General features: G+C 40.6%; 2 protein-coding genes, 1 long non-coding RNA gene and 1 other non-coding gene across 7 annotated transcripts; 3 read left to right on the top strand and 1 right to left on the bottom strand.

Moving 5' to 3' along the window:
- Window positions 1–32,467: 32,467 nt before the first annotated feature.
- On the top strand, window positions 32,468–32,574 carry LOC148875675 (small nucleolar RNA R71). The gene has a single exon (XR_016106181.1). It is a non-coding gene; the product is annotated as a small nucleolar RNA R71 (small nucleolar RNA).
- Window positions 32,575–43,808: 11,234 nt separating this feature from the next.
- Window positions 43,809–45,343, bottom strand: LOC148875674 (uncharacterized). The gene is made up of 2 exons (XR_016107250.1): window positions 44,534–45,343; window positions 43,809–44,148 (listed from the first exon to the last, which is right to left on the bottom strand). It is a non-coding gene; the product is annotated as an uncharacterized LOC148875674 (long non-coding RNA).
- A 4,172-nt stretch (window positions 45,344–49,515) lies between these two features.
- On the top strand, window positions 49,516–51,041 carry LOC148875673 (protein MOTHER of FT and TFL1-like). The gene is made up of 4 exons (XM_088965042.1): window positions 49,516–50,019; window positions 50,145–50,206; window positions 50,307–50,347; window positions 50,527–51,041. The coding sequence occupies exons 1-4, from the start codon at window positions 49,642–49,644 to the stop codon at window positions 50,748–50,750; spliced, it is 705 nt and encodes a 234-aa protein (XP_088821168.1). The 5' UTR covers window positions 49,516–49,641; the 3' UTR covers window positions 50,751–51,041.
- Window positions 51,042–63,956: 12,915 nt separating this feature from the next.
- LOC148875672 (uncharacterized) lies at window positions 63,957–67,327 on the top strand. 4 transcript variants are annotated; one of them, XR_016112682.1, is made up of 4 exons: window positions 63,975–64,286; window positions 65,162–66,500; window positions 66,768–66,876; window positions 67,105–67,327. XR_016112682.1 is itself a non-coding variant. In XM_088982063.1 (3 exons), the coding sequence occupies exons 1-3, from the start codon at window positions 64,279–64,281 to the stop codon at window positions 67,246–67,248; spliced, it is 1,491 nt and encodes a 496-aa protein (XP_088838189.1). In that variant the 5' UTR covers window positions 63,957–64,278; the 3' UTR covers window positions 67,249–67,327. The 4 variants fall into 4 exon arrangements, 1 of the variants encoding a protein (XP_088838189.1); XR_016112445.1 differs by having other exon boundaries at window positions 66,768–66,941; XR_016112587.1 differs by having other exon boundaries at window positions 66,768–66,941; window positions 67,049–67,261.
- The last annotated feature ends 4,762 nt before the right edge of the window (window positions 67,328–72,089 follow it).

Genomic DNA, 72,089 nt, shown 5'->3' with positions numbered 1-72,089 from the left:
TACCGGGTTTGTCCAAGTCATTGGCATCCCTAATTGCAGAGTTTGGATCTGCAGAAGTAAATACATTAGTTGTAAACTAGGTTGTCATGGTCTGGATTTGGCTTGGATCCAACATCTTATTCCAATTTGATTGCTATAAACAAATCAAAATCCAAATAAAATCCAGAATCTGATTTGGTCTAGGTGGTCCAGGATTGGATTTGCTGAATCTTATTTGGATTTCTGGATTCAATCTCAGTTCATTTCACAATTTTCAAAATACAGAAAATTGTAGAAAATATAAATGATTTTTGTACGTGTTCACTCAGATTCAATATGTATGGCTAGATCTAGATCCGATCACATTATTAAATATTTTAATTATTAAACGTATGCAATTTAAGTGTTACTAGATCGGGAGTCGCAATTGCAATCCTATGCCAAGGGTGGCAGGAGTAGGCATAATTTTCCCTGGAATGTAATTCTTCGGGGCTGCTTGTTTGTATTGGTGTAATATGAAATTTATAAAGAAGCATACCAAGATTTCCAATATATATGAAAACCTAACTCATTATATATTTTGCTATTAAAGTATATACAAAAAATGTGTAACAACATATAATTCATGCAAATAAATAAAGATTTAAAAAATATGCAATACAAATTTGGCCTTCATCCATGTTTATTAACTTTTGTCAGATTATAGGTAGTGTTTGAGAACACTTAAAAGAAGTACTTCTTTTAAGACATGAGACCACACATTAAGTGGTTTTTAAGTACTTATGGGTGTTTGGTAAAAAGTGGGAAAGAAGTACTTTGAAAAAGTGACTTTAGGTAAGCTTTTTTTAAATGCTTCTCCAAAAAAATGGGATGAACCAGTCCCTATTATTTTCTTTTAATACCCAAAATACCCCCACATTAGGGTATTTTTTTACATTGTTTAAGCGCCATTTTCCCTATTTTTAAGCCCACTGTTGCAGGTTGGGAGATCTAGGTTTCAGATTGAAACCACTGTTGATCGTCTCTTACCTTGAAACAAATAACAAAGTAGATTGTGAAGGGATAGGAAATCCATCACATGGACACCCAAGATTGCGGAATAAAGGGGGCGAATTTCAAAAATTTTTCTTTCCCTTCAACTGGGAATCGAATTCCCTATTTAGAAAATCATATTTTCAAGGATCATTCTTGAACCATAAACTAAACCAGATCTGGACCAAAAGGAGGAGAGAGAGATAATACCAGATATAGAGAAACAATATCCCTCAATGGAGGTGATCACGCCCAAGGTAGAAACCAAAATCTGCTCCCACTGAAGATGGCGCAGTGCAAGGTGGAGCATAATCAACAGTGTCCTTCCTAAGAACATGATTCTTCCCAAGAATCAACTGGATGGCTTGTGAATACAACTCCTACCAATCTTTTCTCCAAAAGATTGAAATCAAGATCCGTTCTTGATTTCTCCCAAACAATGGAGATCGAACTGCTATAGGCGGCGGCTGCAAGAAGGAGGCGGCTGCAAGAAGGAGGCGGCTAGAGAGTATTTGCAGGATGCAGAATTCTCTCTTCTGTGATCTCAACTCTGAATACAAGACTTGAGTTTGTTGGATGTTGTGTCTAAAGGATGCTGCCCCCTCTTCGTTTTATAGACTTAAAGGGATCAACTCCTAATCCCATTAGGAGTTGCTAACCCAAATCATATCTGGATTAGAAGTCCCTTTAAGATAAGGGATAATCCTTATCTTATCTGCAGATTAGATCAGCCAGTTCCTAATCTAATTAGGAAGTTTCCAAATCTAAATCTCATTTAGATCTTGGACTCTCTGAGTGGATAAGTTGTGGGCCCAATCCTATCAGTTGATCTTATCTCAGATTTCGCCCCTTAAAGACTAATCAGATTAGCCCAGTTCGAATTGGGCTTAAGGCCCATTTAGGGTTATGTATTCATTTAGCCTTCCAAACTACTGCCCAGTTGGGCTTCCTTGTATGGCGTGAGACCCAAACATTGATCTACACATCAGCCAAATGGGTTCAGCCTAGCCTATGTTACAAGGCCTGGCCGAATACACTGTTATGGACAGTGCACCCCCTAAAACCCATCAGGTGGGTTCTATGGACCCAACACTTACCCTAAGTGATCCCTGGGCCAAGCCACCTTGTAACACCCAGGGACTGTGGGTAGATGCAAGATTAGCCCATCAGGTATTATCCTCAATGGCCTTACACTTAACCTCTCAGCCCATAATGATCATACAGTACCCGACAAGAGAGGACCTCTCCCTCGACTGCAAGGAACAGTGTTGCACTCTCTCAAGTATGGATCCCGGGAATTAAAACCTTTTTGCAAACATTTTGAAACCATAATATATATACTTTTATATCTCATATAAAATATATTTTGCAAAACAAATTTCAACGATTGAAATCGGTTGTCGACAGTCTTGGTTTCCATCAGTGAGAGTGCATCCCCGATCATTACCTTTGTCCGACAAAGGGGCTGATCCTGTCACTATGATCACCCACTCGGATGAATTCTCTAACTATCCCAACATACCCATGTTTTGACCCCTGCTAAGGATCCCACTGATTGGTACATCAAAGACAGCCCAATCCGACACCTAGTGCAGTATCATAATCGAGTCTAGGGGTTGGGTGTAACTTTCCAGTTTTGCCCATCAATCTCCAAGGTCCAGGGCAATAGTGGAAATCTGGTCCAGTTCAAAGATTCAATTAATCCCACACTGTATGTGCCTAGGGTCTCACCCTTGTAGCTGAAACAAGCCACCCCAACTGACTTGGTGGAACCATAGTGTCATCCTTGTCAGGATAGGTCTCCCCAGACCGACCCACTGGCTGTGAACATTCTAAACTAACACGAGTCTCATTAAGTGTCCAGTTTAAGTGTATTACACAGAAACATACCAAGGGAACATGAATCAAATATGCACTTTTATTCATTTACAATAAATTCATAAAGTACATCATTTTGATTGAAGCTAAGGGCATACAAAACTGTATAACAACTCCCACTTGCACTTAGGTCCAATCAGGTACTAGCTGGAGTCCCAGATTTTCCACGTGTTTCTCAAACACTTTCAGTGATAGTGGTTTAGTCAATGGGTCTACCACATTCTCCGCTGATGCTACCTCTTACTATCATCCTCTCGTAGGTCCAGTGTTGTCATACAACAGTGGAATGGGTGATGTGCTGAATTCCAAATTCAAGAATGAACATTCATTCAAAACGCAGCCTCATTTACAGCAATGCGCTCGGCTTGGGTTGTGGACTATTAATTTGCTACTCAGGACCCCTATTTGCTGACACTCAGGAAACAACACACGATCCTATCGTGAAAACATATCCAAAAGTAGACTTTATATCATATGGATCCGATTGGAAATCGACATCTGTATACCTTTGGATCTATAGTGAATTACCATCGAATACTAGACAAAACTCTTTTGTCCTTCGGAGGTACTTAAGTATGTTTTTTACAGTAGTCCAGTGCTCCTGCCCTGGGTTGGCCTAAAATCTGCTTACTACACTCATTGCCTGAGCAATGCCAGGGCGAGTGCACAGCATGGCATACATGATGCTCCCTACGGCAGAGGCATAAGGAACGCCTTTCAGGCCTTCAATCTCCTCAGAAGTCTTGGGGGACATCTTCTTGGAGAGAGTGATTCCGTGCCTGAAAGGAACATTTCCTTTCTTGGAGCTTTCCATGCTGTATCTTTTGACTATTTTGTCAATGTAGGCAGATTGGGATAATCCTATTATCCGCTTCGATTTATCTCTATAGAGTCGAAGACCCAGTATATAGGAGGCCTCTCCAAGATCTTTCATGGAGAATTACTGTGAAAGCCATACTTTCACCGTAGTCAACATTCCTAAATCATTCCCAATGAGTAGAATGCCATCTACATACAGAACCAAGAAGGTAACCTTATCTCCACTGTACTTCCTGTAAACACAGGGTTCATTCGGATTTTGCTCAAAGTCAAACGATTTGACGGCAGAGTCAAAACGGATGTTCCAACTTCTAGAAGCTTGCTTAAGTCCATAAATAGATCTATTAAGTTTACATACCATGTTTTCCTGACCCGCAGCTATGAAGCCTTGCGGCTGCTGCATATAGATATCTTCAGTAAGATCTCCATTCAGGAATGCAATTTTGACATCCATTTGCCAAATCTCATAATCATGGTATGCTGCTACAGCTAGCAAGATCCTAATGGATTTAATCATGGCCACAAGCGAAAAGGTTTCCTCATAATCAATGTCGTCTTTCTGAGTGTACCCTTTTGCCACTAGACGAGCTTTGAAGGTCTCAACCCTACCATCGGGGCCCTTCTTCCTCTTGTAAATCCATTTGCAACCGATTGCTTTTACCGCAGAGGGCGGATCTACTAGAGTCCAGACTCCATTGGTCTCCATTGAATCCATCTCTGCTCTCATGGCCTCCACCCACTTCTTGGAATCTATGTCCAACATAGTTTCCGCATAAGTCACGGGATCCTCCTCACTAGTCATGGTTTCCACCAGGTAACTATCCTGGTCATAACCATAACGGACTGGTGGCCTGGATACCCGATTGGATCTTCTAGGTTGGTCACTACCTGGAACTTGTGGGACATCTCCCACTGCTCCTGAGCTCTCCTCATCAAGAACAATTTCCTGACGATGGGTGTCTAGGATATAATCGGTCTCCAAGAACTGGGCATTTCGACTGCAGAACACTTTCTGCTCACTTGGGTCATAGAAAAGGTAACCAGCAGAGCCTTTTGGGTAGCCTACAAATAGGCAACAGCTGGTCTTGGATTCCAACTTGTCCGCACTCGTTCTTTTAACGTGTGCTGGACAACCCCAAATCTTCAAGTGTCTGACACTTGGTTTCTTTCCGGTCCAAAGTTCATATGGAGTGTTCGGAACCGATTTGGTTGGAACCCGATTCAGCACGTAAATCGCAGTCTTTAATGCGTAACCCCAAAATGATGTGGGTAACTCTGAGTGTATGAGAAGTGACCAGACCATATCCAATAAGGTCCTATTCCTCCTCTCTGAAACACCGTTAAGTTGTGGTGTAGCAGGAGGAGCTAATTGTGATACTATCCCATTGTCCTTTAAGTAGTCCCTGAACTCGTTAGAGAGACACTTGCCACATTGATCAGATCGAAGGGCTTTATTTTCTCTCCCCAACTGTTTCTCGACCTCTTGTCTAAACTCTTTGAACTTTTCAAAGGATTCAGACTTGTGTCTCATTAGGTACACGTAACCATATCGTGAGAAATCATCTGTGAAGGTGATGAAATACACGTGTTGATTCCATGTCGTAACACTCAGGGGATCACATACATCAGTGTGTATTAGGTCATGTGTGCCTGTACATCCTTCAGGCTTACCATTAAATGGCCATTTCGTCATCTTGCCTTGTAGGCAAGGCTCCCAGGTGGGAAGATCTTCTACAGTTAGAAAATCCAAAGGACCATCCTTTACCAACATTGTGATTCGGTCAACACCGATGTGGCCAAGTCGGTAATGCCATAGACACGTGGGATTAACTGTATCACGGGCTCTCTTCTTGGGGGTTTCAGCCGACGTAGTTTTGGTTATGTTAGTCTCTAGAGAAGGATGTAGAACATAGAGACCGTTCTCCAGTTCCCCGTATGCGATGAATCTGTTATTTCTTTTAATAGTAATCATATTACTAAAGAAGACAGAATAACCATCTGCACACAGTTTTGAAACAGAAATCAAATTTCTTTTTAAGTTTTGTACATAAAGACAATCTTTTAGTACAACTTTTCCTTCTCTAAAAATTAACTCCACGGTTCCTATTGCCGCGGCTGCAACAGTTGCAGTAGTCCCCAAGTAGAGAGTGACTTCTCCTTCACTCAGCCTTTTGCTTACCTTGAACTCCTGCAGTGAGTTACACTCATGAGTTGAAGCCCCAGAGTCAATACACTAGGACGCAGAAGCTACCAATAAATTGGTTTCTATAACACAAGTTTTGAAATTACCTTTCTTGGATTCCAGGTAGGCAGGACAATTCTTTTTCCAGTGGCCGGTCTTTTTGCAGAAGTGACAGGCATCCAATGCTTTGTCTTTCTTCTGCCTTTTGTTCTTAGTGGCTTTCTTTTGAGGCTTCTTCACCTTCCTCTTCCTCTTGCCTGTTTTGCTAGTTTCAACAAGCATAGCTACAGGCTCATCCTTTTTAATCAGTTCTTCAGCTCTTTGCAACATATTGTTGAGCTCTTGCAAGCTGACATTCAGTTTGTTCATGTTATAATTCATGATGAACGGATTAAAGGAAGGAGGCAAAGAATTAAGGATAGCCTCTATCTGGGTTGTGAGGTCCAGCCCGGATCCAAGAGCCTCCAGTTCGTTGATGTAACCCATCATTCGAAGACAATGGTCATGAACTTGTTGGCCCTTGGACATTTGAGTGGTCATGAACGGCTTCAAGACCTTTTGCCGAGTAGAACGATTCTGCTCTTCATACATCGTCCTCAGGCTGTCCAATATGTCCTTGGCAAGTTCGATCTGATCGAACTGCCTCTGTATTGGATTGTCCAAGGAGGCGATGATGTAACACCAGGCTAGGGAATTTTTCTCCTCCCATTCCTAATAGTCTCTCCTTCGGGCCTCAAAAGCCATGTCTCCAGGACACTCCGGGGCAGTATTCTTTGCCACTTTGTCCAGCTTTTCTGAAGCTAGGACCAGCATAAGGTTCCTGTACCAGTCAGCGTAGTTTGGGCCCTTAAGCTTGTTGTCATCAAGAAGCTTTGCAAAAGAACTGTTTGCCATTTTCTGATAAAAGAGCAAACATCAGTCCACAACCTAATTTGATTCATGTTCATTTCATAGATATGGCTTTTAAGCTACGATCCATTTCCATTTGTTCATCTCTGAGATTTCCCTCCTTTCTCATTGACGGAGACTACATGTTGTCTCTGGAAATGTGGGAAATCACATAGGGTGCATGGAGCCAACTGTTTCAGCTGCATAACACCACCACCTTTCTGTGAAGGATCATATCCACTCATCATTTGAGTTTTCCCTTTGGCCTCTGTGAGACAAGGTTTAGAGCTGTTTTCAGGTAAACTCTTCTGTCTAGTGAGTGCTTACCCATCATATTCGTGAACGCCGAGGTACCATGAGAGAGTTCCCATTTTCTGGTGAAGCCCCTCCCACATCGGTTTATGACGCCCCTATCATCTTATGAAACACTCAGACAAGCCCAACAGCAAATGGATAGCCCATTTTCTAGTGTGTTTCCTCATTACTGAATGACCCATCCTTATGCTAATGATGGAAGGCCTTTAGAGAGTTCATCATATGAATCTCCCTATCACATGCACTCATATTAGCTGGAGGAAACAAATAATTACGCCCTAGTTTGATTTAGGTCAAACCAAAGTGGCTCCCACTGATTTTCATAAAGCCAGATTTCGGTGGGCCTTAAATCGGCTAGGGTTCCGCACGTAACCTCTCGATGAGGTGTGCGGCCCACCATTGAGGGAGGTCATCCAATGACCAAAAGGGACATCATGGCAATGATGTGCATTCAGCCATGGTGTGCGCAAGAGCCACTGTCAAATGAGCATGGGCCAAGTACTTATGGCCCATGTACGCAACACATCATACATCCATACATCTCATGCAGGAATAAATTGATCCAATCAATTAGTTATCTGTAAGGCCTGTTGGAAGCCCGTTCAAAATCCATAATATTAACCATTAACATTATCTAGGTATATGGGCTGAATTAGGGTTACCCAGTTCGGCCCATATAGCTTTATCCTTTAAAGTGGGCTTTTAGCAGTTTTAACTATTTAAAACTGGGCCTTTACAGGTTGGGCCGAATTAATCATTTAATTAAATATCAATCCTCAGGCCCATTAGTGGGAAAATTAAGGCTGACTTTCAGCCTTGATTAAACCCTGAATTGGTCCAAACAGTTTGAACCAATCTTAGTTTGAATGGGTCTAGGGTTTGATTTTTAATTTAATCCTTAATTCAAGAAAATAATTTGAAATTAAATAACTGATAAAACAAAAATTAGTTAATCAGGGCTGTTCGCACACTCCATCCTTCAAAACAGAGGTTAGATCACAGATTGCAGTTTCTCAAACTGCAAATTGCAGATAACGAATCTTCCATCTACAAAATCTCCTTCTCTGTGCCGCCATCTTCGATCTAAAATTAAAATAAATAGAAATCCTATTTCTATTAATTATTACATCAGATCGAATGCCTATACATTGAGTCTAAAAATAAAAAAAATTATTTACAGACCAAATGTAATAAATAAATTCAATAAACTGCAAATATTGCAGTTCTCCCTACGCAAACCAAGATTCCAATCTCCTCTTGTACGAACAGCCCATAAATCAAGAAAATTATAAAGAACTATTCTAAATAATAATCAGATTTATTTAAAATTAATTTTATATTATTTGCCCATCTGCTTTGGGAACAAATTTCCCAAAACCCATATTTGCGCAAATTGGGTAGAACACCTTCTCCCTATTTGTGCAGGTTCAGATCTGAAATAGAATGATCCTTGAAAATATGATTTTTCTAAATAGGGAATTCGATTCCCAGTTGAAGGGAAAGAAAAATTTTTGAAATTCGCCCCCTTTATTCCACAATCTTGGGCGTCCATGTGATGGATTTCCTATCCCTTCAGTGGTATCAGAGCTAGGTTTTGACCCCCGCTAAGGATCTCACTGATTGGTACATCAAAAACAGCCCAATCCGACACCTAGTGCAGTATCATAATCGAGTCTAGGGGTCGGGTGTAACTTTTCAGTTTTGCCCATCAATCTCCAAGGTCCAGGGCAATACTGGAAATCCGGTCCAGTTCAAAGATTCAATTAATCCCACACTGTATGTGCCTAGGGTCTCACCCTGGTAGCTGAGACAAGCCACCCCAACCGACTTGGTGGCACCATAGTGTCAGCCTTGTCAGGATAGGTCTCCCCAGACCGACCCACTGGCTGTGAACATTCTAAACTAACACGAGTCTCATTTAGTGTCCAATTTAAGGGTATTACACAGAAACATACCAAGGGAACATGAATCAAATATGCACTTTTATTCATTTACAATAAATTCATAAAGTACATCATTTTGATTGAAACTAAGGGCATACAAAACCGTCTAACAGATTGAGCAGAGAAGATTGAAAAAATGAATTCCTGCTTTCTGGCTCTAGACTGAGCAGCAGATTCTTGATTCTTGAGCATGTGCTTATGCCGTTGATCTCCAGAATTTTCATCAGTGTCTGAAACCCTTTTTCGGCAAAACGGAGAAAAGGCAGAAGAAGAACCGAAAGAGTCAAAAGGAGCGTTCAAGGAAGGAAGAAACAAGGATGTAACAATTGCATTGGGAAGGGTTTATTCTCTGGTGCCGGAGGCAGCTACAACTGTAGGGTGGTCATTGAGAGAAGTGAGGTTGATGTCTTTCCATACTTCTTCCATGATTCTCCTCGTAGGGGTTGGGAGGTGGGTTGAAGGTGAAAAGGGCAAGAGAGATGAAGATGGAGATGACGATTTTGAGGACGAAGAAGAGACTCTATTGTTGTATTTACTATTGAGATTTTCGGTGTCTACGGTGATGGTGGAAACAAGAAAGGAGAGATGAAAAAAGAATGTGAGTGAATGAGTAAAGGTAAAGGAAAAGAGTGGAAGGTGATTGTATTTATATAAAGCATATATTGATGATGATGGATCAGTTCATCAGTCTGAAATTGCAATTGTAAAATGGACAAAGTTATAGACCGTGCCTGTGTATGTGACTGTTACTAGCGACTTTTCTTTTCTTTTTCTATTGCCTATGTAAAATGGTATTGTCGAACTCCAGATAATCAAAATGTAAAATTAATCGAACTCCAATTCAAAGTAGATATTTTTGAAGAGGAAGAAGAAGAAGAATAGGAAGAGATGTATCAGTTTATTGAGATTCAATTTGTTTCTTGATACAGAGACAAAAATGATACACCCAGAAATCCAAAGAAGAGGAAAAACTATTCTATTGTCGAAAGCAGATGAAAAAAAAGGGGATGAAATACTGGTACCTAGAAAGAGAAACTGGAATTGAAGCTCGGAAAACATCAATTGGAACTAAGAAACAGGGAATGAAGATACCCCAGAAAAATTAAAAAAAGTAGGTAAATTAGTGACAAATACAAGTGGTTTCTGATGAAGAAATGTATCATTCTTCTTGGTTTTTTTTAACTTGAAACTCCCCTATTTTTTCTTCATTTTTGTATATTTTTTGACATTGTTTGAATTATTTTTTATGTAAATAATGATGTTGAAAATGAGTGAAGTGAGGGTTAAAATTGTCATTTGTGTCAATATAAGCACTTATACGGAAAGTAGCTTACCGAACATTCTCACCCTAATAAGTACTTAGAAACATAATAAGTGATTTAAAAATGGGTTACCAAACAGCCTTAAGCGGTTGTTAAAATAAGTACTTCTAAGAAGTACTTGTGAAACAAGTACTTTTTTTAATAAGTACGTAATCATCAAATAGGGCCTTAGCCCCCTATGTCTGTAAGTATATAGTGCTCACTAGACCTATTCATGGGCCGGGCCGGGCTTTTACTCTTTATTAACAGAAAAATGTTAGGCCCGAGCTTGAGTCCGGCCCGACCAACGGGCCTACAACTTGGGCCCGAGCCCGACCCTGATAAAAAGCCCGAAGCCTGAGCCTGAGCCCGAAGCCCGACCTAATAAAAGAAATTCAAAATTTTCCCTATTCAAATGAACATTATCTATTTTAATTCAGATGTTTTTTGCCCTATTTAAATGAACAATGGGCCTACAAGTGAATCAATAACCTTCTTAAATCAAAAAATTTATTCAAATGGACACCACATATGGTTCTTACTTAGGTTTAACTATAGGTTGGGCCGGGTCGGGCTCGAGCCAGGCTATTTTGGCAAAGCCTGAGCCCGACTCCGCGGGTTGTGAACAGGTCTAGTGCTCACTTAGTCCCTCAGAGCACATGGATGCCTGTGATCAGCCTGCAATTAACTTTCCCTCTGCGATGAACCTACAATGTGCATCGCAAAACTGTGATAAACCCACGGTTCACTGCATGCTCTCGAAGAGCCCATTCACAGCTTGAGCCAAGGGAAACTTGGGATGAGCGCGCGATGAGGTTCACATGCACTAGGCCTTGCGATAAACCTTCAATCACCGTAGTACCTTGGCCCGCTAAAGAACCGTGTCCACATGCCACCCGCGCGCGTAATGTCGTGGAGACGAATGTGGTAGGGAGCCACGTAAGTCTGACAAGATGTCATCCGCCAGACTGTGACGTCACTAATGTCATGTCAGTTAAATAAGGCATGCAACCAAGTGAAAGGAAAGTCGATCATTGGAAAGATCCCCATAAGGACACGTGGTGAAACCCTAGTGGTGCCCTTAATGATTGACAACAAATCTAATATTCCCTTTCCTAGTAAGAGACGAGTACCTTTGGCTCCTTTCTTTTAGGATCTCGGTTCTCCTCTATAAATAGAGATCCTCCTCTTAATGAAATTCATTCAGTAATCAAGTACCATTTCCATTGACTCCCAGCTCTACCACCCGAGCTTGACACCCTAGCTTGAGATCCAATCCCCTCTAACTCTCGATCTTTCTCTATCTTTCGAAGAGAGCACTTCCCCAACCTAGCCTTGACCCCACCTACAAAGCTCATTCGTTTTTGGAACTTTTGCATGGCACATGCCCTTATACTACTATATATAAACATTTAGGGTTTCGTTTTTTGAATTTTGATAGGGTAAAGTTAGTTAATGGGATTTTGGTTCCTATTAACCAAGAAACACATGTTCTTCTTGGGGGAAATTACCAACATTTGGATGGGACAAGATTGTTCCTTTTAATAATGTTTTCTATAGATAAAATGACCATTGTCTTATTTACATGAGAGATAAAAGAACATGGGTAAATGCACTTACCCAGTTAAGTGTTTTCTGGGAAATACTTACCCGAATAAGTAATTCACCGAAAAGTGAACGTGGTCTTAAAGTATATTTGCATATAAAATAACCAAGTTTTTGACACCAAACATGATCTTATATTAATCGTGAGTACCTACTTGGCCAATACTTTACCTATTTACATGCATATTTGTCGGACCACACTAGAATTATAGAACCAACCTACGTGATACTTGCGATAAGCCTTTGTATATATTGTTTATCCTTATCTCCTCTGTTATCTCTTATCTCTTCCGATATCTGTAGATATTTATTCACAGTCTTTGTACTTATCTCAAACTCTATATTTGTACTTGTATATACCAAACTATACATCAATAAACATCATTGAATTCTCTTCAAATCTGAGTGTATTCAAGGTATTAGAGCCATAACTTGGCCATCGGTGATAACTCCTATTCGTGTTAAAATGGCCTCTGATTCCTCTACTACAACAACCTCAACATCCAGTCTTCAACTCCATCGTTGGTGTTCTCTAGAAATAGTCTCACCAATCTAGTCTTGGTCAAAATGGACGGCAAAAACTATCTTCTTTGGAAATTCCACATTCTTCCTATCCTGAATGGTGCAAAACTTACTCGTCAATGGCACTAACAAATGCCCACCTCAGTTATTGGAAAATCATGCTAAAGAAAATCCTACATACTCCTCATGGGTTCAATAGAACCAGCTTCTGGCTATGAGAAGAGGCTCAAAAGGACAAATTGTTTTCACTGATTTGTTTAGTGAACTGATTACAGTATTTATTTACAAAGAGGTATATGCCAATACAAATTACAACACTAGGAAAGATAAGGATAACTATTGTCCTATTGTGAGAGGAATGCTTATGGAATTGATTCTGTAGATGCATGGTGCGTATGGGATCTAACGTGGTCACTAACACCCTCTGTCAAACTTAACGTTGGGGATGAGATGTTGAGTTTGCTCCAAAGAAGACAATGACGTCGCAAGCTGAGAGCCTTTGTCATGATACCGGCAACTTGGTCAACCGTGGAGATGTATTTCAGAACAAGAGACCTCTGGCTTACCTACTCCCTGACGACAAGAAAGTCAACTTCGATGTGTTTCATACGAACATGAAATACAAGATTGGCTGAAAGATAGGTAGTGCTGATCTTGTCACACCAGAGAATAGGAGGATCAATGATTGGGAAGCCTAGTTCGGTTAGGAGAGAGCGAAGCGACACCAATTTAAAAGAAGCACAAGCAATGCTTCTATACTTCGATTCTATGAGAGGACCATGAGATGAGATTGTTCCCCATGAAAATGCAAGATCCCCCTTGTGAACGTCAATCGTCTAGACACCTAGCCCAATTGGCATCCAAAAATGCATGGAGATGTGAGCTAGAGGAAGGTGTAAAGCAGAGGCCAGTATCAATGGTGTAAAGCAGAGGCCAATGCATGAACTGGCAGACCTTGTTAACAACAAACGAAATGTTGAGTCGCGTAAGAGTCAAGTATTGCAATGCACCAACTAACCGCTGATAGCAGGTGGGGTTAGCAAGAGGTTCACCATCATCACTCCATAATTGGATATCGATAGCTAGGGGAGTCTTGACTGGTTTGATGACATCAAGTCCTTCTTTGCTTAGAAGATCAAGAACATATTTCACTTGTGACAAGAACAAACCAGAAGTGGTACACGTGGCCCGTACTACCAAGAAATAGTGAAGAGGCCCTAATTCCTTGACTGCAAAGGTAGAGCTCATCTTATCAACAAGAGAAGAGATGGATGCTACACGAGGCAGTGACTATGATGTCATCAACGTAAAAGAGAACAAAAAGATAATGGCCACCATGATGATGAATGAAGAGAGAGAGGTATCAGATTTAGATGCATTGAACCCAATGGATTGGAAGAAAGAGCTGAGCTTTTGATACCAAGCTTGTGGTGCCTGTTTAAGGCCATAAAGAGAGCACCGAAGATGGCACACATGAGTAGGATGATCTTGATCAACAAAGCCTGGAGGTTGTACCAAGTAAACATACTCTTCGAGTGACCCATGAAGAAACGCATTGCACACATCCAATTAGCACAAATCCCAACCATGAGATACAACAAGAGAGAGAATAACCCAATTTGTAGTGGGTTTGATAACATGACTGAAGGTTTCTTGAAAGTTAAGACCAGTACGTTGGTTGAATCCCTTAGATATGAGGTGTGCTTTGTAGTGTTCAATAGATCCATCAGGTTTTCATTTTAAACGAAAGACCCACTTACACCCAACAACATTAGCACTAGGGGATGGAGGTCTGAGAGTCCATGTACCATTTTCCACCAAGGTATTGAATTCGTCTTCCATGGCTAGCCTCCAGTGAGGGTCTTTTATTGCTTGTGTATAATGGGTTGGCTCATTAATAGATGTAGGGAGAGGATGTTTGCTAGCAGCCAAGAAGAGTATTTGTCATGGCTTAAAAATACCATGTTTTAAACAGGTCACCATGGGATGATGATGAGCCATAGATGATGGTTGTTGAGGAGGATTGGGAGAGTAGTGGGCTTCAAACATGTTAGACAGTTTTGTATGCCCTTAGCTTCAATTAAAATTGATGTACTTTATGAGTTTATTGTAAATGAATAAAAGTGCATATTTGATTCATGTTCCCTTGGTTTGTTTCTATGTAATACCCTTAAAATGGACACTTATTGAGACTCGTGTTAGTTTAGAATGTTCACAGCCAGTGGGTCGGTCTGGGGAGACCTATCCTGACAAGGCTGACACTGTGGTGCCACCAAGTTGGTTGGGGTGGCTTGTCTCAGCTACCGGGGTGAGACCCTAGGCACATACAGTGTGTGATCAATTGAATCTTTGAACTAGACCAGATTTCCAGTATTGCCCTAGACCTTGGAGATTGATGGGCAAAACTGGAAAGTTACACCCGACCCCTAGACTCGATTATGATACTGCACTAGGTGTCGGATCGAGCTGTCTTTGATGTACCAATCAGTGAGATCCTTAGCGGGGGTCAAAACCTGGGTATGTTGGGACAATCCGAGAATTCATCTGAGTGGATGATCATAGTGACAGGATCAGCCCCTTTGTCGGACAAAGGTAATGATCGGGGATACACTCTCACTGTTGGAAACCAAGACTGTCGACAACCGATTTCAACCGTTGAGATTTGTTTGGAAAAGTATATTTTATATGAGATATAGAAGTATATACATTGTGGTTTCTAAAATGTTTGCAAAAAGGTTTTAATTCCCGGGATCCATATAAGTGGAGAGTGCAACACTGTTCCTTGCAGCCGAGGGAGAGGTCCTCTCTTGTCGGGCAGTGTATGATCATTAAGGGCTGAGAGGTTAAGTGTAAGACCATTGAGGATAATACCTGATGAGCTAATCTTGCATCTGCCCACAGTCCCTGGGTGTTACAAGGTGGCTTGGCCCAGGGACCACTTAGGGTAAGTGTTGGGCCCATAGAGCCCATTTGATGGGTTTCAGGGGGTGCACTGTCTTTAACAGTGTATTCGACCAGGCCTTGTAACAAAGGCTGGGCCGAACCCATGTGGCTAATGTGTAGATCAATGCTTGGGTCCCATGCCATACAAGGAAGCCCAACTGGGCAGCAGTTAGGAAGGTTAAGTGAGCACATAAGCTTAATGGGCCTAAAGCCCATTTCGAATTGGGCTATTTATTTAGTTAAAGGGGCGAATTTTGAGATGGATTAGCAGATAGGATAGGGTCTTGATCCTATCCACTCAGAGAGTCCAGATCTGAATGTGATTTAGATCTAGAAACCTTCTAATGGGATTAGGAGAAAGCTAATCCAATCTGCAGATAAGGTAAGGGTTTATCCTTATCACTAGAAGAGAAGGTTGATCCAAATATGATTTGGATAAGCACCTCCTAATGGAATTAGGAGCTAATCTTTTAAATTAACAAAAAGAAGGAGGGGGCGGCAGCCTTGAGAAGAGATACATCAGATCCTCTTTAGTGCTGAAATCAAGAAGAGAGAATTCTGCACCCTGCGAATACTCTCTTGCCGCCTCCCTGTTCTTATCGCCCTGTTTGTCAGTTCGATCTCCAGTTGTGGGAGAAGTCAAGATTGGATCTTGACATCAGTTCTTTGAGAAAGGATTGAAGAGAAAGCTATGCTCACGTACCATTCTACTGATTCTTGCGAATGACAGAGTTCTTGGGGAAGAACACTGCTGATTCTGCTCCATCTTGCACTGCGCCATCTTCAGTGGGAGCAGTTTTTGGATCCTTCCTTGGGCGTGAACACCTTCGTTGGGAGATATTACTTCTCCGTATCAGGTATAAGTCTCTCCTATTCCTTTTGATTCAGATCTGGTTCAGTTTAAGGTTCAAGATTGATCTTTGAAAATATGATTTTCTAAATAGGGAATGTGATTCCCAGTTGAAGTGAGAGAAAAATTTTTGAAATTCGTCCCTTATTCCACAATCTTTGGGCATCCATGGGATGGATCTCTCATCCCTTCAAAACACATGTACAGTAGATGGAGAAATAGTAGCATCCGGTAAGGGAGACTCCTCAGGAGGCATCATAGTGAAAGATAGAGTAGTGGCAACAATAAGAGTAGGTCCAACCCACGTAATGATAGAAGGCCGAGAAGCTTTAGTCATGTTATGTGAGGATGCAAATGGAAAATTATCCTCATTAAACAACACATCACGGGAGATAAAGAGGCGGCCCGAGTCTCGATCCAGGTAGAGATAACTCTTATAGGAGGTAAGATTTCCAAGGAAGATGCAGCTACGAGATCGATATTGTAATTTTTTTGTATTGTTCGAGCAACGATGGGGAAAGCATTTGCATCCAAAAACTTTGAGTGTTGTAATTAGCTGCTTAATGAAACAGAAGCTCCCATGGAGATTTAAATTTTAAAACATGAGATGGTAATAGATTGATAAGACATGCTACTGTGGTTACTGCATAGTCCCAGTATTTTGTAGGGACGGAGGCATGGGCCATCATGGTGAGAGCCGTTTCAACAAGATGGTGATGCTCGTGCTTAGCCCAACCATTTTGGGCTTGAGTATGAGGGCAAGAAGTACGGCGGTTGATGCCAACTTGCTGAAAGTATGAATAAAAAATATGAAATTCAGAGCCCCCATCACACTGAAAAGATTTGATAGAAAGTCCAAACTGATTTTCAACTTGTTTCTTAAACATAACATAGGTAGTAAAAGCACCCAACAATAACGACTATAATCATCGACAAAACAGATATAAAAACAAAAACTGCCACTAGGGGTAACTGGGGCTGGTCCTCATAAATCACAATGAATGAGCTCCAAAGTTGCTGAATTCTTCGAATTACTGCGTGTGAAGGAAAGGCGATGAGATTTGCCTAGTGCACTAAACTAATAGAAGGAGAGAGATGTGGAGGATGCAGCAAGGTTGAAGTCATGAACTAATTTGTGTGTAATGTGAGCAGATGGGTGCCCTAATCTGGAATGCCAAACGTCAAGAGAAGAATGAACACCAACACAAGCCAGTTTGGAGCTAGCAATCGAAGAGAGTGATGGAAGTTGAAGCTCATATACACCGTTCTTATTTAACCCATGAAACACAGTCACCTTGGTTTTGTGATCCTTGATGAAGAATTCAAGGGGTGAAATTCAAAAAATACATCATTGTCGGTTGAGAACTTAGCAACAAATAGTAAATTTAACGAAATATCTAGTATAAAGTGGAAAAAATGGCTTTGTGATGTGCCCAAGGCAAAAAACTATGTGCTATGTAGTGGAAAACACTACTTCGTGATGTGCCAATGGGCGAAAAAACCATGTGTTATTACAACGGAAAACTTATGTGCTATGGAGTAGAGAAAAATGTGCTAATAGCATAAAACACTAATTTGTGATGTGCCAAAGGTAGAAAAACCATGTGCTATGTAGTGGAAAACTCATGTGTTATAAAGCGGAGAAACATGTGTTAGTAGCGAAAAACATTGATTTGTGATGTGCCAAAGGTGGAAAATCCATGTGATGTGCAGCAAAAAAACTTATATGCTATAAAGTGAGAAAAAACTCATGTGCAATAAAACGAAAAAGTTCATGTGCTATGAAGCAAGAAAATATGTGCTATAGTGTGAAGGAACATGTGCTATAGAGTATAGAGTGGGACAATTCATATGCTAGAGAGTAGAAAAACTTATGTGGTATATAACGGAAACAAATCATGTGCCAAGGAGCAGAAAATGCCATGTGCTCGAGAGCGGAAAAACTTGTGTGCAAGTGTACAGACAAACTCATGTACTAGATATCGGAAAATACTGATTCATAATGTGCCAAAGGCAAAAAAACCATGTGCTGTATAACAAAAAATTCTGATTTATGATGTGATAAATGGCAGAAAATCCATTATATGCTTATAAAGCGATTAAACTTACAAAACCTGTAAAACCTAAGTACTTGTGAAAGATGGTGATAAAAGACAATGCAACTTATGACATGCTTGTGAAGTGTTTATTCCAATGAGCTAATGTGCTACAATGTGATAAGAAAATTGTTGGAACTAATGATGTGCTAAGAGCAGGAAATCTGTGACTCGATAAATTAGTAAAATCAATGATGTGATTAAAAACAATGATTCATGATGAGAACAATGTAATTATTATGATGGAAACCAAAATTTGCAATGTATTGCGCAATAATGAAGACATGAAAATAACACAAAATGACATAAAGGATGAAAATGATGATCAGACTAAAAAAATAAAAAGTTGCACAGAAGTCAGAGGAAGGCCTTTTGAAGCGATTTCCCCAGACGACGCCTAATGATGCAGCACGATCTGGGCACTCCTAGCTGGCTGAAACTTGGCTCCTAGTTGTAAGAGACGGAACCTGAGATGAAGAGGGACATGAAGGGTTCCCGGGGAGCTCTCCTGGCGGGAACACTCAGATGGCTAAGTTAAAACTCTGAGAAAAACTCAAAGAAGACACAGAGAGTTAAGAGTGCTGAAAGTGCTAGCTTCAATACCTTTGTTTCGTGAGGGTCGGGGTCTTCTTATACCGGAGCTCAATCACATCAGGCGTAACCGCCACTGCCCTAGTCATTACTGCCAGGACTGAGGTGGCGGGTGCAGGCTGCTTTGTACCGAACCACCTGAGGCTGGGTTGCCTTGCACCGAGGTGCCGAGTTACGCCGAGGTACTCGCACTGGAAGCGAGCCTTGAGCAAGTACGAACAGGAGTTTCCACGGTGCTGCCCCAAGGTGTTTCTCCCTCGGGACACTTAGCCAAAAGCTAGGGTGCTCCCTTCTTAGGAAGGGAGAGCTCGGGGCCCCTTAGGAGGAGCTCAGGTCTCAAGGGGAGCTCAGGTCCCTTTGCACGGGGGGAGCTCAGGGCGCTCCACCTTTAGGCTTGGGGCGAGCTGGGCCTTGCTTCTCGGCGAGTTGTCACACCCGCCGAGTCGTTTGGTCGAGCCTTGGTGAGCTTGTTACGCCGAATTGTGGCCAGACTGTTGCACTGAGTTATCGCTTATGCCAGGTCATATACATGTATCCCCGTGCTACGAGGTCGGGCCAAATCACCCTACATCAACTTTTGTATGAACAACGTTTGTGAGATGGTCCCTGAATGATGTTTGATTTGCAAGTTACTTCAATTTACAAGTTTATTTTTACTTATCTTGATTTGCTTCGAACTAGACATCAATTTTCATTTAGTAACTAAATATTTTCTTTCTTTTATGCATTTGATAGATGCTGGATTTAATTTTGTAAGAACAGTATTTGTGAAAAGGTCCCTAAATGATGTTTGATGGAGAGAGAGAGAGAAAGAAGGGAAAGTTTTGATTCGAAGTTGAATTCCTAGAGATTTCTAATCAAATGTTAATCTAGATAGGTCTGAGTTGAACTCGTTATTTGTCTATAGGTGTCATGCACTGATGCTTCTATGTTTTCTAAATCTACTTGTACCATTATTTCTTTCTCCTTTTTGAATGAATCATACTAAGGAGATATTAATCAAATGTTAATACAGATGAATAGCGGCATTGCATTTTTTTCCATGGAAAGGACCAGCAACACGTGAATGTTTTCAAATGGCAATAATACTCCTCTTTCTATGTAAGGCTTACAACATCTTTTGCTGAATTTTGATTCCTTCCTCATAGGTTACTGATTAATGATGTATGATTAGGTTACTTTTGATGGGCACCACAATCAATGTATTTTACATTAAGAACTTAAGTTGTCATAAGAGGAGTTCCATTTCTTTAGTTCACTTCTGTTGCCTGAATTGAGTGCTTATGAAATATGAATTATTTTCTAAGGATTTTATGGCTTGCATTTTTATTTCTTGGTTGGTATCCTGATCCATGATTAAAATTTGTCTTTATTGCTTGGTGAATGAATGCTAGTTTACATGACTTATCATCTGGATGGGTAGGTTGAAATATTTAATGGTTCATGTTTAACCATTGTATTATGGGATGTTTTAGTTCACTTTGAATTATATGTTAATGCTTTTTAAATTAGAACCGGGTTGTTAATTCTAGTCCTTAATGTTGAACTTGGATGAGACTTGAAAATAACTTCAAAGTTCATTTTCTTTAAATTGGGATTTACAAGTGGTGTTTTCATTTTGGTTTCAATCTGATTTTCCTTTATGGGCAGTTGTTTTATCTTTCGCCTGTCCAGAACTTAATTTTAGTTTTGAATGATTTTGGCTTGGAGCATACAACTTAAAAGAATGAAAGAATCCTTTATCAAATCTAGACTCTCAATATAAAATCCAATTCCGACCCTTAAATGAGATTTTAGATTTGATTCTTAAAATTCTTTTTCAAATATGAATTCTTAGTGGGATATTTAGGTTAATTTTCCAAATAAAGTTTCAAATCCTGAAATGGTCTCCTTTAAGGACTTGGATGTGCTTCTTTGCATCATTCAAAATTTCAGGTTCCATCACATTACTGAATTGAAATATGGAAGTAAATAAAGTTTGTTTTATTATTTTTGTAAGGTTCCTTCCTTTAGATGGAATACAAGTGATGGTTGAAGGTAAATAGGCTTGGAATTGTAAATTGAAAGTAAAGGGTTTTATGTTGAAGAGAATTGGGTAGATATGCATCCCTATTCAACTCCAATGACGGATTTCAATGTCATGGTGATGTCTATTTTGGCTTTGTATCAGTTCAGTTTTGGGACTCACATATCGACTCATTTTGAGTCTGGATCTTGCTTTATCTTTGCATTACATGTCTCCTTTTGATATTCACATTTTAGTTGGGGTTAGGCCTCTTACTATAGTCATTGATTTTTTTATTTTTTGAATATACTATTCCCTATTTCAACTTTAGAATTCATGCAGCTCATCTGCTTATGCTTGCGTTTTAATTCATTACTCTCAGTTATAATAGGTAGTTTAATTCGGGCTTGGTTCCAGAATAGGTAGTTTAATTCATTACTCTCAGTTCTTTTTCCTTATCCATATCAAATTTGAAATTTAAATTCAAAAGTGGGTTTTAATTAGATCATCAAAGTAATCATTGTTGGTTAAAGATGCAATGAGCGACTCTTACGCATAGTTGAAGATAATGGGCAATTTTTTATGTTTAGAATTTCTCTATTTTTTTTGAAAGTCATGTAAACTTAATTGACGGAAATTTGAGATTTATAATACATTTTAAACAATGGATGTATTTTTTTTTTTTTTTTGTAGAACAATGCATTCCTTCAAATTATACATGACATGTATTGAATTATTACAATAATATAACCATTTGTTAAAAGTTATTATATAATTTTCACGTGATGTATGAATAAAATAGGTATTGCTTTAAGGTGGCAGTCCCAATTGTCATTATTTTACTATTTTATTTGAAATATAACCACAATTTTTCTACTGATTGAACCAATTAGCTATGATTTTTCAAGAAATTGTGGGCATAGATTGCATCTTTTAGCTATGGTTTGTCAAAAAACCGTAGCTATAGGTTAGAGTATTTAACTATGGTTTTCCCAAAAAAAAAAAAAAAACCGAGGTTATAGGCTAGTACATTTAACTATGGCTTTGTAGTAAACCGTAGCTATAAATAGAAGAATTATAATTACAGTTTTGTAAAAATCTGTGGTTATAGATTTGGATATATAGTTACGGACAATTTAAAAACCGTAGCTATATGCATCTTTTAGTTACGGTTCAGCCTGTGGTTAAAGGATCATATGGTTTGCGTCTGCCTTTTAGCTATGGACAGATACAGTAGGTATAGATGGGTTATAGCTACGAATTAATTGAACCGTAGCCGTAGGCTATAGCCACGCGACCATAGGCTACGGTTTTTTGACCTTTAGCCACGGTTTTGTCTGTAGCTAAAAGTCATATTTCTTGTAGTGGTTTGAAGGTAGGGTGCCAATTGGATCGGATTGGCTCCAATCCGATCTAGTCCAATGAGTTGATTTTAGATGGACTAGGTCCAATATGATCCAATGAATACTCTACCATTTTGGACCAGTCCAATTCAATGTCTTGACTGTCCAGTCCAAACTATTCAAATTGGTTTTAGTTTAGATTAATTTCAACCCAAACTTCGTCCATTGACACTTGTATCCTTGTTACCTTTTATCAATGGATTAGATATTGGTTCAATCTGACCCAATCCAATATGAATCCATTATGGATGGACCAAGTCCAGTCCAATCCAATAAATACCTTGGACCATTAAGTCTGAACTGATCCAATTCAACGTCTTATTAATCCATCCAATTCATCCAAATTGATTTTGATTTGAATGGGGTCCAACCCAAAACCGATCCATTAGCACCCCCTACTTCAAGGCATTGGGTCCCCCTCTAATGTGTTAACTAGTAAAGTAAAAAGGTGGCTTGTTTAGATTAGAGATATTTAGAAAGCTCCTAAAAATACTGGGGCTAATAACTACATTCTCCAAATTCTTAATATTTCAATTAAAGAAATTAATGGAAAAAGAATTAGATGGGCATCTTAGAAGTTTCCCATGCAATGTTGGTTTAAGTTGAATGTTAATGGCACTAGTTTAGGGAAACCAAGTAATAGTAGGGAGGGAGGAATTATTAGGGGTGCCTCTGGAGCTTTCTAATTTGCATTCTATAAGTACTATGTCTATGCAACTTCCATTTAGGCTGAATTATTGGCTTTGCTTAATGGAATCCAATTTGTCTCCATCATGGGATTGTTGAAATAGAGATAGAAAGTGAAAATAAATTTCTTGTTGAGATCATAAAAGGTATAACTGCATACCACTAGACTATTGCTTAAACTTACAAAAAGATCAAGCTCATTCTTAGCAACATGAGATTTACAATCTTTCATTCCTTAAGGTTATGTTTGGTTTGAAGGAAAAGATGGGAAATTTATTTACAATTTTTCATTCCTTAAGGCTGTTTGGTTTGAAGGAAGAGGTAGGGAAAGAAAGGGAAAGATAGAAAACTTATACGAGGTCTGTAAAGATTTTCTACCTTTTCCTACTTTTCCTTCAAACCAAACATACCTTAAGAGAATGAAATAGCTAGGTGTGCTTACTTCTTGGCCACTGGTGCTATATTGATTTTAAAAGCTATGAAATTTAGAAGGCTGTTTCACTTGTACCAACGAACTTCATTACAAGAAAAAAGACCTTTAGTAGCATTTGAATATGTCAATAAAGATAGGTAAAAGCGTCATTAAAGGTAATATTAATGTTTTAAATTGTGCATTATATATATAAAAGGTGGTTAGTGAAATATGTAGAGCACAAGACCTTATATAAAAGGAGTACAACATAAAAGGAGTACAAATACAAGACCTTATATATATAAAAGGTGGTTAGTGAAATTGTGCATTATATATATAAAAGGAGTACAAATACAAATATGTAGAGCACAAAACCTTATATTTTGTATAGATTTGTACTGTACATATTTGTATTTGTACTGTTTCCAAACTAAGCCAGAAGAACAGAACAAGATGGAACTAATTTGCCTAATATGTTTGGTTTCAATTTGACAACTTTCCAAGAGGCTTTCCAACAAAAATGCCATTTAAACAACCTCTTTTCCATTTGCCCTTTTTCACGACCTTCCAATAGATGAAAAACCTTCCTATCTCTCAAAATCTCAATCTACAGAGAAGTACGGATTTGTCTAATGCAGATTTCTGATTTATACTGCAGAGCTATAAACATTTAGAAGGACAATAACCCACATTCTATGCACCAATATCCATTGGTGAATTAGCATCAATTTCAAGCTAACACCTACCCCAACAGTACTTTAAGCCTACAAATTCTGACCCTGTGCTAATCGATCATAATCCCATCAATCTATTGGCTATTCACCAATAGTCTTATTTATGGAGAGAAAATCCATTGAGACCGTGACCGCATGCAATCCCCAATCAAGAATGAATATATAAGATTTTGAAATAAATTCAAAACATCACACCAATTGATTTTTTATTTCAGGTGTTGGCAACAGATTTTTTTTTATTATGTGTTTATTGTGGCAACATTAGTTTTAACAAATTATTTTACAAGTACATTTAATTTCTCTCTTTGCTTTATGGGACGTGCCAATCAACAATTTAGATCAATAAAGGTTACTGAAACTTTTTTTTTTCTATGTAGCATTTAGAAAATCTTAACTGTGATCTATGGAAAGTAATAAAGTTCCCAAAATAGTTACAAGCCCTCATCATATATATATATATATATATATATATATATATATATATCTGATTGCGATGAAATTGCTGGATAATTTGATACCATATTTCTAAAAAATGTTTATTTTATATATTTTACAATTTTGAATATACAATATATATTAGATATAATTGTATATATTTTTAAACAATTACAAAAATACTTCTATATATGGTATATTTTTTGTATTATACTATATTATATAGGGCCTATTTGGCAAGTCTTTTGGAGAAGATCTTCTTATAGTTTTGACAGTCAAAAAACGTATTGAGCTTTTGACATAAGATCTGGGCAGCCCAAAGATCATTTGGCAGATGCACATCATCTTGGGTCTTTCCACACGTGATTAAAATGTGAAAGACACGGGAAGCTTCATTTGGGACTTCCCGAAATCAGCCCAAAATGAGCTTTGCACATCTTTTCGGCATCCCGTCTTTTGGCGGCTAGATCTTCCGCGTGTCAAATGGAAATAGACCAATTTTTGGTCTTCCCGACTTATAAACAGTCGAAAGACCCCTCGGAAAGACGTGCCAAAGAGGCCTATATTATTCGAGTTAAAGGATAATATTATCTAATCGAATCCTATTTTGGTGCTTGTTTGAAAACTGTTTAATCAAATGAGCACCCTAAGATTTTTAAAACTGGACCAAAGACGAAACTTTCTGGCCACCAGTTGCCGGGTAGAATGGTCCGATCATCGGGTTCAAACAAACGGTTCATTGTGAATTAAAAAAATAAAAAATAAAACAAATAAAATAAAAAACAACAAACCGCCCTGATTAGTGAGTCACTAATCACCCAATCTCTCAAAACTAGAAATTTCATTGCTCGAGGTCGGGTTTCTTTTTTCCCTGCTGGCCGGTTCGGTGGTACTGAATGTCAAGGAAGCAAGGAGTAATATTGTCAACAGTGAATGATTAGATTAATTTTAGCTTTTCATCCACTAAAAAGTTCAAGAGTTCCTAAGTTTATGAGATTCCAGCTGCCCAATCAGATATATAGTTCATAGAGGACAAGTCTTTTGAAGTCTTCGGGTATTTCAATTAATTAAATTAAATGAATTAATGGAGTAGTTGGCCTACGGACCAAAACAAACATATATCATTGCACTCCCCGTCAAGAAGATATGGTCTACTATCATCTTGTTTTCTGTGGCACCTGAAACATGTTATGTGACTTCCAATGCCACCTAAACTCCACGTAGCTCTAAGTGATATCAGCATATTCTTTATTATATCTTTTGGTATTCAGTCAAATTTATTTAGCATTTGACACGGCTGCATGCGTCATACTGTGATAGAAAGGATTGGAACCCTAATTTTGGTCACTGCTTTTTGTTCTATTATATAAAGGTTTCGATACGCATTGACTTATATTGGTTTATATATATATTTAGGGATTTTTCGACATATTTTTATAGGGGTGTTTCAGAGTATTGAATCGGTTCAGGCGATGAATAAGCCTTAAACCGATCCTTTTGAATTAGATTTAAAAGAATAAAAAGCTATAAATACAAATTGGGCCAAACGATATGTTGAAGTGGAGTACGAGGGTGATATGGACTAATGATGTAGACACAGTTATCTCTCCCTGGTGAGTGTGTGACACGAATAATGGAGTTTTTTCATGAATGGGGTTAGAACAGGATGGACTAAGAAAGCTTGCGTACATGGGTTTCATTCCACAATTCGTCGGAGGAATGCCGATTGAGGGCTTATTCATTTGCTTTGAAGTCTGACATCTAAAAGTGTAATAATTACATTAAGAGTTATATCGGTATTGGTTAGCTTTTCTTTCCTCAAAACTTTAAACGCAGAGAATGTTGTTCTGAATTTTGAATTCTGAAAATTATCAAATATCCATTTTGACATCATATTTAATTTTTTTTTTTTTTTGTATTTTAGGGGTATCATTGAAAAACAAAAAATTGTATCATTGCACTTTAAAAGATAAGAGATAAGATAAAACAAACAACAAATTTTCTCTTAAACTTAAAGGATTCCTCTTAAGAGATAAGAATTAAGAGGAAACGAACAAGTCCTGACTTTCCTCCAGACCATTGGGTAAGGGGAAATAGCTTACTTCACTGGATTGAGGGAAGCTTTTCTAATAAAAATTCATTTCATGGGAGTAGGGTGTTAATGGATCGGATTTAGATTGAACTTATTTGAACCAAAATCAATTTGAATGGATTACATAGATCAGTAAAACATGTTGAATTGGAGTATTGGATCAATTCAGGCTTATTGGCTTAAAATATTTATTGGATCGGATTGGACTTGATCTATAAATTTATATTGGACTGGGTTGGATAGAATCAATACCCAATCCATTTACAGATGATAGGAGTATAGATGTCAGTAGGCCAGGTTTGGATTTGAACCAAATCTAAATTTAAATCAATTTGAAAATATTAGACAATCTAGAAATTAAATTGGATTCAAAGTATTCACCGTATTGGATTGAACCCGATCCATCTATAATGGGTTCATACTGGACTAGGTCAGGTTGGACCAATATCCAGTCCATTGACAACCCTACATGGGAGGAAAAAATTTTGACATGGTTTTACCCACACATGATAATTTGCCATGAACAGGAAACCCCAAATATTCTAGGCTAGATGTCACACATTTTTTAATAGAAAGTCATTCACTCATTTTGCTGTTCTCATTCCCTATAATGCCCACCTTGGAGACATTGCAAATCTATGTGGAAGAAATTGGATGGCCCAGTCAGGAAACTTGGGCTCTGCATCTCATCCATCTCTTCAAACTACCTCAAAAGTTTGGAACAAGCTTCCTCATCTATACATCAAAATCAATACAGATGGAGCATGGACTCCCTCAAAAGCTGCAGTTGGTGTTATTGCTCGAGATGAATTTAGATCTCTACTAATAGCCAGAGCCTTAATGGTGATGTGTTCTTCTCCCGATGAATTTGAATTCAGAACAATTCTAGAGGGTTTCGGCTGGCAAAATCGTTCTCCATGGACCCGATTATAAAAGAGAGAGATGCACAGGTTGCTATCCAAGTTCTCCCTTCAGATCTGGAATACCCATGGAGATCTCTGTTAATTACCCTGGATTGCAAATCTCTTTCAAGAAATTTCTCATCCCGTGTTTGGAATCATACCCCTCGGTCCTGTAATAGAGCATCCCATGGGCTAGCCCAATTTGCTCTAAGACAAAACCAATCATTTACTTGATCTTCTACCCCAGAGTGTATCTGGTCTATTATTCTGGATGAGATGTAATGTTTCAAGTTAAAAGTTAAATAAAGCTTTTGCCTTGTGGCTTAAAAAAAAAAAAAAAAAAACAGCCCAAACTATTTTTTCCAAACAGACAAGGTGAGTATTGGGCACCCTAGCATTTCACAAGTGTACAAAAAATGGAAAGGGTAAAACGTTGCATTTGGTGCACTATTTTTCAATGAAAATTTGCTATAATGATTAACTTTAGAATTTGGGAAAAGAGGTGTTTCTTTTTTGTTTTTTTTTTAAAAAAAAAGAGGTGTTTTTTTAATCATCAAAATCCTTGAAACTCCTTGATAATAATGTACATTTTCTTTTGGTATTTCACACAATACACACTAACTTTTCAACATAGGTGGTAATAGTGGAACTCAATCCACGTCTCTACAGGGACTACCTAGCTAACATGCCAACGGATGATACATTGAAATTTGAAAAACTGAGACGTTTTTTGGGATGTCAATAATTGTCATTATAAATTTATTGTAATAATAAGTCAAAAAAATGGTGAACCAAAACGCTTGTAAATGCTATATGGTGCTAAAACACTCTCTCAACTTAGGGGTGTCAATTCAGTTATTCACTTATAAGAATTCTTTCGAGGCTGCCTTAAACCCTCTTGAGAGGTACGAATACCTGCCCCATAAATGTACAACTGGAATGAAAACCTATTTAAAAAATTGATCTGAAACATGGTAACATACTAACATGTTGTGATATGTTTTCTATAAAGCATGTAAATAGAGCCTATAATACACTCATAACTTAGCTTACAAGGCATGCAAAGGAAAAATGAGCATACATCTAGGATTTGAAATAAAGAAAAACATCCAAGAAGATATTCTGCAGAAGAACTAGTGGTGTTTGCTGCATCTTTCAGTCTGTGAAAAACTTAAAAGACACAAAAATTTGGTATTTTCCTTTTGGTATCACATAGACCAAAAATCCACTGTTGTGTGATTTATGCATAGTTAATTCAGACAAGTGTATCTTAGTCAAATGTGCATATAATGATGAAAAAAGTGTCGATCCCACGAAGACAATACCAAATCAATTTTAAACTAATCTAAGCTAAACTTGTGAATCAATTGAATAAATAAAAACTAAAAGAAATAATGAAAATCCAAAATCTTAATAAAAACTGAACTGATGGATGAATGCAACTAGGGCTTAGATTTCAATAAATCAAGGTTATATAATTATCTCTTTAATCCAACTCAAGACCGAAATTACCCTAAGGTATATTAAAGTTATTTGCATGTGATGATGGATTTTTCTAAATTAATTAATAAGCTTTTTCAAGTCATATTAACCCTTTATTAATCCAATTCTACCATCAAATTTCTAAGTGGTTGTCAAAAGGAAAAATAAGCATTAATTTCTTTGAAAACCTCTAATCGTAAAAGGGGATTTGACTCACTAATGGTCAGTATAGACAATCACTTTAGACAAGATCAAATAAGGTCTAAATTTTTTAATAGAAAATATTACAAGTAATTCATTTTTAGTTGTTGTATAATTTCTTTATGCCTCATTCATGGTTTTACTTACATAATAAATGGTATGAAATTACCTATCTATTCTTTGTCTTAAAATTGCACCTAAAGTATCATCACTTGCATCACACATGATCTCAAAAGGCAAATTTCAAATGGGGGCCGAAACTATGGGAGATTGGATCAATTTCCCTTTTAAACAATTAAATGCATGCAAACAAGCATTATCAATCACAAACAGTGCGTCCTTCACTAAATGATTAGTTAGAGGCCTAGCAATTTTAGAAAAGTCCTTAATGAACCTTCTATAAAAACCTGCATATTCCAAAAAATCTCTAACTTCTTTTAGTGATTTTGGAGGGGGAAGTTTTTCAATTAATTCAATTTTAGCTCTATCCACTTCAATACCTTTAGAAGATACTTTGTGGCCTAAAACAATTCCTTCCCAAACCATAAAATGGAATTTTTCCCAATTAAGAGTAAGGTTAGATTCCTCACATCTTTTAAGCACCAAGGACAAACTATGCAAACATGCATCGAAGGAAGATCCAAAAACAGAGAAGTCATCCATAAATATCTCCATAAAATCATCAATGAAATCCGAAAATAGAGACACCATGCATCTTTGAAAAGTAGCAGGGGCATTGCACAAACCAAAAGGCATTCTCCTAAATGCAAATGTTCCATAAGGGCATGTAAAGGTAGTTTTCTCTTGATCTTCAGGAGCAATGGGAATTTGGTGATAACCAGAATAACCATCAAGAAAACAATAAAATTCCTAACTAACAAGTTTTTCAATCATTTGATCAATAAAGGGAAGGGGAAAATGATCTTTTCTAGTAGCATCATTCAATTTCCTATTGTCGATACATATCTTCCAAACTGTTACTGTCCTTGTAGGGATTAATTCATTATTCTCACTTTCATCTACAGTGGTCCCACCCTTTTTTGGCACAGCTTGCACAGGACTTACCCAAGAAGAATTAGAGATAGGAAAGATAATACCTGAATCAAGCTATCTTATCACCTCTTTCTTTACTACCTCTTTCATATTAGGATTTAACCTCCTTTGGGGCTGCACCGTAGGCTTGAATCCTTCTTCCATCATGATTTTGTGCATGCAAACCGATGGACTTATTCCTTGAATGTCGCCAATGCTCCATTCAATCGCCCTTTTATGTTCCCTAAGCACCATTATCTATTTTTCTTCTTTACCTATCAAGTAAGAAGAAATAATCACAGGTAAGGTAGATGAACTCCCTAAATAAACATATTTTAAATGTGAAGGAAGAGGTTTAAGTTCAAGAGTAGGAGGCTTCTCGATTGATGGTTTGGCTTTTGAAGAAGAGCAAGAAATATCCAAAGGCAAAAATTTTTCTCTTTTTGTCACGAATCCTCTTTGCTTTTCTCCCAAATAGCCTACAGCCTCCTCATGTCTCTCATCTAAAATTGGTTCCTTCATTAAAAGAGTTAGCAATGCAATTTTCTATAAGATCATCTAACCTAAATGCATAAAATTTTCTTTCTACCAAATCATCAATGCAATCTATCATTAAGACTTCTTTTTCATCATTGGAATGTTTCATAGCCTAAAGCACATTAAAAATAACTTCTTCATCATTAATCCTAAGGCTAAGTTTTTTTTGTTGGACATCAATTAAAGCTCTTCCTGTGGCAAGAAAAAGTCACCCTAAAATTAGGGGCATATCATAATCTTCTTCCATGTCCAAAACGATGAAGTCAACAGGAAAAATAAATTTATCTTCTTTTACCAAAACATCTTCCACTACTCCCCTTGGATATTTGATACTTCTGTCAGCTAATTGTAGAGAAATAGTGGTAGGTGTTGGCTCATTCAACCCAAGCTTCTTAAAGACAGAAAATGCATCAAATTAATGATTGCACCAAGATCACATAAAGCCTTATCAAAATTAATTTCGCCAATGGTGCACGGAATAGAGAAGCTCCCTAGATCCTTGAATTTTGGAAGTAAATTTTTTGTAGGATTACTGAGCATTCATCATTAAGTTTTACCATCTCAAACTCCTCCAACTTTCTTTTGTTTGAAATTATTTCCTTCAAAAATTTAGCATAACTTGGCATCTGAGAAATAGCATCAAGAAGAGGAATGTTAACATGAAACTTTTGAAACACCTCTAGAAATTTAGCAAATTGCTTATCCAAGTTAGCCTTAAGAAATCTTTTAGGAAAAGGAAGAGGGGGTTTGTAGGATTTTAAATTAAGAGTAGAAGAACTTCTCTTTTTCTCCATTGATGACTCATAGTCTCCTTCTTTGGTTTCAAGGTTTTGACTTTCTTCCTCTTTTACCTGTTCATCATCTTTTTCTTCTTTTCTAAGTTCTTTTCCACTTCGCAGAGTGATAGCCTTTACTTGTTCCCTAGGATTCTTCTCGGTATTGCTAGGTAATCCTCCTTGTGGCCTTGAAGAAATTGCTTGAGCAAGTTGTCCAATTTGAGTTTCTATCCCTTGAATTCTTGCCTCCATATTGTTGATAAATTTTGCCATCATATCCTCTAAATTTGGCTTCTTCTCTTGCGGATTTTGTTACGGTTGTTGTTGAAAGCCGGGAGGTGCTCTTTGTTGGTTATTACTCCAAGAAAAAATTGGATGGCTTCTCCATCCTAGATTGTAAGTGTTGGAGTAGGGATTGAAATTGAACTTGTTTTCACCATAAGAAACAAAATTAGCTTGTTCAGAAGAAGAAAATGGATTTCCTACTTAACAGTCTACACTAGTGTGTCCCCCTTGCCCACAAAGCTCACAAGAAGGGAAAGGAAGAGAAGAAACACTCATAGCTGAAACCCCCAAAATTTATAATTTCTTATTTAATGCAGCAAGTTGAGCCAATAAAGCAATGAATCAACATTATAAATTCCAACTCCCTTTTATATGCTCCCATTGCCCCATTGATAGCTATTGGCTGCCATCTCCTCCAAAAGTTCATATGCTTCTTCGAGAGTCTTTCTCATAAGGGTACCACCTGCAGCTGCATCTAACATTGAACAATTAGATTGATTAATGCCACTATAAAAAGTTTGCACTTGCATCCAAACAGGTAGACCATGGTAAGGACACTTCCTAAAAGGTTCCTTAAATCTCTCACACGACTCATATAAGGTTTCATTATCAAATCGAGAAAAAGTTGTTATGTCATTCCTTAATTTAGTCGTTTCAGCAGGTGGAAAATTATTAGATAAAAACTTTTGTGCCAAGTCATCCCATGTAGTAATCGAACATGCCAAGTCATCCTAAGTCTAATGGCATCATCACTAACTCCATTATGCTTAAAAGTATCACATATTTCAAGAAAATTAGCAGTATGAGAGTTAGGGTCATCATTGGGCCCAGAAAATTGCACACTCGTCTGAATCATCTGAATAATTGCAGGCTTGATCTCAAAATTATTTGCTTGCACATTCGGCCTCCTAATGCTTGATGTAGTACCATCCAGAGTAGGTATAGCATAGAAGATCAATGTCCTTGGATTATTTTGATCTTGAGCCATCTTGTTCTTTCTCTCCCTCGTTCACTTTTTCAAAGTCCTTTCGATTTCTTGATCAAGGGGTATTAATTCTCCACCACTAGTGCATGTCATGCACTAGGAACCTACAAAAAAAAGAAAAAGAAAGAGAAAAAAAATTTAAAAATTTCCTAAAAAATTTTATAAAGCTGAACCCAACAAAAATTGAAATGGAAAAATTTAAATACAAAAATAAAACAAATAAGTGTTCAATCTAAGACTAATTCAAGTAGTTTTGATATGCAATAAACTAGTCCCCGGCAATGGCACCAAAAACTTGTGTGATTTATGCACAGTTAATTCAGGCAAGTGTACCTTAGTCAAATGTGCATATAATGATGAAAAAAGTGTCGATCCCACATAGACTAGATCACAGTACCAAATCAATTTTAAACTAACCTAAGTTGAACTTGTGAATCGATTGAATGAATAAAAACTAAAAGAATTAATGCAAATCCAAGATTTTAATAAAAACAGAACTGATGGATGAATGCAGATAGGGTTTAGATTTCATTAAATCAAGGTTATATAATTATCTATTTATTCCAACTCAAGACCGAAATTTCCCTAAGGTATATTAAAGTTATTTGCATGTGATGATGGATTTCCCTAAATTAATTAATAAGTTTTCTCAAGTCATATTAACCCTTTATTAATCCAATTCTGCCATCAAATTTTTAAGTGGTTGTCAAAAGGAAAAATAAGCATTAATTTCTTTGAAAACCTCTAATAGTAGAAGGGGATTTGACTCACTAAGCTTCATTGATTCCCACACATGAGCTAATCATCTTTCAATATCATAGTCATGCATGATATTGAAAGATTGGCCAATTATTTTAAAGCATTAAGCATAGCAATAAAAATTCCTCATGCAAATGATAAAGGTCTTGAATTCAATTAAACAAATAACTATATAATCTTAAGATCAAAATCCATCTAAACTCTAGCTAAGAGAATTTAGCTAGACATCATTAAATTCAACATACTCAAGAAAATTAAAGGGGAAACACAGCAAGAACACATCAAAGAATGAATAGAATAACAAGAACATTTTTGCCTTTGGAGGTCAAAGACAGGTGCAGCAATTAAGTCTTTCTCCCTCTTGAATTTGGATTCTTCCTCTCTTTCTCTGGCATGCTGAAATTGCTTCCTCATCTCTTTTGATGTGTTGAGACTACTTCCTCTTCTCTTCTCTACTGAATTCTCTCTAAGGATGTGCCCCTTTGCCTTGAGTCTATGGTCCTTTTTATAGTGCAGCCTCCCCTCAATTGCTTCTCAATGCAGACTCCTAATTCAACACAAATTAGGTCTCTTAGTCTTTATCTCAGTCGAATTCCTATCTCTTCCGCATTGCCAACTGTAGACCCAAAACTTGAAACTTGAATTGCACTTGGTTAGAGGAGGAATTAGGTTGAGTGATAAACACAAGAGCTCTAGCCCTATCTCTTATCTTTAATTATCCATTTAAATCACCTCAATTCGAGTTGTAGAAAGAAAGTTATGCCCAAAATATGAGAACTATATCAAAACAAGAAATTTCCCGATTTTTGTGCATACATTTCAAATCCGATTTCAATGGATTCTCTCCTTCATGGCTACATCATGGAGCATCAATGCTGCATGGTCCTTCCTCTCTGATTATCTTGATCAATTAAATCAAACTCCTCCTTAAAATTGCACAATTAAGCTCCAAATCATCTTGCAAGACAATTTCATCATAATCAATGCAATACCATGCTAATTCCAAAAAACATTATTACCAAAATCATCAAATTAAAGATATGAAAATATGTACAAATATATGCTTATCACCCACCAGTGTGTGGAAAGACTAAAAATAACAAAAAATAAGGAAGTTTCAAATGATTTTTCAGCACGAAGCAAACCAAACGGCCTTGATCTTTTCGTCTGCATTGCCCAAAAAGATGAATGTGTCTTTTCGTCTACCGGGTTGTTGAAAGATATTGCCTAAAAAGACTTACCAAACAACCCCTAGGTAAATATTTTAGGGGAATCTTCGGTCAGCTCCCCCCCCCCACCTCACCACGTCAGATAAGTGAAACTTTCGATCCCATTATACCCCTTATATCCCAACGAAAATCTTCTTCATTCGAACCGAACATAGCAGCGGCCATCTTCCAACGGTAATCTTCTTCTTCACTCGAACTGAACACACCAGCGGCATTCTTGTCATCTTCTTGCTCACCCCCTTCTTCATCATTCGAACCGAACGCAGTAGCATCACCCCATTCCTTATTATAACCGAACATAGCAGAGGCGTCTCCGTCAACTTCGGTCAACTCACCCCAGGCGAAACATCTTCCTCGAAGAACCGATCCAACAGTATCTTCTTCTTCCTCGAAGTTACCATTCTTCCATTTGAACCGAACACAATAGTTTCACCCTCTTCTCTATTTCTTAGAGCCGAAAGGTATAATATCTTTCCATCATCTTCCCCATTTCGAAACTACAACATTCACCCTCTTCTCCATTTCTCATTGTCATTAATCTCCATTTCTCAGAGTCGTTAATCATCAAAGGTTCATCTCTCATTAACGGAGCTACAACATTTTCCCCATTTTCATAGTCGTTAATCAACGGAGCTTCAGAGCTTCATCTCTCATCATCGAAGGTTGTTAATCACCGGAGGTTCATCTCTCATTATCGAAGCTATGGAGTTTTCCCCATTTTTCATAGCCATTAATCACCGGAGCTTCGGAGCTTCATCTCTCATCACTAGAGGTACAACGTGTTTTTCAATGCTTTGAGTGCGGTAAGCATCTAGTTGTGTCTATATTCTACACAATTCATTTATTTTGGTTTTGATGATTTCTTGGTTTTGTTGAGTGCTAATTTTGGGTGATCATGGGCTAGGACAAGCTAGGCCCGGACCAGGCTTTGCACTTATGATAAGGGCTATAGCTTAGGCCTGGGTCCAAACCGACCCGGGGTTCTAGGCCTGAAACATAAGCCCTAGCTCAGGTCTATACGGGTCCAGTCTGGGCCAGGCCTGATTCTAGGCTAATGTCACCCATATATAAAACATTACATATCTATATATTAAATGACATAAAATGCATATAAACTTATTTTATGCATTAATATAATATAAAAATTATATATGTCATGTTATAATATTTATATATAAAATATATAATATAATGTAAAGTAACAAGTATACATATGTATACGTTATACACAAAATGTATAAGTTTAAATATATGCAGGCCGGGCTTAGCCCAAGCCTGGCCTGAAAATTTGTAAACCTAATGTGGAACTGGGCTCGGGTCATGCCTAAACACAAAACCCGAAACGAAGCTTGGAATTTTTGGGCCGGGCTGAAATGATCACCCCTAGTGCTAATTGAGTTTTGTCATTCTTTATATATGAAATTTAAATAGTATTATAATTTTTGTTACTTTTGCTAACAATAGGCTATTAAATTCCCTACAAAAAAAATGTCATGTGACAAAGTTGGGACTAGGTGCTCCTCGAAACGGTTTAGGGAGATGCTGCAGAGTTTGTCTCTAAGTTCGGAGTACAAGAGAAGGGTCCAAGAGACTCCCTTTGGACACTTTTTGGACCCCAACGCCCTCCCTTTAGGACCATTTCGGGTAATTGGCCGAATCACCAAGAGGCCAATCCGGTGGGTTAGGAGGGGTGTGATGCCACCAAACCCACTCCCCCCACTGCCACTCACCCATCGAGCATCCCGACACCTTCCAATCATCCATCGGCCCGATGGCCCGGGCCGACGATGGGCGTCTCCGCTTCATCTAGGTACTTATAGGGGACCTTCCCCCATCCCCGTGGAGGTGGTTCCGCCACCCAACTACACTCATACCCCCCCCCTCCGAGACCGTTTATAAGAATTGGCTGAATCGCCCGGAGGCCGATCCAACGGGTGCGGAGGGGTGGGATTTCCCCCAAACCCACTCCCCCTATTTCTAGTCACCCACCGAGCATCCCAACACCTTCCAATCGCCCATCAACCTGATGGCTCGGGCCGACGAAGGGAAACAGTGGTTCTACAAAAACACCATTTTCTAGTGTCGAACTTCCTCGTTGGCCTAGGTCGTCTCCGCCTCATCTAAATGGTTATTAGGGGACCTCCCCCCACCTCGTGGAGGTGGTTCCGCTGCCCAACTACCCTCACACACCCCCTCCAGGATCGTTTCTATGAATTGGCCCAATCACCCAGAGGCCGATCCAATGGGTGTGGAGGGGTGGGATTTCCACCAAACCCACTCCCCCTACTGCCACTCACCCCCCGAGCATCTAGACACCTTCCGATCGCCCATCGGCCCAATGGCTTGAGCCGACGGAGGGAAATGGTGGTTATACAAAAACATTGTTTCCCACCGTCGTCCTTCCCAATTGGCCCAAGGAATCTCCGCCTCATCAGGGTACTTATAGGGGACCTTTCTCATCCCTGTGCATGTGGTCCCGCCGCTCAACAACCCCTACGCACTCCCTCCTGGACAATTTCTAAGAATTGGCCGAATCGCCCGGAGACCGATCCGACGGGTGCGGAGGGGTGCGATGGACACCAAACCCACTCCACCCATCTACCAACTCACCTACTAAGCATCTCGACAACTTCCGATTGCCCATCGGCCCGATTTCCCATCAACTCGAGCCATCGGGCCGACGGTGGGAAACTACTGGTTCTACAAAGGGGACCTCCCCCACCTAGTGGAGGCGGCTCTACTGCCTGACTACCCTCGCACCCCCCCTCCGGGACCGTTTCTAAGAAGTGGCCCAATCGCCCGGAGGCCGATCCAGTGGATGTGGAGTGGTGGGATTTCCACGAAACCCACTCCCCCTTACTACCACTCACCCATCGAGCATCCCGACACCTTCCGATCGCCCATCGGCCCAATGGCCCAGGCTGACGATAGGAAACGGTTGTTCGGAAAAAGCATCGTTTCCCACCGCATACCTTTCCCGTTGGCCCAAGGCCTCTCCAACTTATTTGGGTACTTATAGGGGACCTCCCGTTCCCTGTGCATGTGGTTCCGCCACTCCACTACCCCTGCGCCCTCCCTCTAAGACCGTTTCTAGGAATTTGACGAATCGCCCAGAGGTCGATCCGGCGGGTGTAAAGGGGTGTGATGGCCACCAAACACACTCCCCCTACTGCCACTCACCCACCGAGCATCCCGACACCTTCCGAACGCTCATTGGCCCCATGGCCCGGGCCGACTGTGGTTCTCCAAAAGCACTGTTTCCCACCATCGGCCTTCCCCGTTGGCCCAGGGCATCTCCGCCTCATATGGGTACTTATAGGAGACCTCTGTCCTCCTAGGGCATGTGGTTCTGTAGCTCGACTATCCCCGTGCCCTCCATCCAAGACCATTTCTAGGAATTGGCTGAATCACTCAGAGGTCGATCCAGTGGGTGCGGAGGGATGCGATGGCCACCAAACCCAATCCCCCTATAACCACTCACTCACTGAACATCCCGACACCTTCTGATTGACCATTGAACTGATGGCCCGGGCCGACGGTGGGAAACGGTAGTTCTACAAAAGCATCGTTTCCCACCGTTGACCCAGGGCATCTCGTCCTCATCTAGGTACTTATAGAGGACCTCCCTCCAATCTCGTGGAGGTGCTTCCACCGCCCAACTACCTTCGTGCCCCCCTCCGAGACTGTTTCTAGGAATTGTCTGAATCGCCCAAAGGCCGATCCAGCAGATGCAGAGGGGTGGGATTTCCACCAAACCCCACTAACCATATTGCCACTCACCCACCAAACTTCATGACAACTTCCGATCGCCCATCAGCCAGATGGCTCAGGCCGACGGTCAGAAATGGTGGTTCTACAAAAGCACTGTTTTCTAGCAATGGCCTGTGGTGTCTCTGCCTCATCTAAGTACTTATAGATGACCTCCCCACACCCCGTGAAGGTGGTTCCGCCGCCCGACTACCCTCGCCCCCCCCCCTTTGGGACCGTTTCTGGGAATTGGCCCAATCAAACGGAGGTCGATGTAGTGGGTGCGAAGGGGTGAGATTTCAACCAAACCCAATCCCCCATACTGTCACTCACCCACCGAGTATCCTGACATCTTCCGATCGCCCATTGGCATGATGGCCCGGGCTAGACCTGTTCATGGGTTGGGATGGGCTGGGCTTGGGCTAGGCTTTTACTCTTAATGAATAGAAATTTGTTAGGCCCGAGCTTGAGCCCGGCTCGACCAACGGGCCTACAACTTGGGCCCGAGCCCAAGCTTTTACTCACCGCCAGTGACTGTGTTCGTTGGAGCTGAGTTCGCGGTGAGCTACGATTTTAACAGTGAAAAGTGTGTTAGTTCGCGTCTTAGAGAGAGAGAGAGAGGGAAAGAAAGAGAGAGAGAGAGAAGAGAGGACTAACCACCAGAGTTGTTGTGTCGGTGAATGTTTGCAGCCTCGCTAATTGTGTGGTTGCCTAAGAGTATGAGGACTGAGGAGGAAGTGAAGAGAAGAGAGGTTCGACTAAGGGGAAAGAGGTGAAAGAGAAGAGAGGTTCGGCTTAGGGTTTTTTAAGTTTAGTCTATAGGTCGGGTTGGGCTATTTTTCCAAATCCTGAGCCCGGCTTGAATTAATTGTGGGCCGGGCTTTTTGGCCCGAGGTTAAGCCCACGGGCTCATTTGCATGTTCAAGCCCGTCCGGGGCCAGGCTGGGCTAGCCCGTCGAGCCACCCAGCCCATGAACAAGTCTAGCTCGGGCTCGCCAACCTTCCCTGTTGGCCCAGGGCATCTTCACCTCATCTAGGTACTTATAGGGTCCTCTCCCCTCCCTATGCATGTGGTTTCACCGCACGACTACCCCTATGCCCTCACTCTGAGACCGTTTCTAGGAATTGGCCGAATCTCTCAGAGGCCGATCCTCCAGTTGCGGAAGGGTGAAGTTGACACCAAACCCACTCCCCTTTACTACCACTAACCCACTAAGCATCCCGACACCTTCCGATCGCCGATCGGCCTGATAGCCTGGGCCAATAATGAGAAACATTGGTTCTGCAAAAGCACTATTTCCGATCGTTGTCCTACCCCGTTGGCCCGGGGTGTCTTCACCCGATGTGGGTATTTATAGAGGACCTACCCCCACCCCATGGAGGTGGTTCGGTCGCTCGACTACCCTCGCACCCCACCTTCGGGACCGTTTCTAGGAATTGGCCCAATCCCCCGGAAGCCGATCCAGAGGGTGCAGAGGGGTGGGATTTCCACCAAACCGACTCCCCCTATTGCCACTCACCCACTGAGCATCCTAACACCTTCCGATCACCCATCGGCCTGATGGCCCGGGCCGACAGTGGGAAACGATTGTTCTACAAAAGCATTGTTTCCCACCACCGGCCTTCCCCGTTCGCCTAGGGCATCTCCTTCTTATCTAGTTACTTATAGGGGACCTCTCCCCTCCCTGTGTATGTGGTTTCGCCAGTCGACAACCCCCTACGCACTAGCTCTGGGATCATTTCTAGGAATTGGCCAAATCACCCAGAGGCTGATCTGGTGGGTGCGGAGGTGTGTGATAGCCACAAAACCCACTACCCCTACTACCACTCACCCACCGAGCATCCCAACACCTTCCAATCGCCCATCGGCCCGATAGCCTGGGCTAACAATGGGAAACGATTGTTATGCAAAAGCATTGTTTCCCACTGTCAGCCTTCCCTGTTGGCCAGGGCATCTCTGCTTTATATGGTTACTTATAGGGGACCTCTCCCTTCCCTGTGCATGTGGTTTCGCTGCTCGACTACACTTGTGCCCTTCCTCTGGGACCGTTTTTGAGAATTGACCGATCTAGTGGGTGCGGAGGAGTGCAATGGGCACCAAACCCACTCCCCCTACTGCCACTCACCCACCGAGCATACCGACATCTTCCGCTCACCTATCGGACGTCCCCGTTGGCCCGAGGTGTCTCCCCCTCATGTGGGTACTTATAGGGGACCTACCCCCCCGGTGGAGGTGGTTCCACCGCCCAACTACCCCCGTGCCCCCCCTCTAGGACCGTTTATTAAAATTGGCCCAATCGCCCGGAGGACGATCCTGCGGGTGCGAACGGGTGGGATTTCCACCAAATCCACTCACCCTATTGCTACTCACCCGCCGACCAACCTAACACCTTTCGATAGCCCATCGGCCCAATGTTCCAAGTCGACAGTGGGAAACGGTTTTTCTACAAAAGCACTGTTTCCCACCGCCGGCATTCCTGGTTGGCCCAGGGCATCTCCGCCTTATCTAGGTACTTATAGGGGACCTCTCCCCTCCATGTGCATGTGGTTCCACTGCTCCAATACCCTCGTGCCCTCCCTCTGGAACTGTTTCAAGGAATTGGCCAAATCGCCCGGAGGCCGATCCAGCGAGTGCGAAGGGTTGCGATGGCCACCAAACCCACTCTCCCTACTACCACTCACCCACCGAGCATCCCAATACCTTTCGATCGCCCATTGGCACGATGGCCCAGACCAACGGTGGGAAATAGTGGTTCTGCAAAAGCATCATTTCCAACCATCGGCCTTCCCCATTGGCTTGGGGCGTCTCCACCTCATTTGGGTACTTATAGGAGACCTCTCCCCTCTCTGTGCATGTGGTTCCATCGCTCGACTAGCCCCACATCCTCCCTTTTTGGACCATTTCTGGTAATTGTTCGATCCGCCTGCCACTCACCCACCGAGCATCCTAACACCTCCGATCGCCCATCGGCCCGATTGCGCCCGGAGGACGATCCTGCGGGTGCGAACGGGTGGGATTTCCACCAAATCCACTCACCCTATTGCTACTCACCCGCCGACCAACCTAACACCTTTCGTTACCCATCGGCCCAATGTTCTAAGTCGACAGTGGGAAACGGTTTTTCTACAAAAGCACTGTTTCCCACCGCCGGCATTCCTGGTTGGCCCAGGGCATCTCCGCCTTATCTAGGTACTTATAGGGGCCCCTCCATGTGCATGTGGTTCCACTGCTCCAATACCCTCGTGCCCTCCCTCTGGAACTGTTTCAAGGAATTGGCCAAATCGCCCGGAGGCCGATCCAGCGAGTGCGAAGGGTTGCGATGGCCACCAAACCCACTCTCCCTACTACCACTCACCCACCGAGCATCCCAATACCTTTCGATCGCCCATTGGCACGATGGCCCAGACCAACGGTGGGAAATAGTGGTTCTGCAAAAGCATCATTTCCAACCATCGGCCTTCCCCATTGGCTTGGGTGTCTCCACCTCATTTGGGTACTTATAGGAGACCTCTCCCCTCTCTGTGCATGTGGTTCCATCGCTCGACTAGCCCCACATCCTCCCTTTTGGACCATTTCTGGTAATTGTTCGATCCGCCTGCCACTCACCCACCGAGCATCCTAACACCTCCGATCGCCCATCGGCCCGATTGCCCGGGTCGATGGTGGAAAATAATTGTTCTACAAAAGCATAAGTTCCCACCGTCGGCCTTCCCGGTTGGCCCAAGGCGTCTCCACCTCATTTGGGTACTTGTACGGGACCTCCCTGCACCCCGTGGAGGTGGTTCCACTGCCTGACTACCCTCGCGCCCTCCCTCTGGTACCATTTTTGGGAATTGTCCCAATCACCCAGAGGCTGATCCAACGGGTGCGGTGGGGTGGGATTTCCACCAAACCCACTCCCCCCTTCTGTCACTCACCCACTGAGCATCCTGGCACCTTCCGATCGCCCTTCGACCCGATGGCTCTAGCCGACGGTGGGAAATGGTGGTTCTGAAAAAGCACTGTCTCCCCTCCCTATGCATGTGGTTCCACCGCTCCAATACCCCCACGCCCTCCCTTCGGGACTGTTTCTAGTAATTGGCCGAATTGCCCAGAGGCTGATTCGACGGGTGTGAAGGGTTGCGATCGCCACCAAACCCACTCCCCCTACTGCCACTCACCCATCGAGCATCCCAATACCTTTCAATTGCCTATCGGCACGATGGCCCAGGCCGACGGTGGGAAATAGTGGTTCTGCAAAAACACTGTTTCCAACCGTCGGCCTTCCCCGTTGGCTTGGGGCATCTCCGCCTCATTTGGGTACTTATAGGGGACCTCTCCCCTCTCTGTGCATGTGGTTCCACCGATTGACTAACCCCACACCCTCCCTTTTTGGACCGTTTCTGGTAATTGGTCGATCCGCCTGTCACTCACCCACCGAGCATCCCAACATCTCCGGTCGCCCATTGTCCCGATTGCCCAGGTCGACGATGGAAAACGATTGTTCTACAAAAGCATCATTTCCTACCGTCGGCCTTCACCGTTGGCCCAAGGCGTCTCCACCTCATTTGGGTACTTGTACGAGACCTCCCTGCACCCTGTGGAGGTGGTTCCGCCACCTGACTACCCTCGCGCCCTCCCTCTGGTACCGTTTTTGGGAATTGTCCCAATCGCCCAGAGGCCGATCCAACGGGTGCGGTGGGGTGGGATTTCCACCAAACCCACTCCCCCCTTCTGCCACTCACCCACTGAGCATTCCGACACCTTCTGATTGACCCGATGGCTCTGGTCGACAATGGGAAACAGTGGTTCTGCAAAAGCACCATTTCCCACTGTCGGCCTTCCCCATTGCACCGAGGCATCCCCACCTCATATGGGTACTTATAGGGGACCTCCCCCCACCCCGTGGAGGTGATTCTGCTGCTTGACTACCCCCACACCCCCCCCCCCTCTGGGACTGTTTCTTGGAATTGCTGGGGACTGATCCAGCGGACTACTCGGTGGGCCTGATCTTCTCTGCCTCTTGCCGGAAGGTGTCTTAGCTGAATTAAGATATACTTATTTATCAAGAAAAGATTATCTTTTAAGCAATTTATGTTTATATACTGATATTTAAAAAGTCAAAATAATTTCAATATGATGCAAAAATAGTTCACCAACATGGAAACAAACGGAGAAGTCTTTGAACGCAATATTAAAAACACTTAACCTACGTATTCACCATCAATGATGAACTATTCCCAAAACACCAATGTCAGACAATAATAACAAAAAGAACAAAAACAAGTTGTTTAACTATAGCCATCCCTTTAGTAGCTGACTCATGAACTGATTTCATAAACTCAATCTGCTTTATGCAAATATCGACTGCACTCTCCACTTTTTCAATGCGTTCCAGAACATCACCATGACGATTTCCCAATGTAACCTCATCGGACCAAGCTCGAGGAATTGCCCACTCCAAAAATTTGCAACCACCAATAGAATCGCTTTCAGTTGTTGGGCTATCAAACACCTGCTCCTGCAAGTGCAACACATGTCATTAGCAATATGCATGCCTTATATCATAATATCATCAAACTAAAAATATTACCTCAGATTTTAATCGACAACTATAAAATAACTTATGTGGGTTATTCCGAGTTGTAAAAGTTCGAAGGATGCATTTTCGTTTGCAATAGCAATACTTAGTATCATATTGCAAACTACTCAAACATTCATTCCCGACACTCCGTTGGCTATTCATACCTACAAATGTTCAATAACCCACAAGAACGACATTCATATCTTAATCAACATTAAACACTTAATTTAGATTATTTAACATTCAAATATTCATTTACATAGGTCCTTACGACAACCATTTAGGGAAAAAAATGTAACAAAGTAAATGCACGGTGGCAAACCAGAATGAACCGGATACACAGGCATTGTGCCAGAAACACAGGCGGTCCTTGTGCGAATGACGAAGAAAAAGACGTTGCGGTAAAATGCTTGACCTTCGAAATTTAGCTTCGGTAAGTAAGATGCTATAGAGCTCTTAATTCAAATGTGGAAGAAGAAGATGTTGCGGAAGCTTCGAAATTTTAGCTTCGGTCAATAAGATGTTGCATTCGGTTCGAATGAGGAAGAAGACTGAAACTGTTGTGTTCCATTCGGATGAGGAAGAAGACTAACCAAAGACGACAGAGACGTTGCTGGTTCGGTCAGCTCCCCCTCAGAAGTCGACAATCGAAGATGTTTCACCTGGGGTGAGCAAGAAGATGATAGAGACGCTGCTGCGTTCGGTTAGGAAGAAGAAGACGTTGCTGGTTCGGTCAGCTTCCCCTCAGAAGTCGACGATCAAAGATGTTTTGCCTGGGGTGAGCAAGAAGACGATGGGGATGCCGCTGCTGTGTTCGGTTCGAATGAAGAAGAGAAGAGGATTACAGTTGGCCAAATGGGGTGACGCTGCTGCGTTCGGTTCGAATGAGGAAGAAGGGGGTGAGCAAGAAGACGACGGGGATGCCGCTGGTGTGTTCGGTTCGAATGAAGAAGAAGATTACCATTGGCCGCTGCTGTGTTCGGTTCGAATGAAGAAGAGAAGAAGATGGTCGTTGCTGTGTTTGGTTCGAATGAAGAAGAGAAGAAGATGGCCGTTGCTGTGTTCGGTTCGAATAAAGAAGATTGCCATTGGGACATAAGGGGTATAATGGGATCAAAAGTTTCACTTATCTGACGTGACGGGGGGGGGGAGCCGAAATAAATTTTACATTTATTAAGTGGGGGTGGGATTGAACCGGGTTTCCATACGTCCTTAACTGATTTTTCAACTTATGAGGGGGAGCTGACCGAAGATCCCCCAATATTTTATGACAGTAATATTATCGAACTTCTATTTTTGCCAAAAAAAGCGCTGCCCAATAAAAATAGAATCCTCCAAAACTATAAAAGGTCTACTTCCTTACTATATTCATATACTTATAATATATAAAGTGGATATTTGTCTTTGAATATAATGCAGGTCATATATAAAAATTCAATCCAAATACCAAACATCAAAGATTATGGTTAATACTTTTATTTTAAAAGCTGTTTAATACTTAATTACACACTACTCTTAGTCATATATAAATGATTCACTGCCCTGATTGATGAATATGTAGCAGTTTAGGCACAAAATTTTAGCCGATGTGTTATCATTAGAGATGGGCTTTCTAGGTATATGCCCGAACGGGACAAACTGCACAATTCCAAATCAAATGGACATGCTCAAATCTATAAACCAAGGTTTAAATTCAATGATAGGGTCAAGTGTGGACTCCACCTAGTTTTGGTTTTATCATTTAATATTTATTCTAAAATAAGGGAGATAATCCCAACTCCCAACCAAATGGGGTCCCACAAGTGTTAGTTGATTGGATGGAACCTTAAATTAATCTTATTTGTTGTGATCAAACAAGACTTTACCTCACTAAGCTTTTATAAGGGAATTATCTAAAACCTCCTCACATTAATGATAATGCTTAAAACGTTTCTTGACTTTTAGATGCCTCCAAGAATGAATCCGAATTTCCTCTTCTCGATGTGTTGGCTGCAAAGATTGTGTTAGTGTAAAAACTTTTATGAGGAAGAAATCTGAACTCCGGTTGAACCTTCAGTTAGACATGTTCCATTAATTGGCAGGAATAAAATGTGCAAGATTAATTCCTCTACCTACCCACCACACATGATGTTCATATTTCATATATGTGTATTACTGAATATTTTAATATATCTAAAATTAGGGATGGATTTGAGTTGAGCCGAGTTGAATAGTATCAAGTTCGAGCTCGGCTCAAGACTATTCTACAAGGCTCGAGCTCTAGCTTGGCTCGGTTCGGCTCGTTTTATATTTTATAAAAATATTTAGAAAAAATATTTTATAAAAATAAAAATTATATATATATTTTTTTATTTTATATTTTAAAAAATAAGAATTATAATAATTAATAATTATAATATTTTTATTATATATATATATATTCGATCTGGCTCGTGAGCCTCACGAGTCGAACTCTAATGGGATCGAGCTTGATCATTTAATAATCGAACCATTGAATTGAGCTCGAGCTCAAATTCAAGTTTGACTAAAACCGAGCCAAACCGAGCTTTTTACGAGCCGAACTTGAACAATTTGTGAAAAGCTCGGATTGTTGTGACCCCTACACAGATACTCTTAAATAATGGATGTTTTACAAATGAACAAAATGTCATTGATGAAGAACCCATTAATGTATCAAAATTTTAACCATTAGGAAATATCAATATTAGATGTTGTACATTAAATGGAGAGTCTTGATCAATTATTCCACTCAGTTTAATATTTGGATTTGGGCATACCAAAACATCCAAATAAATGTGCTTCAACACTTCTTTATCCATATAATAAGTATGATTGAGAGAGAGAGATGGTTAGCATGTGGTAGGGGTATTGATGAGATCAAGAGGAGAAATATATGATTAGAATTATTCTTGTCATTTGAAAATGGTTTCTCGTGAGAACATAATGTAAGAGAAGTATATGATTTACAAAACCTGTATTTGGGAGGAATTTTAGACACTGTCATAAAATGAGGGGAGATTTTAGATATATAATTTCCTTTTCTTTTGAAAATTGATTCATTCATCAGAATTGACTTCTTTTGATACACAAAAGATCTATAGGAAAAGAAGAAATAATCGAAGAGACCTTTAGAATAAACGAAGACACTTCAGGCTTCACCAACAAAAGCCTTAGATTCATCAGCGCTCAAAGAGTCGATAGAGTGTGGCTACGTGTGGCTGCAATTCAAGGCAGGTAGAGTGTGGATAGAGAGTAGTGGGTAGGAAATCCGATTTGCGCTCAATGTGTCATTAACTTAAAAAAGGGTTCGACTATGATATAAACAACTGACCAAAAACACAAAATCTTAAATGTGATTAGGAACATGTAGTGATTGATCAAAATTCATGGGTGGATTTTGATTGATCAAAACTCTTTCCATGCCATGTCTTTTCCATATCATAGATTTTCCCCTTAAAAAATTATACGGTTTCTCTACAAGAGATCTCTAAGGTGCAATTTCAAACACTGGTTCTAAGGAAGAGCTCCAACGCCCCTTGCATTGTGATCACTCGCAGGTTTTGTCAAAAATCAAACTCTACAAGTTTTTGAGTTTTGTCAAAAATCGCAGGTTTTGTCACAAATTGATTGGGTTGTCTTGCCGTTATGCTCTAAGGGTGCATTTGATTCATGGTCGGAATAAGAATTAGAATGAAAATCTTCTGGAATTAGAATCATCTATCATTTCCTTTGGTTTAGACAAGAATTAGAATTAGATTCCTAAAAGATATACACCGCTTTCAAAGAGAGTTAGCATTGGACAAAGAGAAAAAAGATTTTGAGGATGTCTTTTTGATTTTGTTGAATGAGATTCTCATTCCCAAAGGCGAGGCTGAAATATGGCCTTTCCTTAGAGCGAGAATGCAATTTTATCAATAATGAAAATCAATATCCCATTTTACATGACAAAACTGCTGAAATTGAAATGGAGTTTTCTGGGAGAGGAATGAAATCTTGAACGGGCCCACCTAGATCATACACGTTTGCTTCATATAGCTTAATATCTAACATATGACAACTCCAGGTGAAGTGAAAAATTGTATTCCCATCGTTGATCGTCTCTGTTTGTTAGGCCGCCTCAAACCTGTCCTTCCTGATATATTTCAATCCAAATAATTCACTTTTGACATAATGCAACATTCTTTCCATTAGTTTATATCTTCATCTTTGACTCTTGAGTAGACGCCTCAGTGTGCCAAGAGTATAAATACATACAAAACAATATAAAATACATAGTTTTATTTGCACAAACTGAGCCTTAGCAATAATACAATTATAAATCGGTTAAGTCCCATTAATCAAATCGACTAGCATTGCCCCTAACGCCGCTGATACAGTATAGTTATAATGCATACCAGTGTTTTTAACTTTTAAGACCGGAGGAACCAGAGAAAACTTAGAATGGTCTCTTGGTCTTGGTTTCCCCCTCTAGGCTCTAAACGATTTCCGATTGGAGTAGGCCCATTGCCCATGATGTAAATAGTATATCTGGCCAGTGCATGGGCCAATTGAGAAAACGAATAGCCCCAAACCCATTATTGATTAACCTAGACCACCTCTGAACAGTGGACCCTAGAGATTTTAACACAGAAGCCTGTCAGACATCACCACGAGGGAACATTTATGAAAAGACATACGTGGCAATGGGTGCATGTGAAGAGGAGTCGAGATCTACTCTCGCCCTGTTCCGTTCCAGACTGCATGTGAAGGGTTTTTTCTGTTGATTGGGTGCGCTGGAGCCTGGAGGGCATCTCATTCTCGATAATCGTCATAATCATAAGCACTTATTTTGACACGTGTAAAACAAACGATGAGACTTGGGAGTTATGACTATCAAAAAATAAGATAAAAGAAAACAAACTTTCGGCTCAGGGTAGGTATCGCTTTGTTTTTACATCAGCGCCCGACAAGGAAACGCCCCCCACAGCACATCTCCCGAGGAGATGATTAGATATCATCGGAAGATATTCTTAATACACGGTTGGAATGTGCTGTAGAAGCACGTTGTAGGGACGCTGAGGATTATTTTTGTATCGTATCGTAGTTTCGTAAAAGTTGAAGGGTTTTTCGGTTCCTTCGGTCCGTCCTTTTTTTTGATAAGGAGATAGCGAGAACTTTGTTCAGTATAATTACAAGGAAAGGGAAATATTCGTCGGTTTGTGGAGCAATAGATGGTCCCCCCACAGTCCCCACAACAGGCAGAACCGTCCGGTCACAATGCGATCAGAGGAGAGATGTACCATCAAATGGATGATACGTGTCCCCATTGCCAATTTGAGAGGCACAAGCAATGTGGCACTCGTCGAGGCGGCTTTGCAACGTGCCGCTCATGTAGCGCTCCCTCCTACCTCTCTCTCACACAGAAATTAAGAAATACCCATAAAAACAGCAATGGCAAGTTTGCATTTGGAATTCCATTTCGGTTCGGAATTACTCGTCCCCTCTCTCCCTCTTCTTGGCTTCACGCTTGATAATCGAAAACCTAAAGCTCACGCCAACGGCCCTTTTCTCACTTCCTCATCTCCTCCATCACTTGACCTTTTCTCGTCTTTCGTCTCGGCGATCTCTATGCGTCGGTCCATAGAGCCACTCGCCGTCGGGAAGGTGATCGGAGATGTTCTCGACATGTTCTCTCCGACCCTCGAATTCACCGTTCATTACGGATCCAAACAAGTCGCCAATGGCTGCGAGATCAAGCCTTCTGCTGCAGCTAATAGGCCCAAAGTTCAACTCTCTGGTTCTCGTCTCTCTAACAATCTCTACACTCTTGTGAGAAAATCTTTAATTTTCTTCCTTCCTCATATATTTACTGATCTCAAAACATGCAGTACTTTTTTCTTTTCATTTTCATCTGTTTTAATTTTTCTTTTTTTTTTCTTTTAATTCTTGGGTAGGTGATGACCGATCCTGATGCTCCAAGTCCCAGTGAACCCACGATGAGGGAATGGCTCCATTGGTCAGTTCCTCTGTTTTTATTTAGTAATAGCAATTTGAGGGTGGAATTGTACATAGCAACGCTGTTTTCTTAATCCCCAGATGCTTTTGTGTTCTTGCAGGATCGTAGTAGATATTGCAGAAGGTTCAGATGCCACGAAAGGTTTGTGCTCAGAATTCCTTTTTATTTCTTTATTATGTTTTTGGTTAATTGTAAGTCATGCGAAAAGAAGGAAAATGTTCATAATATGCGAATGGACGTGGGTGGGAGGGAATGAATTTCTAATTCTGTGAACTGTGATGGGTTAATGGGGTTTACACATTTTAGTATTTTACATACAGGGAAAGAGCTGGTGAGTTACATGGGACCTCGGCCTCCGACCGGCATTCACCGATACGTCTTCACACTGTTTCAGCAGAAGGGACCCATAACGGAGGAGACTCGACCGCCAGATGCCCGTGGCAGTTTCAAAACCCGCAATTTCGCCGCACAAAACGGGCTGGGCCTCCCGGTCGCTGCTGTGTATTTTAACGCCCAGAAGGAGCCAGCGACCAGGAAACGCTGACTGACCTGTTTCACTCGATCATATACGTACATAATTTAGTCGTTTCGCTTGTTTGTTTTGTTTGTCTGTCTTGCTTGCTTAGGTTAGCTTAAGTCGCTGTTTGGTTCTTGACATTTTTATTTATGCTTTTATAAATTTATATACCGTTGTTTGGATACACGACTCCGACTAGCCTTGGAATTGCAGAAGATAGGAGATAGGAGATAGGAGATAGGAGATAGCATAGCAGGAATGTGTTTGGTCATAGGCCCTGGTTGGAATATAGATACATAAAACCAAAGTTACATGGAAGTTCTCTCTCTCTCTCTCTCTCTCTCCTTCTCTCTAGAAGCACATACACATACAAATACAAATGGAAGTTGTTTGTCTTTCTCTCTGTCGATCTCGAAATCACATGGAAAGAATGCATGAACTGTGGGACTGTACTTTACCCAAGAAAACACTGTTGGACTGTACGGTTATAGTAATTGTGGAGACAAATAATGAATGCGAAAGGCGTTCAGTTCAGTTCTAAAGTGATTTGAAGTGCTGGAGCAGCCTCGCCTCATCCAGGCTCCAGCCATCCATCGTGGGCCTGCTGGCTGCCTGGCTTTACATTTCCGAGATTCAGCAATTGATTGAATTCACTTCTCCTCCTCACAAGGGGCCGCCCCACAGCACATCTCCGCCGTGTATTGGGGGAGATGTTCCCATTACACGGCGGCGATGTGATGTGGGCGGCCCCTTGTGGGGAGATGTCGATTACTCATCGTTCAAGGAGGTTAGAAACAGTTCCCAATAAGCTGGATTATTCAACTCTTTTGAATTTATAGGGTCGCTCAATAACAGGATTTTTTGCATAAAAGCCCGTGGTGAAAAAGCTCAAAAACAGGCTTTTTGTAGCAAAAGCCCGTTTCAAAACGTGAAGAGAGAAAACAACATTTAGCTTCTCACATAAGCTGATCAACAAAACACTTAAAAAAAAACTTTTTCCAAAGAATCTCGTTTTAAAAAGTAGCCAAACACTGAAAACGCAGCATTAATATTTAGGCAGGTTTTGACTCTATTCTACATAGTACTTACTCTTTCCAAACAGAGCCTTAGGGATTTAATTCCTGGTCTCAAAATACTTGCACATTCCTAATGAAATGAAATGATAATAAACTAGGGTTATGATGCACCTACTACAAATTCAAAACAGCATTACATATATACTAAGACTCGTTTGCCAGAAAAGTGAAAAAAACATAAATGCTAAGAATATTTTCCCATAATTGAAAGTTATTTAAGTCACACAGTCATGCTCTTGCCGCATTATATTGTTTTCACCGCTGCTGCTGCTGCTTTTGTTTAGACTTTAGAGGACTACATCCAAAAAATATTGCAAAGTATTAATTTCTCTCTCTACTGCTATATTTTCATCTCCAAGTTTCAGGCCATAAACTCGGTGTGATGGCTAATTACTAACGTGAGCTACATAGAACAGTGAACTTGATGGCTAATGTAGTATGGACAGTCCAAATTAGCCATTTGTTATCTTACATTGGAGCGACAGTCTGCCATCTTGGAAAGAAGCCTAATTGGCTCGAAGCCTAATTGGCTCGATTAGGCTAATTTTTCCATTATTAAATATCCTTCTCCAAATTTCTAAAAAAATAGTGAGAGAGAGAAAGAGATTCCAGACCCGGAAGAGGGAGTGGGTGACTGGGTGGGTTGGTATTCCTACTATTTTAGAAATCAAATAAATGGTTCCAAAGTTCCACCGAAAGAGCAGGTCCTAATCCAAACACATCCAAAAAGAACTCTTCATGTGAGGTCCACTAAACTTAGCATGGAAAACCTGCAATTAAACATGTTTGTTTCTGTACCTCCATATTTGGAAGGACCAGTCGAGATTTAATGGTCCTTGCATTGATTTGGACCTAGTCCATTCGGACAGTCCGGACCGGTTCAAAACTGTCCAAAGTATTCATCAGATTGGATTGGTCCATCTGTAATGACCAAATCCGGTCCAATTCACATCCTTAGCCATAGTTCAAGTCTATGCTTACTTGTGTCTGTATTTCCTTACTCCATCACCCCATCCTACGATAGAAATCAAGAGAAAAGAAAGAAGATATCTGGGAAAAGAGGCTGATATGCTATTTACATCTTATACTTGCCTTCAACCCCATCCTACGATAGAAATCAAGAGAAAAGAAAGAAGATATCTGGGAAAAGAGACTGATATGCTATTTGCATCTTATACTTGCCTTCAACGGATTATTACAAATTGTGTAATGATGTGATGATATGATGCAATCCTTCTTCGTGGATCAAAAGTTCAAAACTATTGAAGACCAGGAAAATTTCCGATTAGTACCTTCTAGTTTGGGCTTAGTGCCACTTTGGTCCCCAAACTTTCAAAATGCGATGGTTTAATATTCAAACTTTTAAAATGTGACAATAATCCAGTACTTGTTGTTAACTAGTTATTAATTAGCTGCTAAGTGGTATTTAAAAAAGATATAAGTGCCCTTCGACTGTCATCTAATTTTTTTTTTATCAACCAACCAAATATTGACAAAAAATTAACAGCCCCAAATCCTTGTCCCTTCTATTCAAGAAAGTTGGGGTTACCAAAATGCCCACTCAAACATGATTCCAACTTTCTTGAATGAAAAAGACAAGGATTTGGGACTGTTATTTTATTGTCAACGTTTAGATGGTTGATAAAGAAAATTAAATAACACTTGAAGGGCATTTGTGTTTTTTTCAAATGCCACTTAACAGTTGGTTAACAGCTAGTTAACATCAGGTATTGGATTGTCACTTTTTGAAAGTTTGGGTACTGAATTGTTGCATTTTAAAGTTTGGGGGCCAAAGTGGCACTAGGCCCAAAGTACAGGGTACTAATCGGGAATTTTCCCTCTAGTAAAATAGTGTTCATGAATTTTGGGCATCTGTGAGTTATTCCTTCTTAATAAACTTTTACCATAACATAATCTCATGCGATTTAATGCTTGAAGCTACACGGTTATGTTGAAACTGTTGATGTTTTCAACCCTAATTTTGACCAGACCAAATTGCATACCTACTCATTAAAATGATCCTGAATGGGAAGAAACTTTGGTTTTAGTCTTTCTGCTTTCATCTAACAGCCTAAGATCTGTCTTGCCTTATTAAACCACAATCCTGGCATACATGTTACTATCTATCTTTCATCCCAACAATTAACACTCTTCTTGTGGATTCAAAAATTCTAAATAAGGAGTTGTTTGATCATGGTTGATGTGGCTCAACCGAATGATATAGTGCAATTTGGTAGCTCCCTATTGGAGAATAACTTGGAACAACTCAAACATTGGACTAGTGATGTCACCTAGTCGAGTTGCAAAACAAGGCTATCAGAGTGTCCGGGGTGCTTTACCCGGTGTGGGTAGTACGATGCTTAAGTTAGCAATGTAAAGATTTGAGAGAACTGAGAGCTTAATTGTAAGGGAACTCGACAGCTAAGTCGTGCATACCTTGTGAGGCTAGAGGCGAGGCTTTTATATAGGCAAGTTGCCATGGGCCTCACGATGCTTGTCCAAGATCGTTGGCCCATTTAGTCCGGAGTTAGTTTCACACTCAAATATGGACTCCACGTAAGCTGATAAGGCTTATCCAGGTCCACATCATTCCGCCACTCCACATGTCGTCACATCATTGGATGGGCCAAATCATCCCTCATCAATTGCCCCCCACTCCCGAGCCCAACGTGGTCAACTCGGGGCAGGAGTATCTTTGAGCTAAAAGGATTTGGCCCGGTCTTCGATTCAATTGTGGTTCAACCAACAATTCAAACCTAATCGACTCAACTAGCTCGACCTTGGGGGGCGAGGTCGTGTCTCGAGCACGCACGATTGTCACGTGAAGATTAAGATTTGTGGACATAAAAAACGTGCTTAACTGTCGAAATACGAATAACTGCACTCCTTAGGAACCGTTGGACCTATTCGATTTGGACTGTCTGTGTTTGGCTTAGGCGGTTATAAATAGGGCCCTTGGGGACCCATTTCCTTCATCCCTTCTAAGCTCTGGTGCATATTGAGGTCATAGAGCATGATGTGGTTGATGTCTTTAGTCAGGTTGGCAAGGCCGGTCGTTTTGTCCCTTAGGTGAGTCATCTTCCTTTGCTTTTTTCCTTGTTCTATTTTATTATGTCAAGTGGTGAGTCCGATGAGAAGAGAGTGCAGCCTGGTCAGGTCGAGGAGGGGTCCTTGGTCCAAGACCAGCGAGGTTTTCATAAAGGGGCTTTGTCTTTCTGATGGCCACCTAGGGCCAGACCGTTGGACCATTTTGGTCCTTCTGAACTCACTACCAATGAGATACACGGTCTCATGGCTTGATATAGAATCCCTGACCACTTCGGCTACTCCCCTCCTATTAGGGCTTTCCCTTGGGAGCATGACGAGGAGGAGGCCGCCGTCTTCAAGGAGGCTCTGATGACAGGTCTCCGGTTTCCGCTCCATCCTTTTATACCCGAGGTCTTGAATTACTATAATGTTAGCCTTGATAAGTTGCACCTAAACTCCATCTGTACCTTGGCCGGTAAAATCTCCCTTTGCTTCCATACTGGTCTTCCTCATGATATTAAGACCTTTGTCGGCCTTTGCTAAATAAAGCAAATCCTTGCTAGCACCATGGGCAAGGTTAGTTACTACCTGTCGTACTAGCCTGAGTACAAGCTTCTGCATGGCTTTCCTTCTAAAGTCTTAGCCTGGAAGAGTAAGTACTTCTTCCTTGAGTTGCCCGATGGGTGGCCCTTCTTAATGCACTAGAGAGAGGGGGTGAAAGACGTCGGGGAAGATCTGAACGAGCAAGTGCAGGTCAAAGTGCAGAACCTTGTGGACTGCTAGTTGATGTTGAGTGACTTCTTGTTCGAGGAGAAGCTAATCCAGGCTGGGCTGAGTCCTCTGGGTAGGTCGTCGTCTCAAGTTTGGGTGTTTGCTTTCTTTACTTCATTTTAATTTGACTAACTCCTGAGCTTCTCGTGCAAGAGACATGTCAAGCATTCTAACTGTGGGGCTACTTTAGAGTATGAGGAAGAGGAAGAAGAGAAAGGTAGTCCATGAGTAAGCACCTTAGGCTTCGACTCCCAAGCCTATTGCGCCGACTGCTATTGAGGAATAGGGGTGATCATGGGTTGTGCCTAGGTCGGGGTTTGCACTTATGATAAGGGAAATAGCTTAGGCCTAGGCCCAACCTCGGTCAAGGTTTCGGGCCTGAAACATAAGCCCTATCCCAGGTCTACATGGGCCTAGGACGGGTCGAGCCTAATTTTGGGCCAATGTCTTTCATATATAAAACATTACATATATATAATATTTTATATTAAATGACATAACATGCATATAAACTTATTTTATACATTGTATAATATAAAATATTACATATAATATAAATTATACATGTCATGTTATAATATTTATATATAAAATATATAATCTAATGTAAAATAACATGTATACATTATACACAAAATGTGTAAGTTTAAATATATGCGGGCCAGCCTTAGCCTGGGTCAGGCCTGAACACCAAACCCAGGCCCAAGCCTAAAATTTTTAGGTCGGACTGGGCTGAAATGATCACCCCTACCGAGGAGGTCCTAGTGGTCGACCTGGTCGGTGAAGATCAGGTGGAGAGGATCTTGCTTGAGATCGAGGCAGCCCAGGCATTCAAGGCGTGCCATCTACCACCCAAGGTCTTGATGACTGGTAGTTCGAGTGCAGAGGACGTACCTGAGGGGAGGCAGTCCATCATGGACTTTCGGATTGCTCTCATCAAGAGCAAGGAGGATGTCTTCCCCAATGAGGTCACTGATCTTTCTGAGGTGTGTCTTGGTGAGCTCAGCAACAAAGTCATGCGCTGCCTCATGATGGTAAGTTCCCAATCTTCTCGTCGTGCTATTCCCAATATGGGTTCCATAATTAGCTCCTACTTTCTTTTGTAGGTGAACACTTTGACTCACTCCTTGGTCAAGCAATCTCAGTAGAATCTGGTGAGGGCTGAATATGTTGAGGCAGTAGTGAATGAGTACCAGTCTCGAGTTGATGGGTTGTGTCCTTCATCTATGAGCTAGTCATTGAATGGAACCGGATTGGCGAGCTAGAGCTTCACATCGAGAAGCTCAAGTAGGAGTTACAGGAGAAGGACGCTCACTTTTCTGAATGCAAGACATAGCTCCTCGACGAGGTCCAGGCTTCCAAGGTCCAAACTTCTTGCAGGAGAGGTAGGAGTTCGGCACCAATACTTTCCATCAAGGCTTCAAAATATGTTGAATGCTGGGAGGTTGGTGTACCCCGAGCTCAATCTTTCCCCAATCAAGTCCTTGCCCTGTACCAACGAGATGATAGATTGGGTCAATCTGGAGCTTGACTCCAAGGACGAAGAAGACAAGGTCGGCGAGGGAGCTATAGTTGCAGCCGATGTGGATGCTATTGGTGTGGTTGGTGATGGGGACGAGGAGCCTCGTAGTGTTGAATCATCTTGCCTCTTTTCTTGGACCCCCTTGTAAATATGTAAAGTGTCGAGTCTTCGAGTTCGGCCTGGAAGAGCTTTTTTTTTCTTTTTTTTTTTCTTTTTTTTATGATGATGTAACTCTTATTTATCTTGAATGAAGTTTCCTTTTTGCACACCTCGTGTCTTTCTTCTTTAAACCTGAAACTTCACAAAAATACACTAAATATGGGATTATAACCCAAGGTGCCTAGGTGCCAAAGCGACTAGGCATTGTATGGTATAATGACCCGAAGTGCCTATTTGCCAAAGCGGCTAGGCATATCGAATTGTCGTCGACAACGCCAAATTAGCATAGGGGGCATTTAGGCTAAGAGCGACTTGGCATCCCCTTTCAAATGTAGTTTAGTCGATGTGCTCCATAATGCAAGTCGGGTCGACTAGGTCGCCGAGGTGGGTGGTCTCTTTTACACAGTGAAATTTTAATAAGTTGCGGATGTCGAACTCCCTAACTCAACAGTAGTATCTCCTTAGGTTATCCACATTCATGCACGTGATACCTGTCTCCCCTCCAATGTCTTGAGCTCTTACGTTCCTTGATCGATCACCCTAAGTACTCTATAGGGATCCTCTCACTTTGGTCCTAACTTACCAACACCAGGCTTAGGTACCATAGCTTTCCAAAGTACCAGGTTGCCAACTTAGAATTGGCATCTGTTGACACAAGCATTGTAGTACTGAGATACTCACTGCTGGTAGGCTGCAGTCCAGATACAGGCTAGGTCTCAAACTTTTTCCACTAGGTCAAGATTAGTTCGCAACTTGTCATTGTTGGTCTCCTCATCGTATGCCTCAAATTGTAAGGTAGGCACCTCGATCTCGACAGGGATGACGACCTTCGTCCCATACATCAGATTGAAGGGAGTCTCTCCGGTTGTCATTTTGATGGTAGTTTGGTAGGCCCAAAGAATGTTGGGTAGCTCATCTACCCACAACCCTTATCTCGGGAAAGCCGAGCTTTATGTTCATAGGGGATTTCCCTATTCGTTATCTCAAATTGTCTGTTTGCTTAGGGATGAGCTATCGAGGTGAAGTTCTACTGGATCCCCATCTCGACACATCAATTTTGGAATTTGATGCCCTCGAACTGCTTCACATTGTTTGATATCAACACTTTGGGGAGTCCGAATCTGTAAATTATATTCCTCTAAAAAAAGTTATGTACATTCCGAGCTAGGATAGACACCAAAGGCTCAACTTCCACCCACTTTATGAAATAGTTAATTGCGACGACCAAGAACCTTCTTTGCCTAGTCGCAGGTGGGAAAGGACCGAGGATGTCTATACCCTACTGAGCGAACGGCTACGGGCTAGTCAAGCACTTTAGGTCGGTGATGGGCAAGTGTAATATGTTAGCATGCCTTTGGCAATCACCACACCTCCTGACGAGTTCGAGTGCATATGCCTTCATTGTAAGCCATTAGTATCCTTGCCTTAGTGTTTTCTAGGTAAGTGCCCTGCCCCTCAGGTGTCCTCCACAGAGACCCTCGTGGATCTCATGTAGCACTTGGCTTGCCTCAATTGGACATAAGCAATGCAGGTAGGAAAAGCATAAATGATCTATGGTACAACTATTCACCAATGATGACGTAGCAAGCTGACTACCTCTCTACCATCCGAGTTGCATTGCGGTCTACTGGTAGGGTCCTATGGCACAGATAGTCAATGAGCGGATCCATCTAGCTCGGCTTCACAACCAAAACATGAGCAACCTCTTCTGTCGTGCTGGTTAGCTTCGAAAGGGCATCGGCCTTTGTATTCTCGAATCTTGGAATTTGTTGAATGTACCAGGAGTGAAAACTGGGTAGGAGCTCTCTCACCTTGGCCAAATAAACTGACATGGCAGGCTCTTGAGCCTCATACTACCCATACCACAAGATGCTTTGCGCCAACCTCCTTTACCAAAGTCAGCACGACTATCGGTGCTTTATACTCCACTTCATTATTCGATGCTTCGAATACAAAATGGAGGGCGACTCCAGCTTTAGCCCACTAGGCCCATAAAATATCAGCCTATTTCCACTTCTGCGCTAGTTAAATGAGTCATCCACGTGGAGGATCCAGAGCTCCTTGTCCTACATCAGGGTGGGTTTCCCATTAGTAGATGCCTCTAACATGGTAGCAGACTCAATCACTCCAGGGGTTGGCGTGTTGAACGTCCACTCGACGACGAAGTAAGCCATGACCTATGCTTTGATTGCTACGCACGACCCGAATTGGATGTCATATTCGCTTAGCTCAATGGCCTACTTCGTCAATCTTCCCGAGACCTTGGGATTTTAAAGAATAAGCCTCAAATGTCGACTGGTTAGGACTACAATGATATGGGCTTGAAAGTATGGATGCAACTTTCAAACTGCCAATACCAAGGCAAAGGCCAAATTTTCTATGTCGAGATACCTGGTCTTAGCTGCATGCAAAACTTTACTTATATAGTAGACATGCCATTGCACCCCATCTACTTCTCGAATTAGTACTAAGCCAACGACCTTGTCACTCACAAAGAGGTAGAGTTTTAGCTCGTTTCCTGGTTTTGGTCTGGTCGATAGGGGAGGTGAACTGAAGTACCTTTTGAACTCGTCGAACGTGAGCTAGCACTCCTCGTTCCACTCAAAATCTTCATTTTTCTTTATTACCTTAAAGAATGGGAGGCACCATTTAGCCAATTTAGACATAAACCAATTCGGGGTGGCTATCCAACCAATTAGTTTTTAGACTTCTTTTATTGACCTAGGTGGTCTCGTATCTATGATTACCTGGATTTTATCTGGGTTGGCTTTGGTGCCACGTCGATGCACTATATAGTAAAGAAATTTACCCAACGTGACCCCGAAGACACACTTGTTTGGGCTGAGCTTCATATTATACTTTCTTAAAATTTCAAAAATACAATTTAAATCAGAAATTAAAGAATTTGAAAATTGAGTCTTCACAACCATGTCATCAACATAAGCCTCTATTTTATTGCCAATTAAATTTGAAAAAATCTTATTTACAAGTCGCTGGAAAGTTACTCAGCGTTTTTCAATCCAAAGGGCATAACTTTATAGCAATACATACCTAGTTTGGTTACAAAGGTTGTTTGTTCTTGGTATACTAGGTCCATCCAGATCTAGTTATAGCTAGAGTAGGCATTCATGAAGCTCAGCAACTTGTGCCCCGAGGTCACGTCTACTAGGTGGTCTACTATGGGAATCAAGAAACTGTCCTTTGGGTAGGATCTGTTGAGGTCGATGTAGTCGACACACATGTTCCACTTGTCATTTTCTTTTTCACGAGCACTAGGTTGGCTACCCAACTCGGATATTGGACCTCTCTAACAAAGTCTGCTACGAGAACCTTCCCAATCTCCTCGTCAACTATCCTCCACCTCTCTATGGTGAGGTTCCTCTTCCTCTGCCTAACTAGTCTGACTAAAGGGTCGACATTCAACCTATGAGTAATGACAGAGGGGTCTATGCTGGGCCTTTCTGCTGCTGACCATGCAAAAACATCTAAATTACTAAGTAAAAAAATTGCTAGTTGTGACCGCGATGGCTCTACAAGGCAAGCCTCGATCTGGACCGTCTTCTTGGGCTTAGTGTCTAAGACTAGGACCAGGGTGGTGTCCTCCATTGGGCGAACTCGCTCATCGGTATTCTCCAGGGGCGGCTCCAAGTTGACATCATCTGCTAGCTTTCCTTTGCCTTTCAATGCTGCTATGTAGCATTTGCGTGATTCCAGTTGGTTACTTCGTACTACCCCTACACCGTATATCTCGTCGGGAACTTCATCAACAAATAGTAGGTCAACACTACTGCTCGAAGTGCATGAAGGATAGGTCAACCCAAGATGGCATTGTAGGGGGATGAATTAGCGACCACTAGGAAGCTATGCTCGAAACTGACTGAGTTCGGATCAGAGCCTACTGTGACTAGCACTTTGATCTGGCCCAGAGGTCTTACCACATCTTCACTAAAGCTGACGAGGGGGATGTTGGCTAGCTGCAGGTCCTTTCTCTCCAGTTGCATCTTCTTGAACACATCCAGAAATAGAATGTCAGACGAGTTTCTAGACTCGACCAAGATTTGCTTTATCTTGAAGTTGTTAATGATCATTTTTGACGATGAGGGCATCATCGTACGGATACTGGAATCCACGAGCGTTATCCTTGGTGAAGTATATGACTTCCTCCACATGAGGGCACTTTAGTGGATTCTCCTCCTCATGCTCAAGCTCTTGGATTGAGTTCTTCCCTACCGTAGTTGTGCATCCTGCCACGATAGATCCTCCAGTGATCATGTTGATCACTCCACGAATGAGCCATTCTAGTGGTGGTGGGTCTTGATGTTACTGGTCCCTGTCCTAGTTCTTGCTCGACTCTGGCACTTCTCTTGACTGGTCAACAAGTCAGCCCTGGTCATCATGCTTTATGAACTTCTCGAGGTAGCCTCGATGAATCAACTCCTCGACCTCATCCTTAAGGTTGTGACAATTCTCTGTGTCATGACCGATGTCGCAATGGAAATGGCAGTACTTGTTTGGGCTCTTGTTTACGGGGTTGCCTCTCATCCTGGGTAGCCACTTAACATACTTGGCTATCTTGATGTGCATTAGTATTTCCTCTTTCTTTTAGTTGAGGGTTGTGTAACTTTTGTTCTAAACTGGAGGGGTCCTTGAACGCCAGCTTGACGACCTGGAACTCTGAGGCGGGGACATACTCCTTTTTCTAGGAGACTTGCTACGCCTACTTCGGGGGGGACCTGCTTCTCTTTGGTGACTTACTCTTGTGCCTTTGTTTGCTGCTTCTTGCTTCTTCCTCTGCTCGCTTCCTCTTCCCGCTCAGCTCTAATCGGGATCCTAGCGCTCCTCTGCCATTGTGACTTGTCGGCTTGGTGGAGGAACTCCTCCATAGAAGATGGAGGGTTCAACTCAACTTCCCAAAGCAAGTCAGGGTGGAAGACGCCATTGACTGTTGCAGTGAGCTGAAATGCTGGGTTGAGGTTTGGAATCTGGAGGCGCTCTAGGTTAAACCACTTGATGTAATCTCAAAGCATCTCGTCTGGTCGCTAGACCACATTCAACAGGAAAGCCGAAGATTTCGAACATCTCTTATTGGTGGCGAAGTGTGTCGTGAAGAGGTTCATGAACTAGTTCAAGCTTTTAATTGATCTTGCGGCCAGTCCAAAGTACCACATCCAAGTTGTGCCCTGGAAAGTGGTTGGAAAGGCCATGCATAGGCTTGCATCATTCGCCCCATGTAGTTGCATCAAGTCCTAGAAGTTCGCTATAGGGTTAATTGGATTAGTAGTTCCATCATAAGACTCCAGGCTTGGGGCTTTAAAGTCCTTAGGTCGTGGGGCCGTAAGGATCTTTGGTGCAAGTGGGGAGGTGCGGGTCACCTGCTATGTTGCTGGCTGGATGACAACTTGGTTCACCTCTCCTTTTCTTTCTACCTCTTCGTTGTTTGTGGGAGCAAGGTGGCTTCTCCCAGTGTCGCGTGATACCTCGATTGAGTTGTTCCCTTTAGCTTTGATCGGTGTTGTATCTCGATTGTGCTCTTTAATCGAGACTTGGTTCCGGTTGTCGATGCGACGAGAGGGTCCGAGACCTAGTCCTAGTTCTAGTTGTCCGACCGCTGATCACCGGGCTATTGGTTCTGGTTCAGATTTTGCTATTGTTGTTGTTGTGGCTATTAATGCATTCCTACTAAGGTGACAAATCTCTCCTCCTATGTTCTCATTTGCAGGTTCATACCATAGACGTACGACACCAATTCATTAAACTGGCGCATGTCAATCATAGTAGGAACCACTGATGATTTGACTAGAGGAAGAGGCGCATTCACATGGTGTAGGGGGAGGCTGGATTTGACATAACAAGTATGCTTGGTAGGGTCAAGGGCATTGTGAACTGCCTGATAGTTATAGGGGGGACTTTAGGATGTCTATAGGTTGGTCTTGCCCCCTTGTAACCTGGTTGTTGTTGTTTGCGAGCTTGCTTGTGGATGCCACTGAGATTGTTGTGGTGAAGTAGAGTGAAATGAGAACTTGGCTTTTTGTTGTGGTTCCCACAAACGGAGCCAATTGATATAGCGCGACTTGGTAGCTTCTTGTTGGAGGACAACTTGGTCGTAGGGCTAGTGATGTCGTCTGGTTGAGCTGCAAAACAAGGTTGTCATTGTGTCCGGGGTACTTTACTCGGTGTGGGCACTCCGATGCTTAAGTTAGTGATGTGGAGATTTAAGAGAGCTGAGAGCTTAAATTGCAAGGGAATTCGAGAGCTAAGTCATGCATACCTTGTGAGGCTAAAGGCGAGGCCTTTATATAGGCAAGTTCCCGTGGGCCTCATGATGCGTGTCTGAGATCGTTGACTTGTCTAGTTCGGAGTTAGTTTTGCACCCGAAAATGAACTCCACATAAGTTGATAAGACTTATCCAAGTCCATTCGAATCGGACGAGGAGAAAATAAAATCCGTTAACGTATGCTGTGATCCCTAGGAGACCAGAGTTACATGGCACCTCGGCAGGTCAGTCCATATAGTTGAACTCTTTAATTACTGGCTAAATGACATGTTGAGCTGGTTACTATACCCTAAACATTTTATTTGTGTGATTCTTTCATCTACCAAAAGACAATATAATTAAGTCATTATCAAATGCTGCTAACCTTAAAATCCGACGCAATATTGTATCAATGTTTTGTCTTGATTATTAGAAACCACATTAATTGGGCTCCGCCGCTCGGGTTTGGCTATTAAGCCTGAAGGGCTTGGGGCCGTTGGGTTCAAGGCAACGACGGTCCGGCCATGGCCAAGTACTTACTGAAAGAAAGACCTCAGAGATCGGTCCTCCGTCCTCGTCTCCCTCTCTACCCATCGAATGACGACGATGAACCAGGACGACTGTGGCATGGGGTGTGGCGATTAGGAGGGATGGTTTTCTGTACTAACGGGAGAAAATGCCGGCGGGGAGAGTTCATCACAAAGGTCTCATTTTAATTGAAACCCCTCGCTGCGACAATAATTGCCATGTCGAGGTTTGTACCGGCAACTTCATAGATCTTCTCTCTGCTCCCATTATCTGTTTTTGTCTTCTTTATCTGAAGGGGTCGTCTCGACATGCGAAATTATGACACTTTAGAATCATAATCTTGTTGGATTGCTTGGTTCCAATTCTGTCTTCTAATGGTTGCACTTGGACATGCGTAGGTTAAGGTTTTAACAAAAGTGAGGCGTTTAAAATTCTTAGCTGTTTCTGATAGAAGTTATAGGGGAAAAATCTTGTAGGCCAGGTTTCATTCTGTTTCTCGTAATCCGTAAGCAAATTTTATGCTTATTGTTTGTGTACTTCGTTGAGTATTTGAATTAGGTTTCAGGCAAGGGTAACTTTAGTTTTGCTTGCATAGAAGTTTCATCGTGTCCTGATAAATTTTTCTTTTTATTTCCTTTTTAATATGTTGGTGCCAATTTAAAGGATGGAATGTTTCTTTGTTTCCCAACACAAACATAATGTTAAAGTTTTTAGGCAATTCGTCTTTGTAGCGATAGCAAATCAGTAACTGAGGAATAAGTCCCAGGTTCTAATGTGAATGTTTAGGCATTAAGGCATCTTTTGCACTTCCTTATATTGAGGAATAAGTCCCTTCTCTATTTTTTTAACATTCTGAATCCTGATAATGAATACGTGTCACATAATGCAATTTTATACATGTGAAACCACAATTAAATGATTTTGTTCCATGTGGCTTCTAACTGCCCAGTAATAGTTTCTGGAGTTATTTGATTGCTCTGAAGAATTGGCATCTCTTAAGCCATGCATTGTTCATATGGTTCAAGTTTAGTTCATTTTTTTTCCCAATTTTTTCTTAGACCTGTATGATGGAAGGGTGATGCTGTTGTTGAAAATGTACAGGTTTTTTGCATTTGGAAATGTTAAAAGAGTTGCACATGTTATTCTCACAAACCAGAGGACCAGCTATTTGGAAGCAAAGAAGCATGGGGCGGTTGTTACAGTTGGACTACCTTCCCCCATATGTAGATTATACACATGGCATAAATTTTCTAGTAGAGGACCTCCTTCATTTACAGCACATAAGGCAAAAGAAAATATGCAGAAAACTAATTATTCCAAAAGCTTTAGTATCATCTCAGCAAGTAACACTATGATAGATCATGCCCAAATTGCTTGGAAAAGGCTCTCACAAATATGTTCTTATAGTGGGCCAACTTTTTCACCAATAAATAGGATTGCATGTGCTGTGAGTTTGGCATTGACCAGGTCCCATCTAGTTGCTCCGAGCATTTTTGCCTTTGTTATTGGAGAAGTAGCATGCACACAGAAAGCTTGGGCTGATACAGAATATTTTCCAACAGGGAAGACTTTATACATGCATGCAGAAAATGGACATGTTTATTTAACATCATTCGTTTTCTTGGTTTTGGAGGGTTTTATTTTGCTTCTGAGATCAATCTATTTGGCAATCTTATTCTTACCCACTATGGCAATGGCACCTTTTGCGGACTGTTTTGGTTACCAGTTTAGGAAAACATGGCTTCATCTTGTCCATCTTACCCTAGAAAAAGCTGGTCCTGCTTTCATAAAATGGGGCCAATGGGCAGCTGCACGACCAGATCTCTTTCCTAGAGATCTATGCACAGAGCTTTCGAAGCTGCAGACTGAGGCACCAGCTCATAGCTTTGCCTACACAAAAAGAATTATTGAGGAAGCATTTCATCACAAGCTTCCTGAAATTTTTGAAGATTTTGAAGAGGTACCTGTAGCATCTGGAAGTGTTGCCCAAGTACATCGAGCTTCCTTGCGTTTTCAATACCCAGGTCAACATGTCAAGCCCATTTTAGTTGCTGTTAAAGTTAGGCATCCAGGAGTTAGTGATGCAATTAGGAGAGACTTTTTCATTATTAACTTGGTTGCCAAATTTTCAAATTTCATTCCTACCCTTAAGTGGCTGAGGCTGGATGAAAGTCTACAGCAGTTTGCTGTTTTTATGATGTCTCAAGTTGATCTTGCAAGGGAAGCTGCCCAACTGAGCCGCTTTATTTATAATTTCCGTAGTTGGAAGGATGTCTCCTTCCCAAAGCCTCTATATCCACTTGTGCATCCTGCTGTCTTGGTGGAGACCTATGAGCATGGAGAAAGTGTTTCCTACTATGTTGACGAGCTTGAAGGGAACAACCAAATTAAGACTGCCCTTGCTCAAATAGGCACTCATGCACTCCTGAAGATGCTTCTGGTATACTTCCTTATTGACCTTTTTTTTTTCCAGTACTAGTTCTTTTTATTGCTTTAGGGAGCTGATACTTATTGGTCTTATCTCTTATCTACCTTTTTGTTTTTTTTTTTTTTGAAAAAGATAAAGTAATTTTATCTTCCTATTTTCTGTTAATGATGGTTAAAGATTAATATAGATGTATATCTATCTGGTTAAGTGAGTTTTATACAATTTCTGATCTTAAAACACTCAATATGGCATGTGAAACACTATCGTGATCCGTGGCAGCTAAAGCAATTGCTGCACCTAAGGCTGAGATCTCTGAAAATCATGATGCAATAGAAGATCCATAATATCCAGTGGATTCGAGAAACTCTAGGACAGAAGTTCAGTTCAGGTTGGCTGAAGTTTTAAAAGGTGTGCCTTTGGCATACCTAGGCTCACAAGGAAGACTCATTTTGTGTGATACACTACACCTCACTTGTTTTTTTTTTTTTTTTTTTTCTATATTGATGTTTTGATAAATTGCCTTTAGTTTGATGTTGATAGAGTAATTTACTTTCTTTTAGGCTGTATCTATGATGTTTAGAGTTCAAATAGTTCAGCTCATTGTTTTAAAATACAGAGGCGTGATGCGAGGCATTCACCTAGAGGCATGAGGTGTAGTTCAGAACACAAAAGGCATAAGCCTCCTCAAGAGGAGGAAGAAGAAGAAGGTTTTATGTTTTCTTTTATTTTCTTTCTTTCTTTTTGTTTGAGGCATGCATGAGACGCATGAAAAACTTTTTTTGTAATAGATTCTTGAATATAACATAAAGGATCCAACTACGTCACTCTTCAAACACAAACAAGATTAGAACTCTTAGGAAAGATTCTTTTCCCCTCATGGAAAAGTGATATTTTTCTTTGTACAATCGATCTTTGGCCTTTAACTCTACCATGATTTTTTTTGGTATGTTAAAATCAATCTCTATTTCTTCCTTTTGTAGTTTATTAGTAAATATGTACGTGCATTTTTACGTGGCAGTATCTCTAAGATAAAACTATTTATAATTCATGAACAGTTTCTGAACAGTTATAAGTGAACAGTTTTTGGATAGTTTTAAGTGGACAGTTTCAAAAATGAGAGAAATGACATATATGCCCTCTTTATGCCTATTGTATGTTTAAAAAAGGGGGATAGAAAGCGTCCAATGAAAATTCTAGAAAGAAGAGGCATTCTCTCTTTTATAGGTAGTATAAATTTTGTACTCCATGGTTTTTTTTCTATAGTTGATACTTTTAAACCTAAGCAAGATAAGGGCATTTTGGTTCCAATTTGCAATTGTATGGTATTCTTGAATTTATGAAAATTTCTAAAAGCAACTTAATGGTATCTATATCTAAATTATATTAGAAGAAAGAGGGAGGCCAAGAGTCCTCACACCTCAATGCTCACATAGACCTCTTATTCTTTGAACATGTTATTTTTAAAATAAATTATTAAAAATATAAGAAATCGTAATAATAAGCCTCTTGGTGCTTAATTTTCTCTAACAAAATTCTCAAATAAGATTATTCTTTGATCTCTCTCTCCAATAGTCAAATATCTGTAACATCTCCCCAGGAATAAATTAAATAGGCTGGGTCCGGTTAACGCCCAACCAAGACCAACCATAAATATGGATTCTTTGTTGTGTCAAAGCTGATGTCAAACAACTGAGAAAAAAAAACAAAAGAAAAAAGCTGATGTGATTACTTAGATTTGGATGTTAAAACTTGCATCCATAGGATGGGATAAAATCCACATCCATCTGATGAAAATCTGAGTTTGATTATATCTTTACCTATAATATTTTATATTTATATACACCTTTATGCATGTACAAGTTAAAAACTTTATTTGTTATTTATTGACAATGGAGCAGATTTGGAGCTGAAATTTCAATAATGGATCAGATTCACATGTAGCTGAATGACCCAATTAAAGTCCTATTAGTCCATTTTTGATGGAATTTCAAATGGGAGGTCTTGCTATGCAAAACATACCTTTGACCGTGGTTCGAAGTATGAATACGTATTAGTATTGAATTCGGATTTCATCTTCACAAAATCTGTCCTCAGGTCATTCTCACAACCCTTAAAGCTATGCATCGGAAATATCTCGCCATGAATAGGAAAAATACAAGTACAGAGATGTTTCTAATGGACAGCAAGAGCTGTGAGGGCAAAATCTGAATTCATTGGTATTAGGGCCACTGATGCTAAATACTAGGAGTTGGAGCATTTTAATAGGTTTAAACATCCACAAACAATCTAATCTATCTATCCGTGTATATATCTTAATGAAAAAATTACAATAAAAAGGAATATCAATTGTTGAAGACTCTGAATACGTGATTTTTGCATATCCAGGCTATCGATACTTTGATGTTTGAACCATGGGCAGAAGTTTCAACCCATTTCAAAAAGCGAGAATCAGTAATGTTCTAATATTACTAGTTGGGACCCGTACAACGCACAGGCTTCGTACATATTAGTTGGGCGAAGCTGGTTTGAGTCAAACCTAAGCCGTAGTTTTTGGGTTATGTCTATTTAAACCAATCCAAAATTCCAAATTGTAATTTGAACCAGTGGTAGGGTTCATCACTTCCAGCCCAATTCAGACATTTCCGTGCTTAGGCTTAGCTTTTGGTGTTTAGACCTAATCCGACATAATAAATCATTTATATATTGAATATATATTTATATATACATGTTTATTATATTATAATATATAATTTATGATATTAAAAAGGCATGGTATCGGAAGAGCTTTGACCAGTTAAATCGCACCTGTGAATTGTGGTGAGCATCACCTGATTGGTCACTGAGTCAATGGTTCAGTGACTTTTTTTCTGATTGGCAGATCAATGGTTCAATTATCTAGGTCAGATGAGTCAATATTTAATATAATTGATTAAATAAAAAAATATAAAAACCATAAAATTATTAAAAAATGAAAAATATGGAAGTTTTGGAAAAGGAAATAGAGTATGGATCTAATATTATATATCCATCATATTAAACAAAAATAAGTTCGATGAAAGATTTAGCCCCCATTTTGTATCACTTAGAACAAGTACTTAAAATAAGTGGTGGGATCACATAATAAATGGTTAATAAGTACTTATTCTTGTTTGGCAAACAAGCCAAGAATAAGTACTTATTTCAAAAATAAGTGTTTAAAAAATAAGAAACTCCAGTGTTGCTTATCTTAAGTACTAAAAATAAGTGTTTATTTTATTTTTGTGGGACAAAAGTGCCCCTAAACAGTTTCAAAATACTGATGCTACCCCCTTGAATGGAGAAAGCCCTATTGTTTTCTCCATTCTCACAGGTAGCTTGAAGAAGCGACTGGTGGTGTTCAAGTGGGGTGACCGGTGGCTGGTTTTTCCGATTTGGAGCTCACATAGGCGGTATTTTCATAATTTCTATTGTTCTTGAACCATTTTCGGTCCGATTTGGACATGTTTTTGGGTTTTTTGATCCTCTTAAACTAAATCTGCACCATTTTTGCCTAGATGTAAGGTTGGGGCAACCAATACACAACATATCACCAGTGAACAAGGTACACTCATTTCTAATATGTATTTTTATGATTTAATAGCTTAGTATGAACCGTTTGGTGGTTTTTTATTTTCTTTTTTGCATATTTCTATGAATAATATGCCATTAACCGAAGTTTTTTGTTTATTTGTATAGGGTTCATTTATCATATCGGAAAGGCATGATATTGGAAAAACTTACAGTCAATCAACCGATATCATAAAATAGGTCACCAATCAGGTGGTGTTCACCAAATTCATGGGGCTGCTATGAAATTATTCTTTAAAGTACTTCTAAAAATCACTTCTTGAAATTACCTGCATGTAAAAATACTTCTTGAAAGGAATTTCATAGAAGTACTTATGTGAACTTGCTTTTTTAGAAGTACCTCCGTAAAATTGTTTTTTTATGAATTCATTCCATGAAAGTAATTTCATAATAGTGTTTTTGTAAATTACTTTCTAAAGGAACTCTTTGAGAGTAATTTTGTAAATTTATCTTTTTGTAGTATTTATTTTTAATTTTTCATTATTATTATTATTTGTTATTTGTTATTTATCATCGTTATTTATTATTTTTTTGGTAATAGTGCCACGTGTGTACCATTTGTCTCTTGTGGGGTAGGGTAATCATTTCAATTGAAATAATTGACTATAATATTCAATGTTTAGAAAACTATACTGGACCGATTGGTCGGATCAGTTAAATTGTGACCCAAAGCCCTAACCAGTTTCAGTTACACCCCGAGAACTGTAATAACTAAAAACCGATGAAACTTGGCTGACCAACTGGTTTAATCAGAAAATCGATGAATCGGTCCCAGTTTCATGAAACCTCTCGAGTCATAAAGTAATTGAAATTTAAAACATGCGCAATAAGATTTAAGCCCATGACTTCTTGATTTTAAGTATTACTTAATTACCAGTTAGCCACCTTTTTATTTGTGATAATTAATGATTTTATTATACACATATTTTAAAGAAAATTTAAATTAAGAGACTTAAACCCTAGTCATATACTTTAAAAATTAAAGATCTTACCATCCATACGCCATATTTAAATATAATAAAAGTTGTAAAATATATTATATATAATATCATAAGACTTGTAGTATATATATTTATATGCCACATCATCACGTTTCGACCTTTGGTTTAACCCCAGTTGAACCTTTCACCCATGAACCTTTCCCTTTTTTGTTTCTATGTCCACTTTGGTTGTCTGAATATAGATAATATTTAAAAACCAACATTTATATGCATTTGTGAAGTAGGGGATAAAAATGTTATTTTCGCAAAATTCAATACTTATTGGCGAAGTGGCTTACCAAACATCCTAACCTCAATAAGTACTTAAAATAAGTATAAATGGTTTGAAAAAGGAGCCACCAAATAGCTATAAGCACTAAAAAATAAGTATTTATTTTTCATACCACTTATTCGCCAAACATAGTCTTAAACCTCATTTCTTTTTTTTTTTTCAATTTAAGGTGTCGTTTGATTGCACTTTTTAAAGGTCTGAAATCTAAAAATGCTACTTTTAAGACCTCACTCTTTGCTTGATTGTACCTCTTAAATTGGGTTTGAAATTTATTTTCAGATCTGAAAATCATAGACCTTGGGCTGACTTTTAACGCGCTCAGATGCGTTTCAGAGCAGGCCCAATATCCAAAATATCCTTACAATTTTTCGTAAATGACCCGAGTTACCCCTGATACCCCCAAACCTAGAAAGCCTAAACATTCGACATCTCTTTCTCTCTGGCTTTTTCTCGGTCTCTCTCTCTCTCTCTCTCCACCTTGTCTTCTTGCCATCATTGTAGCAGCGGCTCTCTCTCTCCCCCTGTCTTCTCTCTCTTGCTCTCTCTTTCTCTCTCTTTGACTTGTCTTCCCGCCATCGCCATTGCAACTTGCAGCGGTGGCTCTCTCTCTCTCTTCCCTTATCTTCTCTCACTCTCGCTCTCTTCGCCTTGTATTCCTGCCACTGCCACTGCAACTTGCAGCAATGGCTCTCTCTCTCCCCTGTCTTCTCTCTCTCTCTCTCT

Source organism: Nelumbo lutea, chromosome 1 (assembly GCF_056320005.1).
Source record: "Nelumbo lutea isolate HS-2025 chromosome 1, American lotus-T2T, whole genome shotgun sequence".
NCBI classification, from domain to species: Eukaryota; Viridiplantae; Streptophyta; class Magnoliopsida; order Proteales; family Nelumbonaceae; genus Nelumbo; species Nelumbo lutea.
This window is presented reverse-complemented; position numbering and strand designations above follow the sequence as displayed.

Bases quoted from the DNA above. Each gene is read 5' to 3' on its own strand.
- LOC148875672 (XM_088982063.1), top strand. The intron at 66,501-67,104 runs GTATACTTCCTT...TTTAAAATACAG, and splicing joins CACTCCTGAAGATGCTTCTG to AGGCGTGATGCGAGGCATTC.
- LOC148875673 (XM_088965042.1), top strand. From the start codon at position 49,642: ATGGCAAGTTTGCATTTGGAATTCCATTTCGGTTCGGAATTACTCGTC. The intron at 50,020-50,144 runs GTGAGAAAATCT...ATTCTTGGGTAG, and splicing joins CTAACAATCTCTACACTCTT to GTGATGACCGATCCTGATGC. The intron at 50,207-50,306 runs GTCAGTTCCTCT...GTGTTCTTGCAG, and splicing joins ATGAGGGAATGGCTCCATTG to GATCGTAGTAGATATTGCAG.